The sequence below is a fragment of the Rattus norvegicus genome, chromosome 5, assembly GCF_036323735.1.
Source record: "Rattus norvegicus strain BN/NHsdMcwi chromosome 5, GRCr8, whole genome shotgun sequence".
Classification (NCBI taxonomy): domain Eukaryota; kingdom Metazoa; phylum Chordata; class Mammalia; order Rodentia; family Muridae; genus Rattus; species Rattus norvegicus.
The window spans coordinates 108,479,471-108,551,403 of NC_086023.1; the positions used below are offsets into that span (position 1 = coordinate 108,479,471).

Here is a 71,933-nt window from a genome sequence, read left to right on the forward strand (position 1 = left end):
GTTGAAGATATTTACTGGTCCTTTGAGCTGGGAGTCTTCACTCTCTTCTATGCCTATCATCCTTAGGTTTGATCTTCTCATTGAGTCCTGGATTTCCTGTATGTTTTGGACCAGTAGCTTTTACTGCTTTACATTATCTTTGACAGTTGAGTCGATGATTTCTATGGAATCTTCTGCTCCTGAGATTCTCTCTTCCATCTCTTGTATTCTGTTGGTGAAGCTCGTATCTACAGCTCATTGTCTCTTCCTTTGGTTTTCTATATCCAGGGTTGTTTCCATGTGTTCTTTCTTGATTGCTTCTATTTCCATTTTTAATTCCTTCAACTGTTTGATTGTGTTTTCCTGGAATTCTTTCAGGGATTTTTGTGAGTCCTCTCTATGGGCTTCTACTTGTTTATTTATGTTTTCCTGGAATTCTTTCAGGGATTTTTGCAATTCCTCTCTGTAGGCTTCTACTTGTTTATTAATGTTTTCCTGTGTTTCTCTAAGGGAGTTCTTCAGGTGTTTCTTGAAGTCCTCCAGCATCATGATCAAATATGATTTTGAAATTAGATCTTGCTTTTCTGGTGTGTTTGGATATTCCGTGTTTGCTTTGGTGGGAGAATTGGGCTCCGATGATGCCATGTAGTCTTGGTTTCTGTTGCTTGGGTTCCTGTGCTTGCCTCTCGCCATCAGATTATCTCTAGTGTTACTTTGTTCTGCTATTTCTGACAGTGGCTAGACTGTCCTATAAGCCTGTGTGTCAGGAGTGCTGTAGACCTGTTTTTCTCTTTTCTTTCAGCCAGTTATGGGGACAGAGTGTTCTGCTTTCAGGCATGTAGTTTTTCCTATCTACAGGTCTTCAGCTGTTCCTGTGGGCCTGTGTCTTGAGTTCACCAGGCAGGTCACTTGCAGCAGAAAAGTTCGTCTTACCTGTGGTTCTGAGGCTCAAGTTTGCTCGTGGGGTGTTGCTTATGAGCTCTCTGTGGCGGCAGCAACCAGGAAGATCTGCGCTGCCCTTTCCGGGAGCTTCCGTGCACCAGGGTTCCAGATGGCCTTTGGTGTTTTCCTCTGGCGTCAGAGATGTGTGCAGAGTGCATTCTCTTCTGGCTTCCCAGGCGTGTCTGCCTCTCTGAAGGTTTAGCTCTCCCTCCCACGGGATTTGGGTACAGAGAACTGTTTATCCTGTAGGTCCCTTCAGGTTCTGGTGGTGTCTCAGACGCAGTGGTCCTGCTGCTCCTGGGCCCTCCTCTACTGGAACCCAATGGCCGTGTACAGTTTACTCTTGGGCCAGGGATGTGGGCAGGGGTGGGCAGTGTTGGTGGTCTCTTCTGCTCTTCAGCCTCAGGAGTGCCCACCTGACCAGGCTGTGAGGTCTCTCTCCCACGGGGTTTGGGAGCAGAGAGCTCCTGCAGGCCGGGATCCGCCGGTTTGGGACTCCCCCCCCACACACCGCTAAATACCGGAAGTGCCCGGTCCTAGAGGAATTTTGCCTCTATGTGTCCTGAGTTCACCAGGCAGGTCGCTTGCAGCAGAAAAGTTGGTCTTACCTGTGGTCCCGAGGCTCAAGTTTGCTCGTGGGGTGCTGCCCACGAGCTCTCCGCGGTGGCAGCAACCAGGAAGATCTGCACCGCCCTTTCCGACATTCTATTTTTTTAAAGATTTATTTATTTGTTATATATGAATACACCAGAAGAGTGCTTTGGATCCCATTACAGATTGTGAGCCACCATGTGGTTGCTGAGAATTGAACTCAGAACCTCTGGAAGAGCAGTCAGTGCTCTTAACCGCTGAGCTATCTCTGCAGCCCTAAATTATACTTTTTTTTTTTTTTTTTTTTTTTTTACCTCCTGGATAGTTTGAATATGTTTGGCCCAAGGCAGACTCATCTCAGGAAGATCACCCGCTAGTTTTTAGCCTCTACTTGTTGGCTCCTAATAGGAGCCACATTTTCACAATGCAAGCACCACCAATTGAGAACACTTTGCTTTATTTTGATGGAAAAAGATAAGCGGGAAAAACAAAACTCCCTTACTATCAGGAACACCAAGGGAGTTAGGACCCTCTGCTTTCAGCCTTATAGGTCTGGAGTGCCAGTATTTCAACACTCAGCTGCTAATGTTACAGCTCTGAGCCTCAGGTGTTGGGGGACCCTCAGCTGATAGCGTTAAACAACTCCTCAGGATTAGAAACTGTCCACACCAGAGAGCCGGACTTGTTACTCACTGGCAATAGGTTGTCTGCCTTGAGCCTCAATTTTATTAGTTACGATAGGTTCATAATTAAGCATTCCCTGTTCTCTTACTTCCTCTATCTTTTGTCTTTCAAGCCTTTCTACAGTCATAGCTTATTTTTCTTCTGGTACAGCTATTTTTTTCTGACTTTCTTGAGAGAAAATATGTAAAGATTGTGAATAAAAGTAGAGAGGGCTTTGTTATGATGGTCACAGTTGCAATAAGTACTACAATGGCTTTTTCAAGTAGTGTTTCCATCCCCTCAAGTCTATTCCTTGTTCATAAGAGATATGAAATGGAATTTCTCATTGTTTAATGCAGTAAAAGGCTGTCTATATAATTAAAATTGTCTTCTGGGGCTGGCTTACTGTGATTTCCTGTCTTGGGGCTCCTGAATTTTTCCTTGCCTTGGCATGGAGGCTCTTGCCCCTTCTGAGACTCCGAGACTCTTCAGTCTTTCTGGACATCCAGCCAAAATCAAAGAACTGATGCATCCTCTGGAAACAATCAGAGATGAATTTCTCCTCTGCAAATCATTGTCAAATGTCTTTCTGTCCTTTGTGACTTTTCTTGTGGGTACCCAGAAATGGGCATACGCCTGCAGGATTAAAGAAAAAACACATACTCAGGACATTCATGTCACAAGATTTCTCTGCATCGAAAAAGAACGGCGATCCTTTATTTCTTCCCTGGCTGCCCCATCATGATCACATTGTACCTCATACATTGTGAATGGTTGAAGGAAAATCTAAGGTTTTGCATTTCAGTTGGTCTCTCAATAAACTGATGATTTCAGTTTTTCTCGACAAGTTTTAATCGCAGGTGGGAGGTGTCCATGTGCCACCGGTGTGGAAAATGGTGATTACTGCAGTAAGGATCTTTCAGGTTGCTGTGGGTTATCACCATCATTTCTCTAATCACAGGGTTCTAGCTCCCTCCTCTAAGGTGGACCCTCAGTGTGGGACCAGAATGCTGCCTAGGCATTGCCTACTGAGAGGGCCCTAGGATGAGGTGGCTGAGCCCCTGGAGAAGAGCAGGCAGGGCTCTCCTGGAAGTCCTGGAGCAAGGACTGGATCTTCTGGGTCTCTGTGTCATCCCCCCTCCCCCAGATTGTCAACAGTGTCCCTGCTATTGGTTAAAAGCATGGCCTTCTGAAAGAGAAGTGGTTCAGTGATTCGCCTTGGCTGGTGCATTCGCTGTGCTGTTGAGAGGACCAGAGGAGACAGCAAATTGGTCCCTGTTCAGTAGACCTGAATCAACCCTCACAGGAGAGGGCCTTGTTGTTATCAGGCCAAAACAATCTACGGGGTGACCCTAGTCTGGAGGAGTCAATAAATTGAACAAAAAGACACTTTCTGCTCATGGTTTCTATGGTCTTGCTACTCTGCAGGATGATGAGTGTATGGCGTTGTCTCTTCCCAGTCTGTGACTTTGTGTCCTGTGCCCCACATATCATGTGTGGTATGCACACATCACATTGGAAAACTCAATCTGAGCTCATTTTGGGGACGAATTTCACAGAAGAGGTCTCCTGTTCACATTCTGGACCTCTGGGGCTCTGGAAGAAGCTAGACCCTGACCAGGCCTAGGGGAGCTCCTAGTAGAAGAGTAAATTAGAGTGGGTAAGAGGAATGGGTCCAGAGAGATCTCATGAGCATGGAGACTCATGGAGTAGAGAAAGGCCTATTCCTAGAAGTTCTTGCTGAAGATTGAGTCATATTTGCAGCAAATGAACAAGGAGCCTTTCCTGCCACGCCAGCCCCTTTTTCCCGGAGCCGTGGGTGAGATGCTAAGTGGTGGCAGGGTATCCATATATCCACATTCTCTGCCACCGTTCATGAGCTCTGCTCTGGGTACTGCTTTTTTATTTTACTGTCCAATGCCCACCTAAGACCCACAAGTATTGATACAGACTCTCTTCCAGGCTTCAGTTGTCAGTCTAGTGCTGCCTTCTCACCTGTGAGATGCCTTTTGGCCACACCCCCCTAGTCTCCCCATTCAAATCCACTCATCCTAAGACATCCGAATTGCCAGGACAGGACACTGGGCTGAAGTCCATAAACACATGCTTGGGGAGCCCGATCACAGCTCATAGCTGTCCTATGAGCTTCTGCTGAAGGATTCTGCATAGGAAAGACTTTCTCCTGTCCACAGGTCCCATTCAAGGTTCTGCCTGGACCATACATAGTGCCAGTCCGCATTCCATCATGTCCAAGTCTCTTCCAAGGTCCCAAATGTTGACACAAAGACAGAAAACCACCAAGCACACTAAATGTTGAAGGAACCTGCACACCACTCCTTTCTACTGAAACTAACACACTATCATATTTGCACATTATTGAAGCCCCCCTCCCATCTCCAAACAATCCAGAGTCTCAAACTATCAACACGTGGCTCAGGTGGTGCCTTCAAAGTTGTGGCACCTGGCTGTATTCTTAGCAGGGGCCTTCTAGAAAGTTCCCATGGCTCTTAACCCCAACTCCACCCCCAGTATGTACAACTAAATTAAGGGTAAAGGACTGTTTATTACCTTGTTTGGAAGTTTTGTTTATGTTCCTGTTCCTTGTCTGGAGGTACTGTGAATTTAATCCAAATGGTGATTACACAGTTTCCTTCTAGGACAGCCTTCTAGGTTCTTTACCTCTGCTGAAGCCTAGTGTCACCAAGGAAACTGTCACTAGTCCCCTCCCATAGCCAAAAAGTGGACTGGGAAAAAGACAGGGCAGCTGAGCAGGGCTGTCTCTTTCTGCAGTATCTCTCAGCCTCTGAAGTGCTGCACTCTCCTCTTCTCTGTGGGGCTGCTGGGATGTCCATCCTTCTGAGCTTTGGGCTCCACCTCTCAGGAACTGGGAGTGCCTGAGAATTGGCTCTTGCCTGGAGACTGGCTATCAGCCAACATCTCGGGTTGAGGCACACACCGTGTAGCCCATCTGGGATGAATGGAAGTGGAAGAAATGGAAAAGGTGAGCAGAAGGATCCTGCAACCTCCCGTGTAGGTAGGTAGGGCTGCAATGCCTGAACCTTTACCTGCACACACTTCTTCTGAAGAACTACCTGAGCTCTCTGGAGTGGCAGTCAGATGAGACCAACACCTTGGGGTAGAAGCTTTGTCACAGGGAACATTAGGCTTTGCAGAGAATGAGAGGAGAGGAGGGTGAGCTGAAACAAAAACCCTAGGGCCTGGCTGGCTTCCTGATTTAATAGGGCTTTATCAAGTAAAGTGGTAGTGTGTCTCCTCAAACCCATGCCCACTGACCCTACTTCCAACCGCCAGGGAAATTTGGAACTCCAAAGGAAAAATAGTTAAGACCCTTATGTCCCGGTTAACTTGCAGACACACAGCTTCCTCCTGGTAATTGGAACGAGACAGTGAAGCCTGGGACCAGCAGAGCTAAACAGACAAATCTCTTACCTCTTGCCAGAAACAACCACACCTGTCCCTTGGCTTCTCTCTTGGCTCTGGTGGTGTGTGAGCACAGATAACCCTGCTATGGACAGTCTGGAACTGGATACCACAGAGGCCCCTGAGACTATCAGGCTCTTTTAGTCCTTTCACTAACTCCTTCCTTGGAGTCACCAAGCTCAGTCCAGTGGCAGGCAGAGAACACCTGCCTCTGTATTTGTCAGTGAACCATTGAAGCAGCAAAAACCTCTTGCTCAATGGGGGAGGTTTCTTGCTCTTGTTCGCCCCCTGCAGGCGAGCTCCGCAATCCTCACGCTTCAGCAGGCTGCCTGTGCCTCTGTTCCTGGTGGGAGGGGCGATGCTGAATTGCAGAACAGTCCACTCAATTGATTGGCTTGCATCTTGGAGCTGCGAAATTGCACTCTTCTTAGGTGAGCAGAAAAGTCTGCCCGATCAACAGTGCCTGCAGGACAGAACCGGTTTCAGAAGTCCCTGGAAGAAAGGACCTATCATTCAGAGGAAGCCTAAAGAAGCAACCCATTGCTACATGCAAATGCCCAGACAGATCCTCTTCTTCCCTCCCACAAAGACCAGCAGGAGAGCTTGGGCAGAGAAGGCACTTGGGCACTGGTATTGGTGAATAAACTGGAAGCCATAGAGGAGGTAACAGAGCAGGGCCAGTACTGTCCACCAAAATTTGCCAAGGCCACTTACACATACTTTATAGAATACAGACCTTGCTCCTGCAAGATCATTGCACAAATGGAATGGCCCTCTCTGAGTTCCCAGTGCCTGGACCAGAATCCCCAAGAAGAGAGGGCACTCCCTGCAGAAATCTCTACTGACAGGAGAGCATGCTTTCTGCCTGAACTCAAGCAGACAGAGAGATTCAGAGATAGCACTGAATAGCATGTCTCTACATTGAACAGAAGAGAGAGAGAGAGAGAGAGAGAGAGAGACAGAGACAGAGAGAGAGAGACACAGAGAGAGACACAGAGAGAGAGAGAGCTTCCTAACTTTCTTTTTCCTCTCTTTTCACGATTCAAGAATCTCCTTGAACAGTAGGTGCTGTGAATGTTTCCAAGAAAAGCACTGAGTGCTGCTCTTAAGAGTTTTCTGGATGAACTAATGAATCAAAGTTATCCTGTCAGGTTTTATTGGCTTTTGGGACTTGGGCATGTGCTGCAGCTGTTGGAAAATGTGGCTTTCTGTGAAAACACCCTTCAGAGTTCTACGGGTTATACTTCTTATCGCTCAGACACCAGTTTCTGTCTTTTTCTATGAGGTAGGAATTCAAGACACTGATCCAGGAATAAGAAGTCTGACCTGCCTTTGTGCAATTTATTGCATGGTGGGAGGGGAGAGCCCTCAACGAAAATCCACTTTTTCCCTCAAACGGGGTGAACAGCCCCCAAAGACCTCTCTACTCTGCTTCTGAGGCACTTTCTTCCTTCCTGGTGCCTGGGAAAAGTAGGTCCATGAAGGGAAGAAGCCCCATGCAGGAGTCTCAGCTGACTGGATAGCTTGCTGCCAGCCTCCACTCAGAGCAGACACAAGAAAATATTCAATACCATTTGGGAGCTTCTGTCCTCCTTTGATGATTCCATCCCAAGAAAAGTCACAGGAGACCTTTAGTTTATCAAAGCCTTTAGCAGCACCAGATCAGTTCAGATATCTAACCTCTGTCTTATTATCTGTATTTCCAGCCAATAATCCCACGCTATAATGTGCAGTTTTCCTTCTCTCTGAGCTGCTCTTAACTCCTATCTGCCAGCCTCCGTGGCCTTTATTCTATGATTATTGCCCGTGAAATCATCTCTCTCCACCTGGCTCTCTCCCCTGGGTCCCACACCCGACCTGTGGCTCTTCTGTCCGGCTGTTGGCTGTGGGCAACAACTGCAGTTAACCAATAGCACTAAATCAAGAAGTTAGGTCTCACTGTAGGTGCAGATTTCCTTGTTCTCGGTACCAAGCCTGCCTTGGGGGCAAATATTTCATCATGACAACGCAATTCAAAAGATCAAACCCCCAAACAAGACCAACACGTTTAGCCATCTTTCTTTAGTCTCCAAGGGAAAAATGAATGACATTGAATTACATAGACTGGCTGGGATTGGATGGGCCTGCAGTAGGGGGGAATAAAAGCAAACCTCTCAAAACCCACAGTGTCTAGTCAAAGAAATACCCAAAGGAAGCTGAAAAGAAGAAGACAGCAAACGAATTCACAGCTGGAGAGAAAACTTGTGTTTACTCACAGAGGGAGAGTAGATCTCACAAGGAGCAGAGACAGGCAGGCACATTTCACTGAAGCACTTTGGGGCTGACAGAAGGCAATCAGCCAGAAAATGCTTTTGGGGGAGGGTGAGGTTCCAGCAAAGGAAACGGGGAGGGTCCTGCCCAGGAGGGGCGAGGGGAGCCAACTTCCTGGTTGAGGTCCAACTGGGCACTGGTCAGCTGAGCTCTGAGAGGAGAGGGGCAAGAAGATCATACTGTAGCCTCTCTGGAACTCTCTTCCTGTTGGGGACCAGCTCTCCTCATTGCCAACTCCACTTCCTCTTCCTCTACTCCTGGCTGAGAGCTGGTAGGGTCTGTCGACCCAAACAAACCGAGATGTACAGCAAACCAAACGAAAAGAAACCAAGGAAAAGCAAAGCAAAGGCAAATGGTGCGCTCTGTGCTTCCGAGCCTTCACAGTTGCCCCCAAATCGGTCCTCTGGCCAACAAATTCCGTCTGGGTTAAATTTTCAGGCAATGATCGATCGGCTGAAATCCTACAGCCCGGTTGATGAAGGGGGCCGGGAGAGGGGCAGGAGACCGTCAACCTCTGTCCGGTGTGTCGCGCGGACTGGGCGAACAGCGTCCACTGTGCCCTGCTGTGCTCTGGCGGCCGCGCTCTCTGGCGCTCTCAGACTCAGAAGGAGCCTTCCTCACAGCACAGTCAGCCAAAGCACAAGAGCTACCAGTGAACTATTAAAGCAGCACAAACTCCAGCTCAATGGAAAGGTCGCCTTGCTCCCGTTCGCCCTCTGTAGGCGAGCTCCGCAATCGTAACGCTCCTGCCTGCAGCCTGTGCATCTATTCCTGGTGGGAGGGGTGATGCTGAGCTGCAGCCAGGCCAGCTCACTTGATTGGGGTGCATCTGGGAGCCTGCCCCTGCTGCGCCGCGAAACTGCGCGCTTCTTTGGGGAGCTGAAAAGCGTACCGGGCCACCAGTGCCTGCGGGACAGAACCCATTTCCGATGTCCCTGGAAGAAAGGACCCATCACTCAGGTGAAGCTGAAAGAAGCCACCAGTTAGTTGCTACTCGCACGTGCTCAGGCTGATCCTCGACCTCTTTGGCACTCAAAGCAGCAGAGATGCCTGGTCGGAGAGGGCGCTTGGGCGACTACTACACAGCCTGTCCAGAGAGCTGAAAGTGCTAGACAGGACAACAGTACAGGACCAGTCCTGTCCACTGCCTTTTGCCCTGGCCATTGGCACCTACTTCTTAGGGATTTAGGTGCAGGGAGCTGTTTGACCGTGTCCCTTCAGATCCGGGAGCAGTCTAGTCCGCAGGGCACCTGCAGCTTGAGTGCTCCTATCTTCCTGTTCCCAGAGGCCCTATAAAGTTTCCTCTTGGACCAGGTATGTGGGCAGGGGTGGGCAGTACTTGCAGTCTCTCCTGCCCTGGAGTCTCAGGAGTGCCTGAGGCGATTAGTTCTGTCTGCCAAGGGTTTGGGATCAGGGAGCTGTGGACTGGAATTAGTGAGGTTCAGGCTAAAGCTAGAAACTGGAAGTGTCTGGAACCAGAGGAATTTTGCCTTTGTTTGTCCTGAGTCCAACAGGCAGGTCACTAGGAGTGGAAAAGGTGGTCTTACCTCTGCTCTCAGGCATGAATTCACTCCTTGGGGCTGGGTATCAGCTCTTGGTGAGGGTAGCAACCAGAAGGGTGCTTATATTCTTAAGCTGGTATCTTGCCATTGGTTATCTCTCATATTATTCTCGTCCCTGACTCTGAGTGGAGCCTCTCTTTCCTTTGAACCTTTGATCTGGGACTCTGTCATCTTGCCATCCTGGATGTGTCAGGATACCTGGTGAGTGGAGCTATACCTGGGGTGTGGACTCTGTGGGATCAGGCCCAGTACAGGGGCTCTGATTCTGGCATGGTTGGAACCAGAAGGCTCACTGGTTTCTGACTCAGATTCCCAGGTCACAGCTGTCCTGCTATGTCAGTATGTCTGGTTTTGGGGCAGGATTAGGGGGTCTCCCCTGATAACCTGGAAGTGTCAGAACACCTGGGAATTTGAGCTGTACCTGGGGTGTGGGCTGTGTTGGATCTGCTCCATCACCGGGGCTCTGCTTCCAGATCATGTGGGAATTGCACGAAGAATGTTTTAAGAGATGTTTTAAGTTGTTTTGCTAGACAGATGTAATAAACTTAGACTCAAGAATAGAATGTACCTACTCCTTACAAGTAATAAGAAATACTCAATAAAAAATACAAAAGCTTTCATGATTATACTAAAAAAAGAGTACTGGGACAAATTCATGTTAAAAAAAATCCTGTGCCATCATGAAACCACAACTGTGTACTTTCATAAGGCAAAGCCATAAAAATACTGCTTCTTTGAAATTTATAATGTGATTACAGTAAGAAACACTGCTTTGAACTTGTTATTGATACTTTTCTGTAACTCCACTGTTTTTGTACCATTTTACGTATGAAGTAATTCTTTCTTACATAGAGTACTTTTATCAAAAATCTATAAGAGGTCTAAAATCAAGAGAGGTGGTATAGCTTATTTCTACTTACTCAGTGGTTTTGTGTGTGTGTGTGTGTGTGTGTGTGTGTGTGTGTGTGTGTGTTATCTGCATGACTTGTTTCCTTTCCAGCTTCTCTCTTGTTTAAAAGGAGATCACTAGTTCTGAGCCTCTTGCCTGGCCTGTGAGAGTTTTCTGGCTTACTTGCCACAGCAAGGAACTCTAGGACAAAGACTCACTTAATTACCTGATGCTAAACAGCATGTGCTCACCATCAGATATTGGCACTTATGTAAGCACAAATAATGAATGTGACATTGTTAATTTTCCCCAGGGCTGTTTTAAGCATGAATAGGTAGGTTTAAGTTGTTATTGAAACACAGAGCAGTAACAGTTAATACATAGTTTTCAGTGTTTAATCAAGTACAGGACAATAATGAAGAGACAAGTTCTCAGAATTTAATAAAGAACGAGCACTTAAGTATACAGATACAGAATTTCACAAAGTACAGATATTTATAAAATGATGCTATAGCAGTCAGTAAAGCACAGATGTTTAAGAAAAAAACAAAAATCTTTTTAAATGGGATATTTCTCTATTTACATTTCAAATACATTTCCCTTTCCTGTTTTGCTGTCTATAAGCCCCTTATCACCTCCTCCTCCCATTCTTCTATAAGGGTGTTGCCCTCCCCACCCTCCACCCTTACCAACACCCCCCCCCACACATTACCTAACACTTGGGATTTAACCTTGGCAGGACCAAGGGCTTCTCCTTCCATTGGTGCCCAACAAGGAGATCCTCTGCTACATTGTAGTTGGAGCCATGGTTCTATCCATATACAATCTTTGGGTAATGGGTTATTCTTTGGAAGTTCTGGTTGTTTGGCATTGTTGTCGGAAGCCCCTTCAACTTTTTCAATCCTTTCTCTAATGCCTTCAGTGGAGGTTCCTTTCTAAGTTCAGTGAAACCAAATCTTAATAAAGCATAAAAAGTAAGATCATAAGACCAAGGACAATTTGGTCTATAGCTTTTGCTCAACTCTGTCTTTCACCTCAGTTCAAACCCCCAAAATCCACAAAGGCTCCTATTATCTTTCTACACACAGCCACAGCAAGAAAATCCAGCCTTAAGTTTCAGTGTAATAGAGGTTTAAGAAGACTGCAGACACAACTTGTGGGGAGAAACTGACTGTCCTCATGGTACTGTTTTTGAGGGACTAGTGCAGTACAGCCATGTGACACAGAGGAATTTGTTTTGGAGAGAGAGAGAGAGAGAGAGAGAGAGAGAGAGAGAGAGAGAGAGAGAGAGAGAGAGAGATCAGAGAAACAATTTTGTCTGTAATGAGTCACCTGTGGGAATAAAGAGGAAAGCACCATCTGGGACTCCATCCTGAAGAGACTTTGTGCTATGAGCTTTCTGCTCAATCACTGCCTAGTTCCATAAGTACGATGATTCATGGGCATCCCTTCTACTTAAAGTTAATAACAGAGCTAAGGCTGAAATGTCTCTTAAAGAACAATGCACCCTTAGTAAATGAATTAAATAACTCTGCATGTGCATGTGCATGGGTATATCTGTCATGTGTGGTTTGTATGTGTTTGTGCATGCTATGTCTCCAAGGAAGAGCAATGGACTTTCAGACAGAGACACAAGCTAAGGGATCCTGTCCTCTCTATATCAACCCTGTGCATATGCTTATTGGATTCCTACATTTCCTTCATCCAACTAATCATTTGAAAATTATACTTCACTTGGCTAAGTGGATCCACAGGAATGACAGCAAGACAGACTACCTGGTTTAAGAATCAGAACAGGGCCATTAGAAGGCTGTGGAGATTCTGGGCATTCAAGGGCACCGAGAATGTCTACAAAGCCAAGAAAATCATTACCAGCCTTAGCAGACACAGAGAGATGAGGGGGCATGGTTCCCAATTGTCTGACATTGGATACCCTGAAAGTAGAAAAATCTAAGCTTATCAATAGCACAAAAGCAAATATTCCAGTTAGATGCATTTTTTCCCACAGGGGAAAGTGTGACTCTATTATTGTCTTACAAAGATGGCCTTTTTGAATATATAAAAGCATACATAGAACACGAATTTCACCACTAAATAAATTCAATCTATTTCTAATTTTGAAAATGAATGGAGAGCGCTTGCCTAGGAAGCGCAAGGCCCTGGGTTCGGTCCCCAGCTCCGGAAAAAAAAAGAAAAAAAAAAGAACCAAAAAAAGAAAATGAATGGACAGACTTTGAAATCTGCAAATACAAAGAAATGATTATTCAGATCCCTTACTGCTGTGAAGAAGTGTAGGGAATCTAGAACTGCTTCTACTGTGATTTGACAGGAACATTGTGTAAGGTACTGACTGATCCTAAAATATCCTGAGCTTAATGATAAACATTGCCTGTTGATTTATATAGGTTTAATAGTATGCATGGCATGGAGTGTGAGCTTTCAAGCATTTGAAACACAAATTTCAGATATTTACCCATATATTTTGGTTTGGATGCAAAATGTTGCTGGGATTCAACATGTTGGAGGTTGGTACTCAGGGTAGCAGTGTTCACATGACACCCCTCACATGCTCCAGGAACAAACTTTGTCAATGAAAACCCATTGATTATTTCAGATTAGTAGTCTATTAGGCAGTGGGGCTTTGCTGGAGGAAGATTAGGGGCCTGCATCCTAATTCCAAACTTTTCCTGTCTGCCTCGTGGAGACCATGAATCTGTAAATTTTTGAGATCATAGTCTTCCGACTGTGCAATGAATTCAGAAAACCATGGTGTTAATAGTCCAAAGTTATGAGAAAAAATGAATGAAAATTTAAGCTTTCAGATTTTAAATATCTTATTCCTCTTGTGTATGTGTGGGAATGTCTCCCCATTCATACATGTATGTGTGTACGTGTGTCTGTATGAGTTTATGTGTGTGAGTGAGTCTATGTGCCTATATGTCACTGTGTTTATGTGTAATTAAATGTGTGCCTGTATGTGTGCATGTGTTTGTTTCTCTATATATGAGTATGTATACGTGTGAGTTTGTATAAGGATATTGATGTGCATGTTTGCAAAGTTTTCTGAATGTTTGTGAGAATGTGTGAAAATTAGTGCATGTGTGTATGTGTCTGTGCCTGTGTAAGTATCTATGTTTGAATAATGGCAAATGTTTATGGGGAAATCTGTACATGTGTAGTTGTAGTGTGTTTCTTTGTCTAGTGTGTGTTCATGTGTTGAAAACTATCTTATATGAGAGAGTTAATATGTGTGTGTGCATAAATTGGGAGGATATATATATATATATATATACATGTGTGTGTGTATACACACAAGTATTGTGGGAATGTATGTGTATACAAGTGTAAATCTGTGTGTGTATGGATGCATGTGTGTGTATGTATATGTGTATGTATCTGTATTCATGTCTCAGTGTTGTATGTGTGAGCATATATATGTAAAAATGTCTACTTTTTGTCTGTGTGTCTATTTTTATGTATGTGAGTGTGTGTGCATTTGTGTATGTGAATGCTTATCTCTGTATGTGTGCGTGGGGGTGAGTTGTGAGTATGTGTGCATTGTGCGAGAGTGTTTGTATATTTCTGTGCCTCTGTATGTAAGAGTGGTCTGTGTGTCTGCATATGCATGATGAGTGAGTTTACATAAATGTGTGTGAGAAGGAGGCATAGGGATAGATCGAGGCATAGGGAGAGAGAGAGAGAGAGAGAGAGAGAGAGAGAGAGAGAGAGAGAGAGAGAGGTAGACACACACTGAGACATGGAGAGTGTGTACTAGGTACAGCTTGCTCTGCTATGAATGTGGAGGTCAGAGACCATCTTACAGGTCTTGTTTGGGTAGTACAACCTTGTGTTCCAGAAATCAAACCATGAGTATAAAGCTTGGACATAAGACTTTTTCCATGTACACCCACAGGATGCCATGAAAATCTTTGGATAAAGAGCTAGTTTACAGCCGTAGCTATATTTACTTTAACAAAATTAATATAAAGAAAATAACTTTATTTTTAGCCTTTAAACAATATAAAAATTTGAAGTATAACATTACCTCGGTACTATTTCCGTACAGACAGGATTTCCCTGTGTAGTCCTGACTCGTCTGGAACTTGCTCTGTACACTAGGCTGGCCTTGATGTCCTATAACCTTTTGCCTATACAATGCAGCTGCCAGGCCACAATAGTATTTCTAATTTAGAAATATTTTGCACCACCCTAAACTTTTTCATGCAAATATTTATGTACATGGCATAAATAAAATTAAAAATAATTGTAAGTGAATTACGATAACTTTTAAATACAATCAAAGAGAAAGTAATAATGGAACCCAAATCCTTGAGAAAAAAATTGCCAGAAGCAAGCAGAGAGTGAGGTAAAGAAAGTGAAAAGAGAATTGGGAAGCTAGGGGAGGGCATTCAGAAAGGGGAAACTTGTGTTTGCCACTATTTAAGATAGATGCACACAGCAGGGTTATCAGAGAACCTACAGGGGAAGACTCAAACACGCTGCTCAGAGAGTCATCAGCATCTGCAAGATCCACGATGGCTATGGTTTGTGCATTCCTCACGATTCTGGTAGTTATGAGCCACTGGTCAACCTGCTGTCTAGGATGTGACCTGCCTCGCACTCATAACCTCACAGTCCTGAAACAAATGAGTCGACAGTCCCCTGTCTCCTGCCTGAAGGACATAAAATACTTTGAACTCCCTTTGGAGAAGGTGGATGCCCAGCAGATCCAGAAGTCTCAAGCCATGTCTGTCCTGCAAACTCTGACTCAGCAGGTCCTGACCCTCTTCGAATCAGAGGAGTCACGTGCTGCTTGGAATGAAACCCTCCTATTGTCATTCTGCAAATACCTCTACCAGCAGCTCAAAGATCTTGAAGCCTGTCAGAATCAGCAGGTTGGAGTGCAGGAAGTTCCCTTGACCCAGGAACCCTCCTGGCTGGCTGTGAGGGAATACTTCGGCAGGATCACCATGTACCTGAAACAGAAGAAACACAGCCCCTGTGCCTGGGAAGTGGTTAGAGTAGAAGTCGGGAGAGCCCTGATTTATTCAGATATGTTCCTGGCAAAACTGAGTGAAAAGAAGGAATGAGTTCTGAGACAAAGTGGAGAGGATTCTCCTGGACTACAACATTGCATCTCACATTATGAGCAATTATTTTCAATATGTTAAACTGTTTTTGTATCTGCATCCATTTGGTTATTTATTTATTTATTTATTTATTTATTTATTTATTTATTCATTGATTGATTGATTCATTTATTTATTTATTAGAATGCTATAATGTTAAGATATTTATGCTAAATCTTTTATTCTTTTATTTTTACTATAGCTAATTGTCATTTGCAATTAAATTATTTTGAATTCAAATAAATTTGCTTTATAAGACACTTTGTATTGATTAATTTGCTCTCTCTTTCACATTAATAATTATTTTTAACATTAGAGTCTACACTGTAACTATTGTACAAATGCACACTTTTTTTTAAATTTAGAGAATACTTTATTAGTTTTTGTAATCAAACCCACCTAGATAAGACCTTACATATTTAATACAGTGTGTTACCCCTGTACAAATGGAAAAAACTTAAGTTCAACATTTCTAGACCAATATGGCTGTTAATTTCTGTACAGTGCCAACTCAACACAGTAAACGGGGATACTTTTTTCGAAAGTTGACAGCACAGGTAAAGTTTCAAAAAATTCAAATTATATATCTGTATATATATATTTATATTTATATAAAAAGACCAATAATAGCAGTGTGTTATGCATCAACAGCAGCAACAGCTTTTCCAGGTTCTGCAGTCATCTGAACAAAACTGTAGAGACATCCAGCACACTCCATTAAAAAAAAAAAAGTAAAAAAACAAAACCTGAGAAAACAGCACAGTTCTGTTACTCTTGTGGTACCTGGCACCATTTTTTTTTAAAATTAGCTTCTCAATCATCATCTGGAAAGAAAACATTCTGAGCAACATCATTAAAAACAGCTCTGATAAAGCACGGTCACTACTACGTATCATAAAGCAGGTACAAGCTATTTTACATCCACAGAGGTATGATACAGTACTGTCCTACATCTATAATACTAGAGGATACAATTTAAAAGGCATTATTTGAGACTTGATTCTACTTTTCCAGCAGAGGGCCCAAAGGATGGTGTGACACAGCTTTGTAAAGAAACATACTCTAGACAGGATTTCCTTTCACTAGTGGCACAGTTCTAAGGATTCATTCTCTCCATGAATGTCAGCTAAAACCGTTATTAAAAAAATGAAATATCCCTAGAACAAAACCGTATAACCACCGGATTCACATGAAGATGACCTAGTGGAGACAAGCTGGACCTCACCTTACCAACAAGCTATCAAATCTGTTATGTTTAAACAGTGAGACCTCCAAGGAAGGAGATGCCAAGTAGTGCTTCAAAGCTTCGGGCCACAATCAAACACAGCATCCTTTTCAACAGAAGCAGAAGCTCATCTGAATATGCTCAAGGATGCTGACATCAACATTTAATCATCTCCTCACTCATCCAGGAAGAAGATCAGTTACTACTGTACTTTATTGTGTTCAACCAAATCACCATGTTACAAAAATAGCAAGCTGCCATAATAAAAAATAAGGCTCCTCTATCCAGCACCAGATAGCATCATTTTACTTTCAAGCCTAGAAATTGCACACTTGTATATAAACCAACCGAAGATGAGGATTGAGAGTTCATCTTGGTGGATTTTTCCTTTGATGAATATGAAGTGTCCTTCCTTATCTTTTTTGATGACTTTTAATTGAAAATTGATTTTATTTGATATTAGAATGGCTAATCCAGCTTGCTTCTTCAGACCATTTGCTTGGAAAGTTGTTTTCCAGCCTTTCACTCTGAGGTAGTGTCTGTCTTTGTCTCTGAGGTGTGTTTCCTGTAGGCAGCAGAATGCAGGGTCCTCATTGCGTATCCAGTTTGTTAATCTATGTCTTTCTATTGGGGAGTTGAAGCCATTGATGTTGAGAGATATTAAGGAATAGTGACTATTGCTTCCCGTTATATTCATATTTGGATGTGAGTTTATGTTTGTGTGCTTTTCTTCTCTTTGTTTTGTTGCCAAGATGATTAGTTTCTTGCTTCTTCTAGGGTATAGCTTGCCTCCTTATGTTGGGCTTTACAAATGTATTTATAAATGTATTATCCTTTGTAGTGCTGGATTTGTAGAAAGATATTGTGTAAATTTGGTTTTGTCATGGAATATCTTGGTTTCTCCATCTATGTTAATTGAGAGTTTTGCAGGATACAGTAACCTGGGCTGGCATTTGTGTTCTCTTAGGGTCTGTATGACATCAGTCCAGGATCATCTGGCCTTCATAGTTTCTGGCGAAAAGTCTGGTGTGATTCTGATAGGTCTGCCTTTATATGTTACTTGACCTTTTTCCCTTACTGCTTTTAATATTCTTTCTTTATTTTGTGCGTTTGGAGTTTTGACAATTATGTGACGGGAGGTGTTTCTTTTCTGGTCCAATCTATTTGGAGTTCTGTAGGCTTCTTGTATGCCTATGGGCATCTCTTTTTTTAGGTTAGGGAAGTTTTCTTCTATGATTTTGTTGAAGATATTTACTGGTCCTTTGAGCTGGGAGTCTTCACTCTCTTCTATACCTATTATCCTTAGGTTTGATCTTCTCATTGAGTCCGGGATTTCCTGTATGTTTTGGACCAGTAGCTTTTTCTGCTTAACATTATCTTTGACAGTTGAGTCAATGATTTCTATGGAATCTTCTGCTCCTGAGATTCTCTCTTCCATCTCTTGTATTCTGTTGGTGAAGCTTGTATCTACAGCTCCTTGTCTTTTCTTTTGATTTTCTATGTCCAGGGTTGTTTCCATGTGTTCTTTCTTGATTGCTTCTATTTCCATTTTTAATTCCTTCAACTGTTTGATTGTGTTTTCCTGGAATTCTTTCAGGGATTTTTGCGATTCCTCTCTGTAGGCTTCTACTTGTTCTCTAAGGGAGTTCTTTATGTCTTTCTTGAAGTCCTCCACCATCATGATCAAATATGATTTTGAAACTAGATCTTGCTTTTCTGGTGTGTTTGGATATTCCGTGTTTGCTTTGGTGGGAGAATTGGGCTCCGATGATGCCATGTAGTCTTGTTTTCTGTTGCTTGGGTTCCTGCGCTTGCCTCTCGCCATCAGATTATCTCTAGTGTTACTTTGTTCTGCTATTTCTGACCGTGGCTAGACTGTCCTATAAGCCTGTGTGTCAGGAGTGCTGTAGACCTGTTTTACTGTTTTCTTTCAGCCAGTTATGGGGACAGAGTGTTCTGCTTTCGGGCGTGTAGTTTTTCCTCTCTACAGGTCTTCAGCTGTTCCTGTGGGCCTGTGTCTTGAGTTCATCAGGCAGGTTTCTTGCAGGGGAAAAGTTGGTCCTACCTGTGGTTCCAAGGCTGAAGTTTGCTCGTGGGGTACTGCCTAAGTCCTCTCCGAGGCGGCAGGAACCGGGAAGATCTGCGCAGCTCTTTCCGGGAGCCTCCGTGCACCAGGGTTCCAGATGACGTTTGGTGTTTTCCTCTGGTGTCTGGATGTGCACAGAGTGCAGTCTCTTCTGGTTTCCCAGGCGTGTCTGCCTCTCTGAAGGTTCAGCTCTCCCTCCCACGGGATTTGGGTGCAGAGAACTGTTTATCCGGTCTGTTTCCTTCAGGTTCCGGCGGTGTCTCAGGAAGGGGTCCTGCTGCTCCTGGGCCCTCCCCTACGGGAACCCAGAGGCCTTATACAGTTGCCTCTTGGGCCAGGGATGTGGGCAGGGGTGGACAGTGTTGGTGGTATCTTCAGCTCTGCAGCCTCAGGAGTGCCCACCTGACCAGGCAGTTTGGTCTCTCTCTCACGGGGTCTGGGAGCAGAGAGCTGCTGCAGGCTGGGATCTTTGGGTGTGGGACTTCCGGTAAACACAGGAAGCAAATGCAGACTTTTTAAATATCAGAGTGGAAAGACACATACACTGCACAGTATTTAGACAAGCCCTAGATATTTTCACCTACTTCTCTCTGGCATATAGTATTCTTCTGGATGGATAGACAGCTGCTGTGCAGAAGACAACCAGAGAGTCTTGCTCCTCACATTCCTTAGTCTACTTTGACCAAATATGTCCTGGGTTAATTTAGCACCTGATTTCCTTGATCTCATATACTTATCTTCTTTTATCGATAATGAGTTTAGTTGTTTGAGGTTCTAAATATTAGTGAGGTCATGTAGAGCAATGCAAAACAGATAAAACAATGACTAGTCTGCCTATATGGCACACAGAAAGGGAAAAAAAGAAGAAAGTGGGATTTAAACCCACTCCTCATAGCCTCATAATCCAGTCCTAGGAATAAATCCAACCAGAGGAGTGAAATGACTCTAAAATCAACCCTTTGAAACACTATTCCTTCTCTATATCCGGGACCTTTCCTCTTCCCACTTTCTATTTCTCTGTTTGTTACTCTTCTTCAGCCTCCTCTTTCTTCCTCCTCTGCTTACTCCTCATTATTCTACTTTTGATCCATCTTCTTTGAATTACTAGTTGTGCATGGTACAGCACCATCTCATGGAGCATGGCAGCCACTCTCAGGGGCCCCATCCCTGATGATACTGGAAACTCTTTCCTCCAGCTCCAATATTTTTCCATCGTTCCTCAGCTGGAGGTGGAATTGCCTCTGTTTTCCAAGCTGATATTTTGTCTGGCGTGGTCATGTCAATTCAGTCATAGCCACTCACAGTTCACATGAGTAACTATTCTGTTGTGTTCAAGAACATGGCTTTGCTGAGTCATCCACTGCCTCTGGCTTTTCCAATTCTTCTACTCCCTCTTCTTCAATGGTTCCCGAGGCCAAAATATCAGCTCTTCATTTTTCCAGTGACCAGTTGTGAGTCTCTGTTCATTGGCAGGGAATATAAGAGTTCTGTGGTAAGTGTTGGCCAGTGCAGGAGCCCCCTCTTAGATGTAAGCTCTAATGTCAAATCAGGTATTGTGACAGGTTGAGTTCAGCATTTGGTTCTTTGTTACCTTCATGGCTCCACATGTATTTTAAGTAGGATCCTTCTGAGAGAAATATTAATGAAATTTTTATGCAGATTGCATTGATAATGAACATCACCTGAAAATATAGTCACTTTCATAAAATTATCTTACTAATGGCCATAGATCTTTTCCTTTTCTCATAGTTTCGAACATTTTTGCTACTACTCTCTTGCTTAGATGACACATCTGTTTCTTTTTCAGCTTTCATTTCAATGACATCATATCTTTAGTTCAGTGCCATAAACCAACCTCAGGGTTTTCTTTCTAGGAAAGAGAAGAGACACAGAACAGAATTGGAGACTTTGACCATCAAACCAACACCTCAGGAGAGATGAAAGGGTAAATGTAAATGTACAGAGAGTTGAGACACTCAAAGCCCTTGCTGTTTGTCACGATTAAATGAACTATTCTGCCTTTAGACACATCGGATATGGAAGACTAATCACTGAATTGAATATTCAATAATAACGGAGGCTGACAAATATTTGGGCATCAGTGTCTTAGACTGAATCTGAAAGTGGAAGTACAGGCAAATGTATATATTATGTATGATACGCTGTATATATGATATAATACACTATGTGTGTTCATGGATGTATGTGTACATATGTTCTCACACACAGCTTTGTCTCATAGACTCCCAGTACCTCCCTGCTGCTCCAGACCCCATCTTACATCCTCAGAGCCCTTGTTTCCCCCTCCCTGATGCAGAAAGCCCCAGTGTGTGTTCCTCATTCTCTCCTCATTACCCAGGTCTGCTCACTCTACAAATGTTGTCTATCCTTTACATCTGTGTTCCTGACTGGAGGTTTTTTGAAAACATATTTGCCCCAGTGAAACCAAAATTAAGGAGTTCAAGGTTTGAATGAAACTCAGTATAAGAATTTTTCTTAAGTTTATACGTTAGACAATGTTCTTCTAAAGACCTAAAGGTGACTGTTTCAACAAGGAAAAGAAATAGTAAAAAAGAAAATACCAAAAGACAGGAAAAAGAAAAGGAAAGAAGAAAGGGGAAAGATGGAAGAAGAAAGAAGGAAAGAAAGAAAGGAAGAAAAAAAGGAAGAAAGTAAAAGGAACCCAATCTTCAATTATGATAAAAATTTGGAGAAGAGAGCCACCTACTGGCTTGGCCTGAGAAGAAAAAACAGAATCCAATTCTGGGGAGCTTTTCTTTCTTTACAGAATTCAGTTTCCTGGCAGAGTTTCCTCCACACTGAAACAGTCTTTTCTCCAGTAGAACTGAATTCAGAAAGACTCTCTTCCCTTCAAGTGCATCTTAGAAGGGCAAATCCTCTCCGGTCCATAAGCCATGTCATCTGAACATTTTACACGTATGTATAAAAAGGAATTCTGTGTCGTTTCCCTCTAGCCTTCTAAAACTGAAGTTCTCTGGAGAAGGAGGGGTGTGTGTGCAGTCCCTTTAGTAGGGACTCACAACCAAACTCACGTCCTTTTGATCATTAGGTAATGCCTTGTGAAACTGAGACAACCAACCCTGAGCTAGGAATGCTGAAAAAAATAGCATCTGAGCCCACAGAAGGGATTCTTTAGCTGCTGCTCTGCCTGACGATGCCAGCAATAGTGAGTTTGCTAAATGCAAGGATCTATGGCCGTCTTCTCATATGTGACCTCAAGAGTTTAGGCAACCTACTCCACGATGGCCTGTCCATGAGGTGCAATGTGAATCTGTGTTCCAGACAATGGTCAATAAATTGATGCAGAGTAACACTTCATATGTCTATTGGTAAGATTGTTGTTTTACAGGGGCCGAGATCAACATATCAGAGACTCTTGATTCCTCGGACTCTTTGATGTTTGAAGGACACTTGAACAGAGGAATACAATGTGTGTCTCTATGAAGAACTGCCAAGGAAATCTCTAGACCTTCAGTTCCCTCTTAGGACTAAGTTTTCAGTTACAACCACTTCCTCCTTGAGGTTTTGTTTTGGCCCTGCACTCTGAGATCAGGAGAAGGATGTCTCTGTCTCATTGGACAGTAAACATGCTCAGAGGAGTGGTGTCATGTCTGATTCCTCACAGGGAGCAGAGGAATAGGTAAGGAATTATATATGATGGAAACATACATTGGTAATCTGTGTATTTGAACAAAATCATGTGATATGAAGGTTTGCTGCAGAACTGGTAATTGAAATAGACTTTGCTGGGGACAGCAATTATTGGATAAATGACTATTGGTTTGACGGCTAAACACATGTTAGATATGACTTTCTTTACTGTTTCTTTGCTGACTATTTTTAGTGTAATCTTCATCACTTTCTTGGTTATATAATAAAATTATTATGAAATATCTCCAGGTATCATCCTGCTCAGATAATACATAATGTCATATTGTGTTTCACTTGTTTCTACTAAACAAAATTTGGGAATCAAGAGACAGAAATACAAGTACTGAGACAGGAGAATTCAGTAAGTGACAAAGTACTGAGCCATCATTTCTGTACACAGAAGCAGACCCGTTTCAATGCACACTGAATTCACACAGAAAGGACATGGGAGTCAGGAAGCATCACGTTTGTCCATAAAGACATATCTGTGTAGAGACACACAATGTAAGATAGAGACTGCCAATTTTGTCAAGCTTCAGGATTGAGAATGTTAAAATATCCACATCCAGTTCTCTGTGTCTATTACTCCTGAGTTGTAATGACCAGTAATCAGGGATGTAGAACCGGACACAGAAGCATCTTACTAAATGGAGGAAGTCCATGCAAGGATCTGGCCACTATCCTAGCTAAATCAGTGAGCTGCAAGGCCAGTGTGAGGCACTGTGAGGAACACAGCTAGAAGAGAGTGATGAGCTTACTTGACACCCATCTCTCTCTTCCATATACACATGCACATTCAGAATCCAGCACTAGTTGCCAAAGCACTTGCAATGATTAGAAGCCTATATACCGCTTTCTCCTTTCTCAGATGAAGTGTACCAAGTCATATATCAAGGCCCTTGATGCTAGGCACTTCATTTTTTTTCAGGATGATGAATATGGATTTATTTTCATTCCTTCATCAAATTCGATGAGCACCATTTTTTTTTCTAGACGTTGCCTTATTTCCAGCATGTAATTTTGTATTCTTTCTTACAAATGAGATTTCACTACTATAAGGAATTGTGGCTGGGTATTCTATTCTATTCTATTCTATTCTATTCTATTCTATTCTATTCTATTCTATTCTATTCTATTCTATTCTATTCTATTCTATTCTATTCCACAGATCAACCTTCAATTCATTTAATAAATCAAAGCTCTATTTATCATTATAGGTCTGTGGTACATTGTGAGTCCAAGGCTGGTGATACTATACCATTTCTTTTTTAAATATTATTACTTTTTTATTAACTTAATTATTTCTTATTTACATTTCGAGTGTTATTCCCTTTCCCGGTTTCCGGGCCAGCATCCACTCCCCTCCTTTATGAGTGTTCCCCTCCCCATCCTCCCCCCATTGCCGCCCTTCCCCCAACAATCACGTTCACTGGGGGTTCAGTCTTAGCACACCAAGGGCTTCCCATTCCACTGGTGATCTTACTAGGATATTCATTGCTACCTATGAGGTCAGAGTCCAGGGTCAGTCCATGTGTAGTCTTTAGGTAGTGGCTTAGTCCCTGGAAGCTCTGGTTGCTTGGCATTGTTGTTCATATGGGGTCTCGAGCCCCTTCAAGCTCTTCCAGTTCTTTCTCTGATTCCTTCAATGGGTCTCCTATTCTCAGTTCACTGGTTTGCTGCTGGTATTCGCCTCTGTATTTGCTGTATTCTGTCTGTGTCTCTCAGGAGAGATCTACATCCCGCTTCAGTCGGCCTGCACTTCTTTGCTTCATCCATCTTGTCTAATTGAGTGGCTGTATATGTGTGGGCCACATGTATGGCAGGCTCTGAATGCGTGTTCCTTCTGTCTCTGTTTTAATCTTTGCCTCTCTATTCCTTTCCAAGGGTATTCTTGTTCCCCTTTTAAAGAAGGAGTGAAGCATTCACATTTTGATCATCCGTCTTGAGTTTCGTTTGTTCTAGGGATCTAGGGTAATTCAAGCATTTGGGCTAATAGCCATTATCAATGAGTGCATACCATGTGTGTTTTTCTGTGATAGGGTTACCTTACTCAGGAAGATATTTTCCAGTTCCAACCATTTGCCTATGAATTTCATAAAGGCATTGTTTTTGATAGCTGAGTAATATTCCATTGTGTAGATGTACCACATTTTCTGTATCCATTCCTCTGTTGAAGGGCATCTGGGTTCTTTCCAGCTTCTGGCTATTATAAGTAAAGCTGCTATGAACATAGTGGAGCACGTGTCTTTTTTATATGTTGGGGCAACTTTTGGGTATATGCCCAAGAGAGGTATAGCTGGATCCTCAGGTAGTTCAATGTCCAATTTTCTGAGGAACACCCAGACTAATTACCAGAATAGTTTTACCAGTCTGCAATCCCACCAACAATGTTGGAGTGCTTCTCTTTCTCCGCATCCTCGCCAGCATCTTCTGTCATCTGAGTTTTTGATCTTAGCCATTCTCACTGGTGTGAGGTGAAATCTCAGGGTTGTTTTGATTTGCCTTTCCTTTATGACTAAAGATGTTGAACATTTCTTTAGGTGTTTCTCAGCCATTCAGCATTCCTGAGCTGTGAATCCTTTTCTTAGCATGGGAGATCTTTCCATCTTCTGAGGTCTTCTTCAATTTCTTTCTTCAGAGTCTTAAAGTTCTTATTGTACAGATCTTTTACTTGCTTGGTTAAAGTCACACCGAGGTACTTTATATTGTTTGGGTCTATTATGAAGGGTGTCGTTTCCCTAATTTCTTTCTCGGCTTGTTTCTCTTTTGTGTAGAGGAAGGCTACTGATTTATTTGAGTTAATTTTATACCCAGCCAATTTGCTGAAGTTGTTTATCAGCTTTAGTAGTTCTCTGGTGGAACTTTTGGGATCACTTAAATATACTATCATATCATCTGCAAATAGTGATATTTTGACTACTTCTTTTCCAATCTGTGTCCCCTTGATCTCCTTTTGTTGACTGATTGCTCGGCTAGGACTTCAAGAACTATCTATATTCAATTAGTACGGAGAGAGTGGACAGCCTTATCTAGTCCCTGATTTTAGTGGGATTGCTTCAAGTTTCTCTCCATTTAGTTTAATGTTAGCAACTGGTTTGCTGTATATGGCTTTTACTATGTTTAGGTATGGGCCTTGAATTCCTATTCTTTCCAGGACTTTTATCATGAAGGGGTGTTGAATTTTGTCAAATGCTTTCTCAGCATGTAATGAAATGATCATGTGGTTTTGTTCTTTCAGTTTGTTTATATAATGGATCACGTTGATGGTTTTCCGTATATTAAACCATCCCTGCATGCCTGGAATGAAGCCTATTTGATCATGGTGGATGATTGTGTTGATGTGCTCTTGGATTCGGTTTGCCAGAATTTTATTGAGTATTTTTGGGTCGATATTCATAAGGGAAATTGGTCTGAAGTTCTCTTTCTTTGTTGGGTCTTTGTGTGGTTTAGGTATAAGAGTAATTGTGGCTTCACAGAAGGAATTCGGTAGTGCTCCATCTGTTTCAATTTTGTGGAATAGTTTGGATAGAATTGGTATGAGGTCTTCTGTGAAGGTCTGATAGAATTCTGCACTAAACCCGTCTAGACCTGGGCTCTTTTTGGTTGGGAGACCTTTAATGACTGCTTCTATTTCATGAAGAGTTATGGGGTTGTTTAACTGGTTTATCTGTTCCTGATTTAACTTCAGTACCTGGTATCTGTCTAGGAAATTGTCCATTTCCTGAAGATTTTGAAGTTTTGCTGAATATAGGCTTTTGTAGTCGGAGCTGATGATTTTTTGAATTTCCTCTGAATCTGTTGTTATGTCTCCCTTTTCATTTCTGATTTTTTAATTTGGACACACTCTCTGTCTCCTATCTTTAGTCTGGCTAAGGGTTTATCTATCTTGTTGATTTTCTCAAAGAACTAACTTTAGGTTCTGTTGATTCTTTCTATGATCCTTTTTGTTTCTACTTGGTTGATTTCAGCTCTGAGTTTGATTATTTCCTGCCTTCTACTCCTCCTGGGTGTATTTGCTTCTTTTTGTTCTAGAGCTTTTAGGTGTGCTGTCAAGCTGCTGACATATGCTCTTTCCTGTTTCTTTCTGCAGGCACTCAGCGCTATGAGTTTTCCTCTTAGCACAGCTTTCATTGTCTCCCATAAGTTTAGGTATGTTGTACCTTCATTTTCATTACATTCTAAGAAGTCTTTAATTTCTTTCTTTATTTCTTCCTTGACCAGGTTTTCACTTATTAGAGCATTGTTCAACTTCCATGTATATGTGGGCATTTTTCCCTTATTGTTATTGAAGACCAGCTTTAGCCTGTGGTGGTCTGATAGGATGCATGGGATTATTTCTATATTTCTATATCTCTTTAGGTCTTTTTTGTGATCAATTATATGGTCAATTTTGGAGAAAGTACCATGAGGTGGTGAGAAGAAGGTATATCCTTTTGTTTTACGATAGAATGTTCTATAAATATCATTTAAGCCAATTTGGTTCATGACTTCTCTTATTCTGTCTATGTCTCTGTTTAATTTCTGTTTCCATGACCTGTCCATTGATGAGGGTGGGATGTTGATATCTCCTACTATTATTGTGTGAGGTGCAATATGTGTATTGAGCTTTAGTAAGGTTTCTTTTATGTATGTAGGTTCCCTTGTGTTTGTGGCATAGATATTTCGGATTGACAGTTCATCTTGTTGGATTTTTCTTTTGATGAATATGAAGTTTCCTTGCTTATCTTTTTTGATGACTTTTAGTTGAAAATTGATTTTATTCGATATTAGAATGGCTACCCCAGCTTGCTTCTTCAGTCCATTTGCTTGGAAAGTTGTTTTCCAGCCTTTCACTCTGAGGTAGTGTCTGTCTTTGTCTCTGAGGTGTGTTTCCTATAGGCAGGAGAATGCTGGGTCCTCATTGTGTATCCAGTTTGTTAATCTATGTCTTTTTATCGGGCAGTTGAGATCATTGATGTTGAGAGATATTAAGTAAAACTGATTATTGCTTCCTGTTTTATTCATATTTGGATGTGAGTTTATGCTTGTGTGCTTTTCTTCTCTTTGTTTTGTTGCCAAGACGATTAGATTCTTCCTGTTTCTAAGGTGTAGCTTGCCTCCTTATGTTGGGCTTTACCATTTATTATCCTTTGTAGGGCTGCATTTGTAGAAAGATATTTCATAAATTTGGTTTTCCATGTAATATCTTCGTTTCTCCATCTATGTTAATTGAGAGTTTTGCAGGATACAGTAACCTGGGCTGGCATTTGTGTTCTCTTAGGGTCTGTATGACATCTGTCCAGGATCTTCTGGCTTTCATAGTCTCTGGTGAGAAGTCTGGTGTAATTCTGATAGGTCTGCCTTCATATGTTACTTGAACTTTTTCCCTTACTGTTTTTAATATTCTTTCGTTATTTTGTACATTTGGTGTTTTGACTATTATGTGATGGGCGGAGTTTCTTTTCTGGTCCAATCTATGTGGAGTTCTGTAGGCTTCTTGTATGCTTATGGGCATCTCTTTCTGTAGGTTAGGGAAGTTTTCTTTAATGATTTTGTTGAAGATATTTACTGGTCCTTTGAGCTTGGAGTCTTCACTCTCTTCTATACCTATTATCCTTAGGTTTGATCTTCCCGTTGAGTCCTGGATTTCCTGTATGTTTTGGACCAGTAGGTTTTACTGCTTTACATTATCTTTGACAGTTGTGTCGATGATTTCTATGGAATCTTCTGCTCCTGAGATTCTCTCTTCAATCTCTTGTATTCTGTGGGTGATGCTTATATCTACAGCTCCTTGTCTCTTCCTTTGGTTTTCTATATCCAGGGTTGACTCCCTTTGTGCTTTCTTTATGGCTTCTATTTCCATTTTTAATTCCTTCACCTGTTTGATTGTGTTTTCCTGGTATTCTTTCAGGGATTTTTGTGATTCCTCTCTATAGGCTTCTACTTGTTTATTTATGTTTTCCTGCATTTCTCTAAGGGATTTCTTCATGTCTTTCTTGAAGTCCTCCAGCGTCATGATCAAGTATGATTTTAAATCTAGATCTTGCTTTTCTGGTGTGTTTGGATATTCCATGTTTGTTTTGGTGGGAGAATTGGGCTGCGATGATGCCATGTAGTCTTGGTTTCTGTTGCTTGGGTTCCTGCGCTTGCCTCTCACCATCAGATTATCTCTCGTGTTACTTTGTTCTGCTATTTCTGACAGTGGCTCGACTGTCCTATAGGCCTGTGTGTCAGGAGTGCTGTAAACCTGTTTTCCTGTTTTCTTTTAGTCAGTTATGGGAACAGAGTGTTCTGCTTTGGGGCGTGTAGTTTTTCCCATCTACACGTCTTCAGCTATTCCTGTGGGCCTGTGTCCTGAGTTCACCAGGCAGGTCGCTTGGAGCAGAAAACTTGGTCTTCCCTGTGGTCCCAAGGCTCAATTTTGCTCATGGCGTGTTGCTTATGAGCTCTCCGTGAGGGCGGCTGCCAGCAGGTCCCTCGCCGCCTTTCCGGGAGTCCCCGTGCACCAGGGTCCCAGATGTCGTTAGGTGTTTTTCTCTGGAGTCAGAAATGTGGGCAGAGTGTAGTCTCTTCTGGCTTCCCAGGTGTGTCTGCTTCTCTGCAGGTTTAACTCTCCCTCCCACGGGATTTGGGTGCAGAGAACTGTTGATCTGGTCCCTTCAGGTTCCAGCGGTGTCTGGGGCACAGGGGACCTGCAGCTCTAGTGCCCCTATATGCGGTCCCCAGAGGCCTTATACAGTTTCCTCTTGGGCCTGGGATGTGGGCAGGGGTGGGCAGTATTGGTGTTCTCTTCTGCTCTGCTGTCTCAGGAGTGCCCACCTGTCTGGGTTGTGAGTTCTCTCTCCCATGGGCTTTGGGAGCAGTGAGCTGTGGGCGGGGATCATCGAGGTTGGGATTCCGGCTAAAAACCGGAGGTTTCTGTTCCCAGAGAAATTTTGCCTCCATGTGTCCTGAGACCACCAGTCAGGTGGCTGGGAGCAGAAAGGTTGGTCTTACCTGAGGTCCCGTGGCTCAAGCTTGCTCCTGGTTATTCCTTTGGAGCTCTCCGAGGTGGCGGCAACCAGGAGGACCTCTGCTGCCTTTTCCGGGAGCCCTTTGTGCACCAGGGTCCCAGATGTCATTAGATGTTTTCCTCTGGAGTCAGACATGTGGGCAGAGTGTAGTCTCTTCTGGCTTCCCGGGCATGTCTGCCTCTCTGAAGGTTTAGCTCTCCCTCCCACGGGTTAGGGTGCAGAGAACTGTTGATCCGGTCCCTTCAGGTTTCGGCGGTGTCTGGGGCCCCATAATTTTCTTGAAAGTATTTTTTGGCCCTTGAAGTTGGGAACCTTCACTCTCTTCTATACCTATTATACTCAGGTTCAGTCCTTTCATTGTATCCTCAATTTCCTAAATTCTTTCAGATCGGAGCTTTTTGATTTTTGTATGTTCCTTGGGTGTTGTGCCTATATCTTCCATCTTCTGAGGCTGAGATTCTCTCTTCTATGTCTTCTATTCTATACATGATGCTTGCATCTGTGACTCCTGTTGTCTTTCCTAGGTTTTCCATCTCTAGGATTGTCTCTCTTTTCCTTTTCTTAAATTACTCTAGTTCCATTTTTATATCCTAGACAGATTAGTTCAATTTCTTCACCTGTATTTCTTGAAGGGATTTATAAGTTTCCCCTATAGGGGCCTTTACTTGTTTAATTATGCTCTTGTATATTTCTTTAAGGTAGTTATTCATGTCCTTGTTAAAGTTCCCTATCTTCTTCTTGGAATGAGAATTAAGATCTGAATCTTGCTGTATAGGATTGCTGGGGAATCCTGGCTTTGGTGGTACACTCTGGTTCTGTTTTTGCCAAGTCCAACTGCTTTCTGTTGCTTATGCTCTTAAGCTTGCCTCTTGCCATTGGTTATCTCTGGTATTATTGTCATCCGTGTCTCTAACTGGAACTTTCCTTTGAACCTTTGATCTGGGACTCTGTCATCTTGCCATCCTGGATATGTCACGATACCTGGTGAGTGGAGCTATACCTGTGGTGTGGCTTCTGTGGGATCAGGCCCAGCACAGTTTCTCTGATCCTGGCATGGTTGAAACCAGAAGGCTTGCTGGTTTCTGGCTCAGAATCCAGGGTCACAGGTGTCCTACTATGTCACTATGTCTGGTTTTGGGTCAGGATTAGAGGGTCTCCCCTGACACCTGGCAGTGTCAGAACACCTGGGAAGTTGAGATGTAGCTGGGGTGTGGACTGTTTGTGATCTGGTCCATCAGCAGGACACTGCTTCCAGAACATGTGGGAACTGCATGAAGAATTTTTTTTTTATTATTAACTTGAGTATTTCTTATATACATTTCGAGTGTTATTCCCTTTCCCGGTTTCCGGGCAAACATCCCCCTCCCCCCTCCCCTTCCTTATGGGTGTTCCCCTCCCAATCCTCCCCCCATTGCCGCCCTCCCCCCATAGACTAGTTCACTGGGGGTTCAGTCTTAGCAGGACCCAGGGCTTCCCCTTCCATTGGTGCTCTTACTAGGATATTCATTGCTACCTATGGGGTCAGAGTCCAGGGTCAGTCCATGTATAGTCTTTAGGTAGTGGCTTAGTCCCTGGAAGCTCTGGTTGCTTGGCATTGTTGTACTTTTGGGGTCTCGAGCCCCTTCAAGCTCTTCCAGTTCTTTCTCTGATTCCTTCAATAGGGGACCTATTCTCAGTTCAGTGGTTTGCTGCTGGCATTCGACTCTGTATTTGCTGTATTCTGGCTGTGTCTCTCAGGAGCAATCTACATCCGGCTCCTGTCGGTCTGCACTTCTTTGCTTCATCCACCTTGTCTAATTGGGTGGCTGTATATGTATGGGCCACATGTGGGGCAGGCTCTGAATGGGTGTTCCTTCAGTCTCTGTTTTAATCTTTGCCTCTCCCTTCCCTGCCAAGGGTATTCTTTTTCCTCATTTAAAGAAGGAGTGAAGCATTCACATTTTGATCATCCGTCTTGAGTTTCGTTTGTTCTAGGGATCTAGGGTAATTCAAGCATTTGGGCTAATAGCCACTTATCAATGAGTGCATACCATGTATGTCTTTCTGTGATTGGGTTAGCTCACTCAGGATGATATTTTCCAGTTCCAACCATTTGCCTACGAATTTCATAAACTCGTTGTTTTTGATAGCTGAGTAATATTCCATTGTGTAGATGTACCACATTTTCTGTATCCATTCCTCTGTTGAAGGGCATCTAGGTTCTTTCCATTTTCTGGCTATTATAAATAAGGCTGCGATGAACATAGTGGAGCACGTGTCTCTTTTATATGTTGAGGCATCTTTTGGGTACATGCCCAAGAGAGGTATAGCTGGATCCTCAGGCAGTTCAATGTCCAATTTTCTGAGGAACCTCCAGACTGATTTCCAGAATGGTTTTACCAGTCTGCAATCCCACCAACAATGGAGGAGTGTTCCTCTTTCTCCACATCCTCGCCAGCATCTGCTGTCACCTGAGTTTTTGATCTTAGCCATTCTCACTGGTGTGAGGTGAAATCTCAGGGTTGTTTTGATTTGCATTTCCCTTATGACTAAAGATGCATGAAGAATGTTTTAAGAGATCATTTAAGTTGTTGTGCTAGAAAGATGTAATAAACTTAGCATCAAGTATAGAATGTGCGTACTCCTCTTAAGTAATAAGAAACACAAAATTAGAAATACAATGAGCTTTTAAGATTACAGTAAAGGCTGCCGCCGCAGAGAGCCCGTGGGCAGCACCCCACAAGCGAACTTGAGCCTCAGGACCACAGGTAAGATCAACTTTTCTGCTGCAAGAAAGCTGCCTGGTGAGCTCGGGACAAAAGGAGGCAGAATTCCTCTAGGACCGGGCACGTCCTGTCTTTACCAGAAGTCCCAAACCCAAGGATCCCGGCCTCAGCAGCTCTCTGCTCCCAGACCCCATGAGAGAGAGACCCAACCGCCTGGTCAGGTGGGCACTCCTGAGGCTGCAGAGCTGAAGATACCACCAACACTGCCCACCCCTGCCCACATCCCTGGCCCAAGAGGAAACTGTATAAGGCCTCTGGGCTCCCGTGGGGGAGGGCCCAGGAGCAGCAGGACCCCTGCCTGAGACACCGCCGGAACCTGAAGGAAAAAGACCGGATAAACAGTTCTCTGCACCCAAATCCGGTGGGAGGGAGAGCTAAACCTTCAGAGAGGCAGACAAGCCTGGGAAACCAGAAGAGACTGCTCTCTGCACACACATCTCGGACGCCAGAGGAAAACACCAAAGGCCATCTGGAACCATGATGCACTGAAGATCCCGGAAGGGGCGGCACAGATCTTCCTGGTTGCTGCCGCCACTGAGAGCCCGAGGGCAACACCCCGCGAGCGAACTTGAGCCTCAGGACCACAGGTAAGACCAACTTTTCTGCTGCAAGTGACCTGCCTGGTGAACTCAAGACACAGGCCCACAGGAACAGCTGAAGACCTGTAGAGAGGAAAAACTACACGCCCGAAAGCAGAACACTCTGTCCCCATAACTGACTGAAAGAGAGGAAAACAGGTCTACAGCACTCCTGACACACAGGCTTATAGGACAGTCTAGCCACTGTCAGAAATAGCAGAACAAAGTAACACTAGAGATAATCTGATGGCGAGAGGCAAGCGCAGGAACCCAAGCAACAGAAACCAAGACTATGGCATCATCAGAGCCCAATTCTCCCACCAAAACAAACATGGAATATCCAAACACACCAGAAAAGCAAGATCTAGTTTCAAAATCATATTTGATCATGATGCTGGAGGACTTCAAGAAAGATGTGAAGAACTCCCTTAGAGAACAAGTAGAAACCTACAGAGAGGAATCGCAAAAATCCCTGAAAGAATTCCAGGAAATCATAAATAAACAAGTAGAAGCCCATAGAGAGGAGTCACAAAATCCCTGAAAGAATTCCAGGAAAACACAATCAAACAGTTGAAGGAATTAAAAATGGAAATAGAAGCAATCAAGAAAGAACACATGGAAACAACCCTGGATATAGAAAACCAAAGAAGAGACAACGAGCTGTAGATACAAGCTTCACCAACAGAATACAAGAGATGGAAGAGAGAATCTCAGGAGCAGAAGATTCCATAGAAATCATTGACTCAACTGTCAAAGATAATGTAAAGCGGAAAAAGCTACTGGTCCAAAACATACAGGAAATCCCGGACTCAATGAGAAGATCAAACCTAAGGATAATAGGTATAGAAGAGAGTGAAGACTCCCAGCTCAAAGGACCAGTAAATATCTTCAACAAAATCATAGAAGAAAACTTCCCTAACCTAAAAAAAGAGATGCCCATAGGCATACAAGAAGCCTACAGAACTCCAAATAGATTGGACCAGAAAAGAAACACCTCCTGTCACATAATTGTCAAACTCCAAACGCACAAAATAAAGAAAGAATATTAAAAGCAGTAAGGGAAAAAGGTCAAGTAAAATATAAAGGCAGACCTATCAGAATCACACCAGACTTTTCGCCAGAAACTATGAAGGCCAGATGATCCTGGACTGATGTCATACAGACCCTAAGAGAACACAAATGCCAGCCCAGGTTACTGTATCCTGCAAAACTCTCAATTAACATAGATGGAGAAACCAAGATATTCCATGACAAAACCAAATTTACACAATATCTTTCTACAAATCCAGCACTACAAAGGATAATAAATGGTAAAGCCCAACATAAGGAGGCAAGCTATACCCTAGAAGAAGCAAGAAACTAATCATCTTGGCAACAAAACAAAGAGAATGAAAGCACACAAACATAACCTCACATCCAAATATGAATATAACGGGAAGCAATAATCACTATTTCTCAATATCTCTCAACATCAATGGCCTCAACTCCCCAATAAAGAGAAATAGATTAACAAACGGGATATGCAACGAGGACCCTGCATTCTGCTGCCTACAGGAAATACACCTCAGAGACAAAGACATACACTACCTCAGTGTGAAAGGCTGGAAAACAACTTTCCAAGCAAATGGTCAGAAGAAGCAAGCTGGAGTAGCCATTCTAATATCAAATAAAATCAATTTTCCACTAAAAGTCATGAAAAAAGATGAGGAAGGACACTTCATATTCATCAAAGGAAAAATCCACCAAGATGAACTCTCAATCCTAAATATCTATGCCCCAAATACAAGGGCACCTACATACGTAAAAGAAACCTTACTAAAGCTCAAAACACACATTGCAACTCACACAATAATAGTGGGAGATTTCAACACCCCACTCTCATCAATGGACAGATCATGGAAACAGAAATAAAACAGAGATGTAGACAGACTAAGAGAAGTCATGAGCCAAATGGACTTAACGGATATTTATAGAACATTCTATCCTAAAGCAAAAGGATGTACCTTCTCAGCTCCTCATGGTACTTTCTCCAAAATTGACCATGTAATTGGTCAAAAAATGGGCCTCAACAGGTACAGAAAGATAGAAATAATCCCATACGTGCTATCGGACCACCACGGCCTAAAACTTGTCTTCAATAACAATAAGGGAAGAATGCCCACATATACGTGGAAATTGAACAATGCTCTACTCAATGATAACCTGGTCAAGGAAGAAATAAAGAAATTAAAAACTTTTTAGAATTTAATGAAAATGAAGGTACAACATACCCAAACTTATGGGACACAATGAAAGCTGTGCGAAGAGGAAAACTCATAGCGCTGAGTGCCTGCAGAAAGAAACAGGAAAGAGCATATGTCAGCAGCTTGACAGCACACCTAAAAGCTCTAGAACAAAAAGAAGCAAATACACCCAGGAGGAGTAGAAGGCAGGAAATAATCAAACTCAGAGTGGAAATCAACCAAGTAGAAACAAAAAGGACCATAGAAAGAATCAACAGAACCAAAAGTTGGTTCTTTGAGAAAATCAACAAGATAGATAAACCCTTAGCCTGACTAACGAGAGGACACAGAGAGTGTGTCCAAATTAACAAAATCAGAAATGAAAAGGGAGACATAACCACAGATTCAGAGGAAATTCAAAAAATCATCAGATCTTACTATAAAAACCTATATTCAACAAAATTTGAAAATCTTCAGGAAATGGACAATTTCCTAGACAGAACCAGGTTAAACCAGGAACAGATAAACCAGTTAAACAACCCCATAACTCCTAAGGAAATATAAGCAGTCATTAAAGGTCTCCCAACCAAAAGGAGCCCAGGTCCAGACGGGTTTAGTGCAGAATTCTATCAAACCTTCAGAGAAGACCTCATACCAATATTATCCAAACTATTCCACAAAATTGAAACAGATGGAGCCCTACCGAATTCCTTCTACGAAGCCACAATTACTCTTATACCTAAACCACACAAAGACACAACAAAGAAAGAGAACTTCAGACCAATTTCCCTTATGAATATCGACGCAAAAATACTCAATAAAATTCTGGCAAACCGAATTCAAGAGCACATCAAAACAATCATCCACCATGATCAAGTAGGCTTCATCCCAGGCATGCAGGGATGGTTTAATATACGGAAAACCATCAACGTGATCCATTATATAAACAAACTGAAAGAACAGAACCACATGATCATTTCATTAGATGCTGAGAAAGCATTTGACAAAATTCAACACCCCTTCATGATAAAAGTCCTGGAAAGAATAGGAATTCAAGGCCCATACCTAAACATAGTAAAAGCCATATACAGCAAACCGGTTGCTAACATTAAACTAAATGGAGAGAAACTTGAAGCAATCCCACTAAAATCAGGGACTAGACAAGGTTGCCCCTCTCTCCCTACTTATTCAATATAGGTCTTGAAGTTCTAGCCAGAGCAATCAGACAACAAAAGGAGGTCAAGGGGATACAGATCGGAAAAGAAGAGGTCAAAATATCACTATTTGCAGATGATATGATAGTATATTTAAGTGATCCCAAAAGTTCCACCAGAGAACTACTAAAGCTGATAAACAACTTCAGCAAAGTGGCTGGGTATAAAATTAACTCAAATAAATCAGTTGCCTTCCTCTATACAAAAGAGAAACAAGCCGAGAAAGAAATTAGGGAAACGACACCCTTCATAATAGACCCAAATAATATAAAGTACCTCGGTGTGACTTTAACCAAGCAAGTAAAAGATCTGTACAATAAGAACTTCAAGACACTGAGGAAAGAAATTAAAGAAGACCTCAGAAGATGGAAAGATCTCCCATGCTCATGGATTGGCAGGATTAATATAGTAAAAATGGCGATTTTACCAATAGCGATCTACAGATTCAATGCAATCTCCATCAAAATACCAATCCAATTTTTCAAAGAGTTAGACAGAACAATTTGCAAATTCATCTGGAATAACAAAAAACCCAGGATAGCTAAAGCTATCCTCAACAATAAAAGGACTTCAGGGGGAATCACTATCCCTGAACTCAAGCAGTATTACAGAGCAATAGTGATAAAAACTGCATGGTATTGGTACAGAGACAGACAGATAGACCAATGGAATAGAATTGAAGACCCAGAAATGAACCCACACACCTATGGTCACTTGATTTTTGACAAAGGAGCCAAAACCATCCAATGGAAAAAAGAGCATTTACAGCAAATGTTGCTGGTTCAACTGGAGGTCAACATGTAGAAGAATGCAGATCGATCCATGCTTATCACCCTGTACAAAGCTTAAGTCCAAGTGGATCAAGGACCTCCACATCGAACCAGACACACTCAAACTAATAGAAGAAAAACTAGGGAAGCATCTGGAACACATGGGCACTGGAAAAAATTTCCTGAACAAAACACCAATGGCTTATGCTCTAAGATCAAGAATCGACAAATGGGATCTCATAAAACTGCAAAGCTTCTGTAAGGCAAAGGACACTGTGGTTAGGACAAAACGGCAACCAACAGATTGGGAAAAGATCTTTACCAATCCTACAACAGATAGAGGCCTTATATCCAAAATATACAAAGAACTCAAGAAGTTAGACCGCAGGGAAACAAATAACCCTATTAAAAATGGGGTTCAGAGCTAAACAAAGAATTCACAGTTGAGGAATGCCAAATGGCTTAGAAACACCTAAAGAAATGTTCAACATCTTTAGTCATAAGGGAAATGCAAATCAAAACAACCCTGAGATTTCACCTCACACAGTGAGAATGGCTAAGATCAAAAACCCAGGTGACAGCAGATGCTGGCGAGGATGTGGAGAAAGAGGAACACTCCTCTATTGTTGGTGGGATTGCAGACTGGCAAAACCATTCTGGAAATCAGTCTGGAGGTTCCTCAGAAAATTGGACATTGAACTACCTGAGGATCCAGCTATACCTCTCTTGGGCATATACCCAAAGATGCCTCAACATATAAAAGAGACCCGTGCTCCACTATGTTCATTGCAGCCTTATTTATAATAGCCAGAAACTGGAAAGGACCCAGATGCCCTTCAACAGAGGAATGGATACAGAAAATGTGGTACATCTACACAATGGAATATTACTCAATTATTAAAAACAACGAGTTTATGTAATTCATAGGCAAATGGTTGGAACTGGAAAATATCATCCTGAGTGAGCTAACCCAATCACAGAAAGACATACATGGTATGCACTCATTGATAAGTGGCTTTTAGCCCAAATGCTTGAATTACCCTAGATCCCTAGAACAAACGAAACTCAAGACGGATGATGAAAATGTGAATGCTTCACTCCTTCTTTAAGTAAGAAAAAGAATACCCTTGGCAGGGAAGGGAGAGGCAAAGATTAAAACAGAGACTGAAGGAACACCCATTCAGAGCCTGCCCCACATGTGGCCCATACATATACAGCCACCCAATTAGACAAGGTGGATGAAGCAAAGAAGTGCAGACTGACAGGAGCCGGATGTAGATCTCTCCTGAGAGACACAGCCAGAATACAGCAAATACAGAGGCGAATGCCAGCAGCAAACCACTGAACTGACAATATGACCCCCGTTGAAGGAATCAGAGAAAGAACTGGAAGAGCTTGAAGGAGCTTGAGGCCCCATATGTACAACAATGCCAAGCAACCAGAGCTTCCAGGGACTAAGCCACTACCTAAAGACTATACATGGACTGACCCTGGACTCTGACCTCATAGGTAGCAATGAATATCCTAGTAAGAGCACCAGTGGATGGGGAAGCCCTGGGTCCTGCTAAGACTGAATCCCTAGTGAACTAGACTGTGGGGGGGAGGGCGGCAATGGGGGGAGGTTTGGGAGGGGAACACCCATAAGGAAGGGGAGGGGGAGGGGGATGTTTGCCTGGAAACAGGGAAAGGGAATAACACTCGAAATGTATATAAGAAATACTCAAGTTAATAAAAAAAAACATTACAGTAAAAAAAGAGTATTGGGACAAATCCATTTTAAAATGGATTTAAAATATGCCATCATGAAACCACAAATGTGCCCTTTGATAAGGCAAGGCCATGAAAATATTGTTTCTTTGAACATTCTAATGTGATTACACTATGCAACATTGCTTTGAACTTGTTTTTGATACTTTTCTGTAACTCCAGCTTTTTTGTCATGTTTTACGTAAGAAGTAATTCTTTTTAACATAGAGTACTTTTTTCAAAAAGATATAAGAAATGAAAAAACGAAACAGGTAGTATAGCTGATTTGTATTCACTCAGTTTATGTTTATGTGTGTTGTGTGTGTGTGTGTGTGGTGTGTGTGTGTGTGGTGTGTGTGTGTGTGTGTGTGTGTGTGTGTGTGTGTGTTATCTGTATGACTTCTTTCATTTCTCTTTTCTCTCTTGTTCAGAAGGAGATCACTACTTCTGAGCCTCTTGCCTGGCCTTTGAGAGTCTCCTGGCTTAATTGACATAGAAAGGAGCTCTTTGACAAAGACTTTCACTTAATTCCCTGATGCTAAACACTATGTGTTCACCATCAGATATTGGCACTTACATAAACACAAATAGTGAGTGTGACATTGTCAATTTCCCCCAGGGCTGCTTTAAGCATGAATAGGCAGGATTAAGTTGTTATTGGACCAAAGAGCAGTAACACGAAATACAGTTTTCAGTGCTTACTCAGGTACAGGACAATAATGAAGAGACAAGTTCCCAGGTTTTAATAAAGCATGAGCACTTAAGTATACAGATACAGAATTTCACAAAGTACAGATATTTATAAAATGATGCTATAGCAGTCAGTAAAGCACAGATGTTTAAGAAAAAAACCAAAAATCCGTTTTAAATGGGATATTTCATTATTTACATTTCAAATATTATTCCCTTTCCTGTTTTCCTGTCTATAAGCTCCCTTTCACCTCCCCCGCCCATTCTTCTATAAGGATATTCCCCTCTCCACCCTCCACCCATACCAGTCCCCCCACATTACCCTGCACTGGGGTTCTAACCTTGGCAGGACCAAGGGCTTGTCCTTCCACTAGTGCCCAACATGGTCATCCTCTTCCTCATATGTAGTTGGAGCCATGGTTCTGTCCATATATAATCTTTGGGTGGTGGGTTAGTCTTTGGAGGTTCTGGTTGTTTGGCATTTTTTTTTTGTGGGGTCGCAAGCCCCTTCAACTTTTTCAATCCTTTCTCTAATTCCTTCAGTGGGGGTTCCATTCTAAGTTCAGTGAAACCAAATTTTAATAAAGCATAAAATGTAAGGTTATAAGACCAAAGGCCATTTGGTTTATAGCCTATGCTCAACTCTGTCTTTCACCTCAGCTCAAACCCCAAAAGTCCACAGGGGTTCCTGTTATCTGCCTACACACATCTACACCAGAAATAATCCAGCCTTGATTTTCAGCTTAATAGAAGTTGAAGAAGTCTGCAGACCCCACTTGTGGGCAGAAATGGACTGTCCTCACGGTCCTGTTGTTGAGGGACTAATGAAGTACAGCCATGTGACACAGAGGCATTTGTTTTGGAGAGAGAGAGAGATATCAAGGAAATCTTTTTGTCTGTAATGAGTCACCTGTGGGAATAAAGAGGAAAGCAACATCTGGGTCTCCATCCTGAAGAGACTTTGTGCTATGAAGTTTCTGCTCAATCACTACCTAGTTCCATAAGTAAAAGGATTCATGGGCATCCTTTCTACTTAAAGTAAAAAAAACAGAACTAAGGCTGAAATATCTCTTAAAGTGCAATGAACACTTAGTAAATGTATCAAATAACTCTGCATGTGCATGTGCACGGGTATACCTGTCATGTGTGGTTTGTGCATGCTGTGTCTCTGAGAAAGAGCAATGGACTGTCAGACAGAGACACAGGCTAAGGGATCCTGTTCTCTCTATATTAGCCATATGCACATACTTACTGGGTTCCTACATTTCCTTCATCCATCTAATCATTTGAAAATTATCCTTCACTTGGGTATGTGGATCTACAGGAATGATAGCAAAACAGACTACCTGGTTTAAGGATCTGAACAGGGCCATTAAAAGGCTATGGAGACTCTGGGCATGGAAGGGCACTGAGAAAGTCTGCAAAGCCAGGGAAATCATTATCAGCCTTAGCAGACATAGAGAGATGAGGGGACATGGTTCCCAAGTGTCTGACAGTGCATACCCTGAAAGTAGAAAAATCTAAGCCGTTCAATATCACAAAAGCAAATATGCCAGTTAGATACATTTTTTTCCCCAGAGGGGAAGGATTGATTCTATTATTGTCGTACAAAGATGGCCTTTTTAAATATATAAAAGCATACATAGAACACTTATTTTCACCACTAAATAAATTCAATCATTTCTAACTTTGAAAATGAATGGACAGACTTTAAACTCTGCAAATACAAAAAAATTACTATTCAAACTCCTTATTGTTGTGAGAAAGTGTAGGTAATCTAAAACGCCTTCTACTGTGATTTGACAAGAATATTTTGTAAGGTACTGACTGATCCTAAAATATCCTGAGCTTAATGATAAACATTGCCTGTTGATTTGTTTGGATTTAATAGCACTCCTGGCATAGAGTGGGAGCTTTCAAGCATTTGAAATACATATTTCAGATATTTACCCATATGTTTTAGTTTGGATGCAAAATGTTACTGGAGTTCACCTTTTTGGAGGTTGGTACTCAGGGAAGCAGTGTTCACAGGATACCCCTCACATCCTCCAGGAATAAACTTTATTAATGAAAACCCATTGATTATTTTAGATTAGTAGTCTATTAGGCAGTGAGGCTTTGCTGGAGGAAGGTTAGGGGGCTGCTTCCTAATTACAAACTTTTCCTGTCTGCCTCTTGGAGACCATGTAATGAGTAAATTATTGAGACTCATGGTCTTCCAATTGTGCAATGAATTCAGAAACCCTTGGTGTTAATAGTCTAAAGTTATGAGAAAAATGAATGAAAATTTAAGCTTTCAGATTTTAAATATCTTTTTCCTCTCATGTATGTGTGGGAATGTCTTACGCATGTATGTGCCTATATTTGTCTGTATGAGTTTATGTGTCTGAATGAGTCTATGTGCCTATATGTCATCACTGTGTTTATGTATAATTAAATGTTGTGCCTGGATGTGTGTATTCATTTGTCTATATTTGAGTATGTATATGTGTGAGTTTATATAAGTTATGCATGTGCATGTAGGCAATGTTTGTGAATGTTTGTGAGAAATTTTGGGAATTAGTTCATGTGTGTATGTGTCTGTGCTTCTGAGAGTATGTTTGAGTGATTGCAAGTATATATAGGGAAACCTGTACATGTGTAGGTGTATTGTTTTTGTTTGTTTAGTGTGTGTTCATGTATTGAAACCTGTCTTGTATGAGAGAGGTAATGTGTGTGTGTGTGTGTGTGTGTGTGTGTGTATACAAGTATTGTGGGAATATATATGTGTACCTGGGTAAGTCTGTGTGTGTATTGATATGTGTGTGGGTATGTATATGTGTGTACATCTGTATTCATGTCTCAGTGTTGTATGTGTGAGCATAATTATGTCAAAATGTCCATTTTTTGTCGGACTGTATATTTTTTATGCATGTGATTGTGTGTTCATTTGTGTATGTGAATGCTTATCTTTGTATGTGTGTGTAGGTGAGTTGTGGCTGTGAGTGTATTGTGTGCGTGTGTTTGCATATTGCTATGCATCTGTATATAAGAGTGGTCTGTGTCTGCATATGCATGATGAGTGAATTTGTTAAATGTGTGTTTGTGTCACTTTGTGTGTGGGTATGTGTGAGAGGGAGGCATAGGGAGAGAAAGAGGCGTAGGGAGAGAGTGAGAGAAAAAGAGAGAGGGGGGAGGGAGAGGGAGAGGGAGAGAGATAGAGAGAGGTAGACACACACTGAGACATGGAGAATGTGTACTAGGTACAGCTTGCTTTGCTATGAATGTGGAGGTCAGAGGCCATCTTACAGGTCTTGGTTGTGTTCTGCAACCTTGTGTTCCAGAAATTGAACCATGATTATAAAGCTTGAACATAAGGCTTTTTCCATGTACAGCCCTCAGGATGCCATGAAAATCTTTGGATAAAGAGCTAGTTTACAGCCATAGCTATATTTACTTTAACAAAATTAATATAAAGAAAATAACTTTATTTTAGACTTTAAACAATATAAAATTTTGAAGTATACCATTATGTCGGTATGATTTCCGTAGAGACAGGGTTTCTCTGTGTAGTCCTGACTGGTCTGGAACTTGCTCTGTAGACAAGGCTGGCCTTGATGTCCTATACCCTTTTGCCTATACAATGCAGCTGCCAGGCCACAATAGTATTTCTAATTTAGAAAGATTTTGCACTGCCCTTAACTTTTTGATGCAAATATTTATGTACATGGCATCAATAAAATTAAAAATAATTGTAAATGAATTACAATACCTTTTAAATACAACAACAGAGAAAGTTTTGTGTTTGCAATATATGTATAAATTTCTAATAAAGACTACACATCTATAGAATAGTGGTTAATGACAATTTTAATGTAATTTAAGAGAAGTCATGTAGCATAGCTTTCTGAGGGTGGCAGTGAAAGAGAAAGTAATAATGGAACCCAAATCCTTGAGAAAAAATGGCCAGAAGTAAGCAGAGAGTGAGGTAAAGAAAGTGAAAAGAGAATTGGGAAGCTAGGGGAGGGCATTCAGAAAGGGGAAAGTTGAGTTTGCCACTATTTAAGATAGATGCACACAGCAGGGTTATCAGAGAACCTACAGGGGAAGACTCAAACACGGTGCTCAGAGAGTCATCAGCATCTGCAAGATCCACGATGGCTATGGTTTGTGCATTCCTCACGATTCTGGTAGTTATGAGCCACTGGTCAACCTGCTGTCTAGGATGTGACCTGCCTCGCACTCATAACCTCACAGTCTTGAAACAAATGAGTCGACAGTCCCCTGTCTCCTGCCTGAAGGACATAAAATACTTTGAACTCCCTTTGGAGAAGGTGGATGCCCAGCAGATCCAGAAGTCTCAAGCCATCTCTGTACTGCAAACTCTGACTCAGCAGGTCCTGACCCTCTTCGAATCAGAGGAGTCACGTGCTGCTTGGAATGAAACCCTCCGATTGTCATTCTGCAATTACCTCTACCAGCAGCTCAAAGATCTTGAAGCCTGTCAGAATCAGCAGGTTGGAGTGCAGGAAGTTCCCTTGACCCAGGAACCCTCCTGGCTGGCTGTGAGGGAATACTTCGGCAGGATCACCATGTACCTGAAACAGAAGAAACACAGCCCCTGTGCCTGGGAAGTGGTTAGAGTAGAAGTCGGGAGAGCCCTGATTTATTCAGATATGTTCCTGGCAAAACTGAGTGAAGAGAAGGAATGAGTTCTGAGACAAAGTGGAGAGGATTCTCCTGGACTACAACATTGCATCTCACATTATGAGCAATTATTTTCAATATGTTAAACTCTTTTTGTATCTGCATCCATTTGGTTATTTATTTATTTATTTATTTATTTATTTATTTATTCATTGATTGATTGATTGATTCATTTATTTATTAGAATGCTATAATGTATGTTAAGATATTTATGCTAAATCTTTTATTCTTTTATTTTTACTATAGCTAATTGTCATTTGCAATTAAATTATTTTGAATTCAAATAAATTTGCTTTATAAGACACTTTGTATTAATTTGCTCTCTTTCACATTAATAATTATTTTTAACATTAGAGTCTACACTGTAACTATTGTACAAATGCACACTTTCTAAATATCAGAGCAGAAAGACATATACAGTGCGCAGTTTTTAGACAAGCCCTAGATATTTTCACCTACTTCTCTCTAGCATATAGTATTCTTCTGGATGGATAAACAGCATGCTGTGCAGAAGACAACCAGAGAGTCTTGCTCCTAACATTCCTTAGTCCACTTTGACCAAATATGTCCTGGTTTAATTTAGCACCTGATTTCCTTGATCTCATATACTTATCTTCTTTTATCGATAATGAGTTTAGTTGTTTGAGGTTCTAAAAATTAGTGAGGTCATGTAGAGCAGTGCAAAACAGATAAAACAATGACTAGTCTGCCTATAGGGCACAGAAAGGGAAAACAAAAAGAACGTGGGATTTACACCCACTCCTCATAGCCTCATAATCCAGTCCTAGGAATAAATCCAACCAGGGGAGAGAAATGACTCTAAAATTAACCCTTTGAAACACTATTCCGTCTGTATTTCCGGGACCTTTCCTCTTCCCACTTTCTACTTCTCTGTTTGTTACTCTTCTTCCTCCTCCTCTTTCTTCCTCCTCTCCCTACTCCTCATTGTTCTACTTTTGCTCCATCTTCTTTGAATCACTAGTTGTGCATGGTACAGCACCATCTCATGGAGCATGGTAGCCGCTCTCAGGGGTCCCATCCCTGATGATACTGGAATCTCTTTCCTCCAGCTCCAATATTTTTCCATCGTTCCTCAGCTGGAGGTGGAATTGCCTTTTTTCCAAGCTGATATTTTGTCTGGCCTGGTCATGTCAATTCAGTCATAGCCACTCACAGTTCACATGAGTAACTATTCTGTTGTGTTCAAGAACATGGCTTTGCTGAGTCATCCACTGCCTCTGGCTTTTCCAATTCTTCTACTCCCTCTTCTTCAATGGTTCCCGAGGCCAAAATATCAGCTCTTCATTTTCCCAGTGACCAGTTGTGAGTCTCTGTTCATTGGCAGGGAATATAAGAGTTCTGTGGTAAGTGTTGGCCAGTGCAGGAGCCCCCTCTTAGATGTAAGCTCTAATGTCAAATCAGGTATTGTGACAGGATGAGTTCAGCATTTGGTTCTTTGTTACCTTCATGGCTCCACATGTATTTTAAGTAGGATCCTTCTGAGAGAAATATTACTGAAATTTTTATGCAGATTGCATTGATAATGAACATCACCTGAAAATATAGTCACTTTCATAACATTATTTTACGAATGGCCATAGATCTTTTCCTTTTCTCATAGTTTCGAACATTTTTGCTACTACTCTCTTGCTTAGATGACACATCTGTGTCTTTTTCAGCTTTCATTTCAATGACATCATATCTTTAGTTCAGTGCCACAAACCAACCTCAGGGTTTTCTTTCTAGGAAAGAGAAGAGACACAGAACAGAATTGGAGACTTTGACCATCAAACCAACACCTCAGGAGAGATGAAAGGGTAAATGTAAATGTACAGAGAGTTGAGACACTCAAAGCCCTTGCTGTTTGTCACGATTAAATGAATTATTCTACCTTTAGACACATCGGACATGGAAGACTAATCACTGAATTGAATATTCAATAATAACGGAGGCTAACAAATATTTGGGCATCAGTGTCTTAGACTGAATCTGAAAGTGGAAGTACAGGCAAATGTATATATTATGTATGATATGCTGTATGTGTGATATAATACCATTAATTATGTATGTGCATGGATGTATGTGTACATATGTGCTCACATACAGCTTTGTCTCATAGACTCCCAGTACCTCCCTGCTGCTCCAGACCCCATCTTACATCCTCAGAGCCCTTGTTTCCCCCTCCCTGATGCAGAAAGCCCCAGTGTGTGTTTCTCATTCTCTCCTCATTACCCAGGTCTGCTCACTCTACAAATGTTGTCTATCCTTTACATCTGTGTTCCTGACTGGAGGTTTTTTGAAAACATATTTGCCCCAGTGAAACCAAAATCAAGGAGTTCAAGGTTTGAATGAAACTCAGTATAAGAATTTTTCTTAAGTTTAGACGATAGACAATGTTCTTCTAAAGACCTAAAGCTGACTGTTTCAACAAGGAAAAGAAATAGAAAAAAGAAAAAACCAAAAGACAGGAAAAAGAGAAGGAAAGAAGAAAGGGGAAAGACGGAAGAAGAAAGAAGGAAAGAAAGAAAGGAAGAAAAAAAGGAAGAAAGTAAAAGGAAACCAATCTTCAATTATGATAAAAATTTGGAGAAGAGAGCCACCTACTGGCTTGGCCTGAGAAGAAAAAACAGAATCCAATTCTGGGGAGCTTTTCTTTCTTTACAGAATTCAGTTTCCTGGCAGAGTTTCCTCCACACTGAAGCAGACTTTTGTCCAGTAGAACTGAATTCAGAAAGACTCCATTCCCTCCAAATGCACCTTAGAAAGGTAAATCCTCTCCTGTCCATATCCCATGTCATCTGAACATTTTACAGGTATATATAAAAAGGAATTCTGTGTCATTTCCCTCTAGTCTTCTATAACTGAAGTTCTCTGGAGAAGGAGGGGTCTGTGTGCAGTCCCTTTAGTAGGGACTCACAACCAAACTCACGTCCTTTTGATCATTAGGTAAGGCCTTGTGAAACTGAGACAACCAACCCTGAGCTAGGAATGCTGAAAAAAATAGCATCTGAGCCCACAGAAGGGATTCTTTAGCTGCTGCTCTGCCTGACGATGCCAGCAACAGTGAGTTTGCTAAATGCAAGGATCTATGGCCGTCTTCTGATATGTGACCTCAAGAGTTTAGGCAACCTACTCCACGATGGCCTGTCCATGAGGTGCAATGTGAATCCGTGTTCCAGACCATGGTCAATAAATTGATGCAGAGTAACACTTCATATGTCTATTGGTAAGATTGTTGTTTTACAGGGGCCGAGATCAACATATCAGAGACTCTTGATTCCTCGGACTCTTTGAGGTTTGAAGGACACTTGAACAGAGGAATACAATGTGTGTCTCTATGAAGAACTGCCAAGGAAATCTCTAGACCTTCAGTTCCCTCTTAGGACTAAGTTTTCAGTTACAACCACTTCCTCCTTGAGGTTTTGTTTTGGCCCTGCACTCTGAGTACAGGAGAAGGATGTCTCTGTCTCATTGGACAGTAAACATGCTCAGAGGAGTGGTGTCATGTCTGATTCCTCACAGGGAGCAGAGGAATAGGTAAGGAATTATATATGATGGAAACATACATTGGTAATCTGTGTGTTTGAACAAAATCATGTGATATGAAGTTTTGCTGCAGAACTGGTAATTGAAATAGACTTTGCTGGGGACAGCAATTATTGCATAAATGACTATTGGTTTGACTGCTCAACACATGTTAGATATGACTTTCTTTGCTGTTTCTTTGCTGACTATTTTTAGTGTAATCTTCATCACTTTCTTGGTTATATAATAAAATTATTATGAAATATCTCCAGGTATCATCCTGCTCAGATAATACATAATGTCATATTGTGTTTCACTTGTTTCTACTAAACAAAATTTGGGAATCAAGAGACAGAAATACAAGTACTGAGACAGGAGAATTCAGTAAGTGACAAAGTACTGAGCCATCATTCCTGTACACAGAAGCAGACCCGATTCAATGCACACTGAATTCACACAGAAAGGACATGGGAGTCAGGGAGCTTCACGTTTGTGCATAAAAACATATCTGTGTAGAGACACACAATGTACGATAGAGACTGCCAATTTTGTCAAGCTTCAGGTTTGAGAATGTTAAAATGTCCATATCCAGTTCTCTGTGTCTATTATTCCTGAGTTGTAATGACCAGTAATCAGGGATGTAGAACCGGACACAGAAGCATCTTACTAAATGGAGGAAGTCCATGCAAGGATCTGGCCACTACCCTAGCTAAATCAGTGAGCTGCAAGGCCAGTGTGAGGCACTGTGAGGAACACAGCTAGAAGAGAGTGATGAGCTTACTTGACATCCATCTCTCTCTTCCATATACACATGCACATTCAGAGGCCAGCACTAGTTGCCAAAGCACTTGCAATGATTAGAAGCCTATATACCGATTTCTCCTTTCTCAGATGAAGTGTATCAAGTCATATATCAAGGCCCTTGATGCTAAGCACCTCATTTTTTACAGGATGATGAATATTGATCTATTGTCATTCCTTTAGAGGCAACTATCAAATTCGATGAGCACCATTTTTTTTCTAGATTGTGCCTTATTTCCAGCATGTAATTTTGTATTCTTTCTTACAAATGAGATTTCACTATTATAAGGAATTATGGCTGGGTATTCTATTCTATTCTATTCTATTCTATTCTATTCTATTACATTCTATTCTATTCCACAGATCAACCTTCTATTCATATCCTAAATCAAAGCTCTATTTATCATTATAGGTCTGTAGTACATTGTGAGTCCAAGGGTGGTGATACTATAGCATTTCTTTTTTAAATATTATTACTTTTTTTTAAATTAACTGAAGTATTTCTTATTTACATTTTAAGTTATTATTCCCTTTCCCAGTTTCCGGGCCAGCATCCCCCTCCCCTTCTTTATCAGTGTTCCCCTCCCCATCCTCCCCCCATTGCCACCCTTCCCCCAACAATCACGTTCACTGGGGGTTCAGTCTTAGCACACCAAGGGCTTCCCATTCCACTGGTGATCTTACTAGGATATTCATTGCTACCTATGAGGTCAGAGTCCAGGGTCAGTCCATGTATAGTCTTTAGGTAATGGCTTAGTCCCTGGAAGCTCTGGTTGCTTGGCATTGTTGTTCATATGGGGTCTAGAGCTCCTTCAAGCTCTTCCAGTTCTTTCTCTGATTCCTTCAACGGGGGTCCTATTCTCAGTTCAGTGGTTTGCTGCTGGTATTCGCCTCTGTATTTGCTGTATTCTGGCTGTGTCTCTCAGGAGTGATCTATATCCGGCTCCTGTCGGGCTGCACTTCTTTGCTTCATCCATCTTGTCTAATTGGGTGTCTGTATATGTATGAGCCACATGTGTGGCAGGCTCTGAATGGGTGTTCCTTCTGTCTCTGTTTTAATCTTTGCCTCTCTATTCCTTGTCAAGGGTATTCTTGTTCCCCTTTTAAAGAAGGAGTGAAGCATTCACATTTTGATCATCCGTCTTGAGTTTCATTTGTTCTAGGCATCTAGGGTTATTCAAGCATTTGGGCTAATAGCCACTTATCAGTGAGTGCATACCATGTATGTCTTTCTGTGATTGGGTTAACTCACTCATGATGATATTTTCCAGTTCCAACCATTTGCCTACGAATTTCATAAAGTCGTTGTTTTTGATAGCTGAGTAATATTCCATTGTGTAGATGTACCACATTTCCTGTATCCATTCCTTTGTTGAAGGGCATCTCGGTTCTTTCCAGCTTCTGGCTATTATAAATAAGGCTGCGATGAACATAGTGGAGCAAGTGTCTTTTTTATATGTTGGGGCAACTTTTGGGTATATGCCCAAGAGAGGTATAGCTGGATCCTCAGGTAGTTCAATGTCCAATTTTCTGAGGAACACCCAGACTGATTACCAGAATGGTTGTACCAGTCTGCAATCCCACCAACAATGGAGGAGTGCTTCTCTTTCTCTGCATCCTTGCCAGCATCTTCTGTCACCTGAGTTTTTGATCTTAGCCATTCTCACTGGTGTGAGGTGAAATCTCAGGGTTGTTTTGATTTGCATTTCCCTTATGACTAAAGATGTTGAACATTTCTTTAGGTGTTTCTCAGCCATTCGGCATTCCTGAGCTGTGAATCCTTTTCTTAGCTCTGACCTCCATTTTTTTTATTTTTTTTTAATTTTTTATTTTTTAATTTTTTTTTAATTCTCATTTTTTTTTACATTTTGAGTGTTATTCCCTTTCCCGGTTTCCGGGCAAAAATCCCCCTATCCCCTCCCTCCTCCCCTTCCTTATGGGTATTCCCCTCCCAACCCTCCCCCCATTGCCACCCTCCCCCCAACAGTCTAGTTCACTGGGGGGTTCAGTCTTAGCAGGACCCAGGGCTTCCCCTTCCACTGGTGCTCTTACTAGGATATTCATTGCTAACTATGAGGTCAGAGTCCAGGGTCAGTCCATGTATAGTCTTTAGGTAGTGGCTTAATCCCTGGAAGCTCTGGTTGCTTGGCATTGTTGTACATATGGGGTCTCGAGCCCCTTCAAGCTCTTCCAGTTCTTCTCTGAATCCTTCAACAGGGGTTATATTCTCAGTTCAGTGGTTTGCTGCTGGCATTCGCCTCTGTATTTGCTGTATTCTGGCTGTGTCTCTCAGGAGTGATCTACATCCGGCTCCTGTCTGACCTCCATTTTTTAATAGGGTTATTTGTCTCCCTGGGGTCTAACTTCTTGAGTTCTTTGTATATTTTGGATATAAGCCCAGTATCTGTTGTAGGATTCTTAAAGATCATTTCCCAATCTGTTGTGTGCTGTTTTATCCTGACCACAGTGTCCTTTGCCTTATAGAAGCTTTGCAGTTTTATGAGATCCCATTTTCGTTTCTGGATCTTAGAGCATAAGTCATTGGTGTTTTGTTCAGGAAATTTTTTCCAGTTCCCATGTGTTCGAGATGCTTTCCCCCTTTTTCTTCTATTAGTTTGAGTGCATCTGGTTTGATGTGGAGGTCCTTGATCCACTTGGACTTAAGCTTTGTACAGGGTGATAAGCATGGATCAATCTGCATTCTTCTACATGTTGACCTCCAGTTGAACCAGCACCATTTGCTGAAAATGCTATCTTTTTTCCATTGGATGGTTTTTGTTCCTTTCTCAAAAATCAAGTGAACATAGGTGTGTGGCTTCACTTCTGGGTCTTCAATTCTATTCCGTTGGTCAATCTGTCTGTCTCTGTACCAATACCATGCAGTTTTTTATCACTATTGCTCTGTAGTACTGCTTGAGTTCAGGGATAGTGATTCCCCCAGAAGTCCTTTTATTGTTGAGGACAGTTTTAGCTATCCTGGGTTTTTTGTTATTCCAGATGAATTTGCAAATTGTTCTGTCTAACTCCATCAAGAATTGGATTGGTATTTTGATGGGGATTTCATTGAATGTGTAAATCACTTTTGGTAAAATGGCCATTTTTATTATATTAATCCTGCCAATCCATTAGCATAGGAGATCTTGCCATCTTTTGAGGTCTTCTTCAATTTCTTTCTTCAGAGGCATGATATTCTTTTTTTCATTTTTTTAATTTATTTAATACTTAATAATAATTCTTTGGTTTCCGGGCAAACATCCCCCTCCCCCTCCCCTTCCTTATGGGTGTTCCCCTCCCAAACCATCCCCCATTGCCGCCCTCCCCCCAACAGTCTAGTTCACTGGGGGTTCAGTCTTAGCAGGACCCAGGGCTTCCCCTTCCACTGGTGCTCTTACTAGGATATTCAATGCTACCTATGAGGTCAGAGTCCAGGTTCAGTCCATGTATAGTCTTTAGGTAGTGGCTTAGTCCCTGGAAGCTCTGGTTGCTTGGCATTGTTGTACATATGGGGTCTCGAGCCCCTTCAAGCTCTTCCAGTTCTTTCTCTGATTCCTTTAACGGGGGTCCTATTCTCAGTTCAGTGGTTTGCTGCTGGCATTCGCCTCTGTATTTGATGTATTCTGGCTGTGTCTCTCAGGAGCGATCTACATCCGGCTCCTGTCGGTCTGCACTTCTTTGTTTCATCCATCTTGTCTAATATGGTGGCTGTATATGTATGGGCCACATGTGGGGCAGGCTCTAAATGGGAGTTCCTTCAGTCTCTGTTTTAATCTTTGCCTCTCTCTTCCCTGCCAAGGGTATTCTTGTTCCCCTTTTAGAGAAGGAGTGAAGCATTCACATTTTGATCATCCGTCTTGAGTTTCATTTGTTCTAGGCATCTAGGGTTATTCAAGCATTTGGGCTAATAGCCACTTATCAGTGAGTGCATACCATGTATGTCTTTCTGTGATTGGGTTAGCTCACTCAGGATGATATTTTCCAGTTCCAACCATTTGCCTACGAATTTCATAAAGTCGTTGTTTTTGATAGCTGAGTAATATTTTATTGTGTAGATGTACCACATTTCCTGTATCCATTCCATGTTGAAGGGCATCTGGGTTCTTTCCAGCTTCTGGCTATTATAAATAAGGCTGCGATGAACATAGTGGAGCATGTGTCTTTTTTATATGTTGGGGCATCTACTGGGTATATGCCCAAGAGAGGTGTAGCTGGATCCTCAGGTAGTTCAATGTCCAATTTTCTGAGGAACCTCCAGACTGATTTCCAGAGTGGTTGTACCAGTCTGCAATCCCACCAACAATGAAGGAGTGTTCCTCTTTCTACGCATCCTCGCCAGCATCTGCTGTCACCTGAGTTTTTGATCTTAGCCATTCTCACTGGTGTGAGGTGAAATCTCAGGGTTGTTTTGATTTGCATTTCCCTTATGACTAAAGATGTTGAACATTTCTTTAGGTGTTTCTCAGTCATTCGGCATTCCTCAGCTGTGAATTCTTTGTTTAGCTCTTAACCCCATTTTTTAATAGGTTTATTTGTCTCCCTGGGGTCTAACTTCTTGAGTTCTTTGTATATTTTGGATATAAGGCCTCTATCTGTTGTAGGATTGGTAAAGATCTTTTCCCAATCTGTTGGTTGAGGCTTGATATTCTTATTGTACAGATCTTTTTCTTGCATGGTTAAAGTCACACCATGGTACTTCATATTATTTGGGACTATTATGAAGGGTGTCATTTCCCTAATTTCGTTCTAGGCTTGTTTCTCTTTTGTGTAGAGGAAGGCTACTGATTTATTTGAGTTAATTTTATACCCAGCCACTTTGCTGAAGTTGTTTATCAGCTTTAGTAGTTCTCTGGTGGAAATTTTGGGATCACTTAAATATACTATCATATCACCTGCAAAGAGTGATATTTTGACTTCTTCCTTTCCAATCTGTGTCCCTTTGATCTCCTTTTGTTGTCTGATTGCTCTGGCTAGAACTTCAAGAACTATATTGACTTTGTAGGGAGAGAGGGGGCAGCCTTATCTAGTCCCTGATTTTAGTGGGATTGCTTCAAGTTTCTCTCCATTTAGTTTAATGTTATCGACTGGTTTGCTGTATGCCGCTTTTACTATGTTTAGGTATGGGCCTTGAATTCCTATTCTTTCCAGGGCTTTTATCCTGAAGGGGTGTTGAAGTTTGTCATATGCTTTCTCAGCATGTAATGAAATGATCATGTGGTTTTGTTCTTTCAGTTTGTTTATATAATGGATAACATTGACGGTTTTCCATATATTAAACCATCCCTGCATACCTGCGATGAAGCCTACTTGATCATGGTGGATGATTATTTTGATGTGCTCTTGAATTCTGTTTGCCAGAATTTTATTGAGTAGTTTTGGGTCGATACTCATAAGAGAAAGTGGTCCGAAATCAATTTCTTTGTTGGGTCTTTGTGTGGTTTAGGTATAAGAGTAATTGTGGCTTCATAGAAGGAATTCGATAGTGCTCCATCTGTTTCAATTTTGTGGAATAGTTTGGATAGTATTGGTATGAGGTCTTCTATGAAGGTCTGATAGAATTCTGCACTGAACCCATCTGGACTTGGTCTCTTTTTGATTGGAAGACCTTTAATGAATGCTTCTATTTTGTTAGGAGTTATGGGGTTGTTTAACTTGTTTATCCGTTCCGGATTTATCTTCAGTACCTTGTATCTGTCTAGGAAATTGTCCATTTCCTGCAGATTTTGAAGTTTTGTTGAATATAGGCTTTTGTAGTAGGATCTGATGATTTTTTTTTCATTTCCTCTGATTCTGTAATTATGTTCCCCTTTTCATTTCTGATTTTGTTAATTTGGACACACTCTCTGTGTCCTCTTGTTAGTCTGGCTAAGGGTTTATCTATCTTGTTGATTTTCTCAAAGAACCAACTTTTAGTTCTGTTGATTCTTTCTGTGGTCGTTTTTATTTCTACTTGGTTCATTTCAGCTCTGAGTTTGATTATTTCCTGCATTCTACTCCTCCTGGGTGTATTTGCTTCTTTTTGTTCTAGAGCTTTTAGGTGTGCTTTCAAGCTGCTGACATATGGTCTCTCCTGTATCTTTCTGCAGGCACTCAGAGCTGTGAGTTTTCCTATTATCACAGCTTTCATTGTGTCCCATATGTTTGGGTATGTTGTACCTTCATTTTCATTAAATTCTAAGAAGTCTTTAATTTCTTTCTTTCTTTCTTCCTTGACCAGGTTATCATTGAGTAGAGCAATGTTCAACTTCCATGTATATGTGGGCGTTTTTCACTTATTTTTATTGAAGACCAGCTTTAGCCCATGGTGGTCTCATAAGGCACATGGGATTATTTCTCTCTTTCTTTATCTGTTGAGTCCTGTTTTTTGACCCATTATATGGTCAATTTTGGAGAAAGTACCATGAGGTGGTGAGAAGAAGGTTTATCCTTTAATTTTAGGATAGAATGTTCTATAATTATCTGTTAAGTCCATTTGGCTCATGACTTCTCTTAGTCTCTCTACGTCTCTGTTTCCATGATCTGTCCATTGATGAGAGTGGGGTGTTGAAGTCTCCTACTATTATTGTGTGAGGTGCAATGTGTGTTTTGAGCTTTAGTTAGGTTTCTTTTACGTATGTAGGTGCCCTTGTATTTGGGGCATAGATATTTAGGATTGATAGTTCATCTTGGTGGATTTTTCCTTTGATGAATATGAAGTGTCCTTCCTTATCTTTTTTGATGACTTTTAGTTGAAAATTGATTTTATTTGATATTAGAATGGCTACTCCAGCTTGCTTCTTCCTACCATTTGCCTGGAAAGTTGTTTTCCAGCCTTTCACTCTGAGGTAGTGTCTGTTTTTGTCTCTGAGATGTGTTTCTGTAGGCAGCAGAATGCAGGGTCCTCTTTGTGTATCCAGTTTGTTAATCTATGTCTTTTTATTGGGGAGTTGAGACCATTGATGCTGAGAGATATTAAGGAATAGTGATTATTGCTTCCTGTTATATTTATATTTGGATGTGAGGTTATGTTTGTGTGCTTTTCTTCTCTTTGTTTTGTTGCAAAGACGATTTGTTTCTTCATTTTTTCTAGGGTGTTGCTTGCCTCCTTATGTTGGGCTTTACCATTTATTTTCGTTTGTAGGGCTGGATTTGTAGAAAGATATTGTGTAAATTTGGTTTTGTCATGGAATATCTTGGTTTCTCCATCTATGTATATTGAGAGTTTTGCAGGATACAGTAACCTGGGCTGGCATTTGTGTTCTCTTAGGGTTTGTATGACATCTGTCTAAGATCTTCTGGCTTTCATAGTCTCTGGCGAGAAGTCTGGTGTGATTCTGATAGGTCTGACTTTATATGTTACTTGAACTTTTCCCTTACTGCTTTTAATATTCTGTATTTTGTGCATGTGGTGTTTTGACTATTATGTGATGGCTGGAGTTTCTTTTCTGGTCCAATCTATGTGGAGTTCTGTAGGCTTCTTGTATGCTTATGGGCATCTCTTCCTTTAGGTTAGGGAAGTTTTCTTCTATGATGTTGTTGAAGATATTTACCGGTTTTTTGAGCTGGGAGTCTTCACTCTCTTCTATACTTATTATCCTTAGGTTTGATCTTCTCATTGAGTCCTGGATTTCCTGTATGTTTTGGACCAGTACCATTTTCTGTTTTACATTATCTTTGACAGTTGTGTCCATGATTTTTATGGAATCATCTGCTCCTGAGATGAAGTATAGCCATGTGACACAGTGGCATTTGTTTTGGAGAGAGAGAGAGATATCAAGGAAATAATTTTGTCTGTAATGAGTCACCTGTGGGAATAAAGAGGAAAACACCATCTAGGTCTCCATCCTGAAGAGACTGTGTGCTATGAAGTTTCTGCTCAATCACTGCCTAGTTCCATAAGTACAAGGATTCATGGGCATCCTTTCTACTTAAAGTAAAAAAACAGAACTAAGGCTGAAATATCTCTTAAAGTGCAATGAACACTTAGTAAATGTATCAAATAACTGTGCATGTGCATGTGCATGGGTATACCTGTCACGTGTGGTTTGTATGTGTTTGTGCATGCTATGTCTCCAAGAAAGAGCAATGGACTTTCAGACAGAGACACAGGCTAAGGGATCCTGTTCTCTCTATATTAGCCCTATGTACACACTTACTGGGTTCCTACATTTCCTTCATCCATCTAATCATTTGAAAATTATCCTTCACTTGGTTACGTGGATCCACAGGAATGATAGCAAAACAGACTACATGGTTTAAGGATCTGAACAGGGCCATTAGAAGGCTATGGAGACTCTGGGCATGGAAGGGAGCTGAGAAAGTCTGCAAAGCCAGGGAAATCATTATCAGGCTTAGCAGACACAGAGAGATGAGGGGACATAGTTCCCAAGTGTCTGACAGTGCATACCCTGAGAGTAGAAAAATCTAAGCCTATCAATATCACAAAAGCAAATATGCCAGTTAGATACATTTTTTCCCAGAAAGGAAGGATTGATTCTATTATTGTCGTACAAAGATGGCCTTTTTAAATATATAAAAGCATACATAGAACACTTATTTTCACCACTAAATAAATTCAATCATTTCTAACTTTGAAAATGAATGGATAGACTTCAAACTCTGCAAATACAAAGAAATGACTATTCAAACTCCTTATTGTTGTGAGAAGGTGTAGGTAATCTAAAATGGCTTCTACTGTGATTTGACAAGAACATTTTGTAAGGTACTGACTGATCCTAAAATATCCTGAGCTTAATGATAAACATTGCCTGTTGATTTGTTTGGTTTTAATAGCACTCCTGGCATAGAGCGGGAGTTTTCAAGCATTTGAAACACAAATTTCAGATATTTACCCATATGTTTTGATTTGGATGCAAAATGTTACTAGGGTTCAACATGTTGGAGGTTGGTACTCAGGGAAGCAGTGTTCACAGGATACCCCTCACATCCTCCAGGAATAAACTTTATTAATGAAAACCCATTGATTATTTCAGATTAGTAGTCTATTAGGCAGTGAGGCTTTGCTGGAGGAAGGTTAGGGGGCTGCTTCCTAATTACAAACTTTTCCTGTCTGCCTCTTGGAGACCATGTAATTAGTAAATTTTTGAGACTCATGGTCTTTCCACTGTGCAATAAATTTAGAAACCCTTGGTGTTAATAGTCTAAAGTTATGAGAAAAATGAATGAAAATTTAAGCTTTCAGATTTTAAATATCTTTTTCCTCTCATGTATGTATGGGAATGTCTTATGCATGTATGTGCCTATATTTGTCTGTATGAGTTTATGTGTCTGAATGAGTCTATGTGCCTATATGTCACTCACTGTTCATGTATAATTAAATGTAGTGCCTGGATGTGTGTATGCATTTGTCTATATTGGAGTATGTATATGTGTGAGTTTGTATAAGTTCTGCATGTGCATGTAGGCAATGTTTGTGAATGTTCGTGAGAATTTTTGGGAATTAGTTCATGCGTGTATGTGTCTGTGCCTCTGAGAGTATATATGTTTGAATGATTGCAAGTGTATATGGGGAAACCTGTACATGTGTAGGCGTATGGTTTTTGTTTGTTTAGTGTGTGTTCATGTATTGAAACCTGTCTTATATGAGAGAGGTAATGTGTGTGTGTGTGTGTGTATACACACAAGTATTGTGGGAATGTATGTGTATGCAAGTGTAAATCTGTGTGTGTATTGATGTATGTGTGTGTATGTATATGTGTATGTATCTGTATTCATATCTCAGTGTTGTATGTGTGAGCATATATATGTAAAAATGTCTACTTTTTGTCTGTGTGTCTATTTTTATGTATGTGAGTGTGTGTGCATTTGTGTATGTGAATGCTTATCAATGTGTGTGTGCGTGGGGGTGAGTTGTGAGTATGTGTGCATTGTGCGAGAGTGTTTGTATATTTCTGTGCATCTGTATATAAGTGTGGTCTGTGTGTCTGCATATGCATGATGAGTGAGTTTATGTAAATGTGTGTGAGAAGGAGGCATAGGGATAGATCGAGGCATAGGGAAAGAGAGAGAGAGAGAAAGAGAGAGAGAGAGAGAGAGAGAGAGAGAGAGAGAGAGAGACACACTGAGACATGGAGAGTGTGTACTAGGTACAGCTTACTCTGCTATGAATGTGGAGGTCAGAGGTCATCTTAAAGGTCTTGTTTGGGTACTACAACCTTGTGTTCCAGAAATCAAACCATGCGTATAAAGCTTGGACATAAGACTTTTTCCATGTACACCCACAGGATGCCATGAAAATCTTTGGATAAAGAGCTAGTTTACAGCCGTAGCTATATTTACTTTAACAAAATTAATATAAAGAAAATAACTTTATTTTAGCCATTAAACAATATAAAACTTTTTTTTATTAACTTGAGTATTTCTTATATACATTTCGAGTGTTATTCCCTTTCCCGGTTTCCAGGCAAACATTCCCCTCCCCCCTCCCCTTCCTTATGGGTGTTCCCCTCCCAGCCCTCCCCCCATTGCCGCCCTCCCCCCCCATAGTCTAGTTCACGGGGGGTTCAGTCTTAGCAGGACCCAGGGCTTCCCCTTCCACTGGTGATCTTACTAGGATATTCATTGCTACCTATGGGGTCAGAGTTCAGGGTCAGTCCATGTATAGTCTTTAGGTAGTGGCTTAGTCCCTGGAAGCTCTGGTTGCTTGACATTGTTGTACATATGGGGTCTCGAGCCCCTTCAAGCTCTTCCAGTTCTTTCTCTGATTCCTTCAACGGGGGACCTATTCTCAGTTCAGTGGTTTGCTGCTGGCATTCGCTTCTGTATTTGCTGTATTCTGGCTGTGTCTCTCAGGAGCGATCTACATCCGACTCCTGTCGGTCTGCACTTCTTTGCTTCATCCATCTTGTCTAATTGGGTGGCTGTATATGTATGGGCCACATGTGGGGCAGGCTCTGAATGGGTGTTCCTTCAGTCTCTGTTTTAATCTTTGCCTCTCCCTTCCCTGCCAAGGGTATTCTTTTTCCTCATTTAAAGAAGGAGTGAAGCATTCACATTTTGATCATCCGTCTTGAGTTTCGTTTGCTCTAGGGATCTAGGGTAATTCAAGCATTTGGGCTAATAGCCACTTATCAATGAGTGCATACCATGTATGTCTTTCTGTGATTGTGTTAGCTCACTCAGGATGATATTTTCCAGTTCCAACCATTTGCCTACGAATTTCATGAACTCGTTTTTTTTGATAGCTGAGTAATATTCCATTGTGTAGATGTACCACATTTTCTGTATCCATTCCTCTGTTGAAGGGCATCTCGGTTCTTTCCAGTTTCTGGCTATTATTATAAATAAGGCTGCTGTGAACATAGTGGAGCACGTGTCTCTTTTATATGTTGGGGCATCTTTTGGGTATATGCCCAAGAGAGGTATAGCTGGATCCTCAGGCAGTTCAATGTCCAATTTTCTGAGGAACACCCAGACTGATTTCCAGAATGGTTTTACCAGTCTGCAATCCCACCAACAATGGAGGAGTGTTCCTCTTTCTCCACATCCTCGCCAGCTGTGAATTCTTTGTTTAGCTCTGAACCCCATTTTTTAATAGGGTTATTTGTTTCCGTGCGGTCTAATTTGAAAATCTTCAGGAAATGGACAATTTCCTAGACAGATACCAGGTATCGAAGGATTGATTCTATTATTGTCCTACAAAGATGGCCTTTTTAAATATATGAAAGCATACATAGAACACTTATTGTCACCACTGAATAAATTTAATCATTTCTAACTTTGAAAATGAATGGACTTTAAACTCTGCAAATACAAAGAAATGACTATTCGAACTCCTTATTGTTGTGAGAAGGTGTAGGTAATCTAAAATGGCTTCTACTGTGATTTGACAAGAACATTTTGTAAGGTACTGACTGATCCTAAAATATCCTGAGCTTAGTGATAAACATTGACTGTTGATTTCTTTGGTTTTAATAGCACTCCTGGCATAGAGCGGGAGTTTTCAAGCATTTGAAACACAAATTTCAGATATTTACCCATATGTTTTGATTTGGATGCAAAATGTTGCTAGGGTTCAATATGTTGGAGGTTGGTACTCAGGGAAGCAGTGTTCACAGGACACCCCTCATATCCTCCAGGAATAAACTTTATCAATGAAAACCCATTGATTATTTCAGATTAGTAGTCTATTAGGCAGTGAGGCTTTGCTGGAGGAAGGTTAGGGGGCTGCTTCCTAATATCAAACTTTTCCTGTCTGCCTCTTGGAGACCATGTAATGAGTAAATTTTTGAGACGCATGGTCTTCCCACTTTGCAATGAATTCAGAAACCCTTGGTGTTAATAGCCTATAGTTAATAGTTGTGAGAAAAAATGAATGAAAATTTAAGCTTTCAGATTTTAAATATCTTATTCCTCTCATATATGTGTGGGAATTTCTTATGCATGTATGTGCATATGTTTGTATGAGTTTATTTGTCTGAATGAGTCTATGTGCCTAATTGTCACTCACTGTGCTTATGTATAATTAACTGTTCTGCCTGGATGTTTGTATGCGTTTTTCTATATTTGAGTATGTATATGTGTGAGTTTGTATTAGTTATGCATGTGCATGTAGGCAAAGTTTGTGAATGTTTGTGAGAATTTTTGGAAATTCATTCATGCGTGTATGTGTCTGTGTCTGTGCCTCTGAGAGTATTTATGTTTGAATGATTGCAAGTGTATATGGGGAAACCTGTACATTTGTAGGCATATGGTTTTGTTTGTTTAGTGTGTGTTCATGTATTGAAAACTGTCTTATATGAGAGAGGTAATGTGTGTGTGTGTGTGTGTGTGTGTGTGTGTGTGTGTGTGTGAGATTTGGGGTGATATACATATACACACACATATATATATATATATATATGTGTGTGTGTGTATGTGTGTGTATACAAGTATTGTGGGAATATATATGTGTACCTGGGTAAGTCTGTGTGTGTATTGATGTTTGTGTGGGTATGTATATGTGTGTATATCTGTATTCATGTCTCAGTGTTGTATGTGTGAGCATAAATATGCAAAAATGTTCATTTTATGTCTGTCTGTATATTTTTTATGTATGTGACTGTGTGTTCATTTGTGTATGTGAGTGCTTATCTTTGTATATGTGTGTAGGTGTGTTGTAGCTATGTGTGTATTGTGTGAGTGTGTTTGCATATTCCTATGCATCTGTATATATGAGTGGTCTGTGTGTCTGCATATGCATAATGAGTGAATTTATTAAATGTGTGTTTGTTTCACTTTGTGTGTGTATATGTACGAGAGGGAGACATAGGGAGAGAGAGAGGAAGAGAGAGAGAAAGAGGGAGAGAGAGAGAGAGAGAGAGGTAGACACACACTGAGACATGGAGAGTGTGTACTAGGTACAAGCTTGCTTTGCTATGAATGTGGAGACCAGAGGCCATCTTACAGGTCTTGGTTTTGTTCTGCAATCTTGTGTTCTAGAAATCAAACCATGATTATAAAGCTTGAACATAAGGCTTTTTCCACATACAGCCCTCAGGATGCCATGAAAATCTTTGGATAAAGAGCTAGTTTACAGCTGTAGCTATATTTACTTTAACAAAATTAATATAAAGAAAATAACTTTATTTTAGCCTTTAAACAATATAAAATTTTTGAAGTGTACCATTATCTCGGTACGATTTCCGTAGAGACAGGGTTTCTCTGTGTAGTCCTGACTCGTTTGGAAATTGCTCTGTAGACAAGGCTGGCCTTGATGTCCTATACCCTTTTGCCTATACAATGCAGCTACCAGGCCACAATAGTATTTCTAATTTAGAAAGATTTTGCACTGCCCTTAACATTTTGATGCAAATATTTATGTACATGGCATAAATAAAATTAAAAATAATTGTAAATGAATTATAATACCTTTTAAATATAACCACAGAGAAAGTTTTGTGTTTGCAATAGATGTACAAATTTCTAATAAAGACTACATATCTATAGAATAGTGGTTAATGACAATTTTAATGTAATTTAAGAGAAGTCATGTAGCATAGCTTTCTGAGGGTGGCAGTGAAAGAGAAAGTAATAATGGAACCCAAATCCTTGAGAAAAAAATTGCCAGAAGCAAGCAGAGAGTGAGGTAAAGAAAGTGAAAAGAGAATTGGGAAGCTAGGGGAGGGCATTCAGAAAGGGGAAAGTTGTGTTTGCCACTATTTAAGATAGATGCACACAGCAGGGTTATCAGAGAACCTACAGGGGAAGACTCAAACACGCTGCTCAGAGAGACATCAGCATCTGCAAGATCCACGATGGCTATGGTTTGTGCATTCCTCACGATTCTGGTAGTTATGAGCCACTGGTCAACCTGCTGTCTAGGATGTAACCTGCCTCGCACTCATAACCTCACAGTCCTGAAACAAATGAGTCGACAGTCCCCTGTCTCCTGCCTGAAGGACATACAATACTTTGAACTCCCTTTGGAGAAGGTGGATGCCCAGCAGATCCAGAAGTCTCAAGCCATCTCCGTCTTGGAAACCCTGACTCAGCAGGTCCTGACCCTCTTCGAATCAGAGGAGTCACGTGCTGCTTGGAATGAAACCCTCCGATTGTCATTCTGCAAATACCTCTACCAGCAGCTCAAAGATCTTGAAGCCTGTCAGAATCAGCAGGTTGGAGTGCAGGAAGTTCCCTTGACCCAGGAACCCTCCTGGCTGGCTGTGAGGGAATACTTCGGCAGGATCACCATGTACCTGAAACAGAAGAAACACAGCCCCTGTGCCTGGGAAGTGGTTAGAGTAGAAGTCGGGAGAGCCCTGATTTATTCAGATATGTTCCTGGCAAAACTGAGTGAAGAGAAGGAATGAGTAGTGAGACAAAGTGGAGAGGACTCTCCTGGACTACAACATTGCATCTCACATTATGAGCAATTATTTTCAATATGTTAGACTATTTTGTATCTGCATCCATTTGGTTATTTATTCATTCATTCATTCATTTATTTATTTATTCATCCATTTATTTATTAGAATGCTATAATGTTTTTTAAGATATTTATGCTAAATCTCTTATTCCTTTATTTTTACTATAGCTAATTGTCATTTGCAATTGAATTATTTTGAATTCAAATAAATTTGCTTTATAAGACACTTTGTATTGATTAATTTGCTATCTCTTTGACATTAATAATTATTTTTAACATTAGAGTCTACACTGTAACTATTGTACAAATGCACACTTTCTAAATATCAGAGCGGAAAGACATATACACTGCACAGTATTTAGACAAGCCCTAGATATTTTCAACTACTTCTCTCTAGCATATAGTATTCTTCTGGATGGATAAACAGCATGCTGTGCAGAAGACAACAGAGAGTCTTACTCCTAACATTCCTTAGTCCACTTTGACCAAATATGTCCTGGGTTAATTTAGCACCTGATTTCCTTGATCTCATATACTTCTCTTCTTTTATCGATAATGAGTTTAGTTGTTTGAGGTTCTAAATATTAGTGAGGTCATGTAGAGCAATGCAAAACAGGTAAAACAATGACTAGTCTGCCTATATGGCACACAGAAAGGGAAAACAAGAAGAACCTGGGAATTAAACCCACTCCTCATAGCCTCATAGTCCAGTCCTAGGAATAAATCCAACCAGGGGAGTTAAATGACTCTAAAATCAACCCTTGGAAACACTATTCCTTCTCTATTTCCGGGACCTTTCCTCTTCCCACTTTCTACTTCTCTGTTTGTTACTCTTCTTCCTCCTCCTCTTTCTTCCTCCTCTGCTTACTCCTCATCATTCTACTTTTGCTCCATCTTCTTTGAATCACTTGTTGTGCATGGTACAGCACCATCTCATGGAGCATGGCAGCCACTCTCAGGGGCCCCATCAGCACCAATATTTTTCCATCATTCTTCAGCTGGAGGTAGAATTGCCTCTCTTTTCCAAGCTGATATTTTGTCTGGTGTGGTCATGTCAATTCAGTCATAGCCACTCACAGTTCACATGAGTAACTATTCTGTTGTGTTCAAGAACACGGCTTTGCTGAGTCATCCACTGCCTCTGTCTGTTCAAATTCTTCTACTCCCTCTTCTTCCATGCAAGGATCTGGCCACTATCCTAGCTAAATCAGTGAGCTACCAGGCCAGTGTGAGGCACTGTGAGGAACACAGCTAGAAGAGAGTGATGAGCTTACTTGACACCCATCTCTCTATTCCATATACACATGCATATTCAGAGGCCAGCACAAGTTGCCAAAGTACTTGTAATGAGTAGAAGCCTATTTACCGCTTTCTCCTTTTTTCAATTGAAGTGTATCAAGTCATATATGAAGGTCCTTGATGCTAGGCACTTCAGTTTTTTACAGGATGATGAATATTGGTCTATTTTCATTCATTTAGAGGCAACCATCAAATTAGATGAGCATCATTTTTTTCTAGATGGTGCTTTATTTCCAGAATGTACTTTTGTATTCTTCCTTACAAATGAGAGTTCAGTAAGTATAAGGAATTGTGGCTGGGTATTCTATTCTATTCTATTCTATTCTATTCTATTCTGTTCTGTTCTGTTCTGTTCTGTTCTGTTCTGTTCTGTTCTGTTCTATTCTATTCTATTCTATTCTATTCTATTCCACAAACAACCTTCTGTTCATATCCTAACCCTATGCTCTGTTTATCATTATAGGTCTGTAGTACATTGTGAGTTCAAAACTGGTGTTATTGTACCATTTACTTTATGTTTTAGTGTTGGTATAGACAATTTCCATACTTTATGAATAATAAATAGTTTATTTTAATTAACTGCAATGTATGCTTGTTATGAGTTTTAGATTATAAAGTTCCTATTGTACATAGATGGTGCGTGTTTGCATTTCATGTGCATATACTTGGGCTAGATGTCAATCATTGTCAGGTTTTTACCTCCTTTTCTTTGACAGGATCTTTTCCTTAAGCAAGGGCTCCCCATTGAAGCCAGACTGCCTGGCCTATGGGTTTGTGATGTTCGTTTATCCTGAATCAATGTGGAATTAACTAAAAGCCCGAAAGGTAGGCACATACCTGTGATCTAGTTTTGCTTAACTTGGAGTAAGAAAATTCACTTCTAATCAGGATATCTAAAATGGGAAGACAGAGCTTTAGTCAGGATCTTTGAGGTGTGAAGACTCACCTCTACTACGAGCCAGGCCTTCTGCTGGAAGCCTATGTCAGTACATGAAAGGTGCTTTTGTTGTTTACCTTTGTGATTTCCCTTGTTAGCAATTTATTCCTTTACTGGCATTAGAACTTAATTTTATTGAAATCTGACACATAGTATATACCAACTAAATAACCACCCAATCAACATTACAGGATTCTTTGAACTTAACTCATAGGCAGACATTTTCTTTTCTTTTTTTTTTTTTTCGGAGCTGGGGACCGAACCCAGGGCCTTGCGCTTCCTAGGCAAGCGCTCTACCACTGAGCTAAATCCCCAACCCCCGAGGCAGACATTTTCTGAATTGGTTAAACCCTGTTCTATAAGCCATTCTAATAACGCACACACACACACACACACACACACACACACACACACACAGAGAGAGAGAGAGAGATGTGTGTGTGCATATTTCTTACTTATACACATACACACGTACGTATACACATAAACATATACAAACACATACCCATACCCTACACATGCATAGAGAGAGAGTAAAGGAGATAAATACTTTCTAAAAATCAACTTCTCTTGAAATAACTGACTAGTAAATTATTCCTGGTACATGTCTGTATCTCCGCTTGAGGGTTTGGATCATAGGCATGTGCTCCTCTACAAGTCTTGACATGGATTCTGAGAAACCAATCAGCTATTTCTGCATTTACTGCAAGTAACTTCCTGACTCCAGCTATCTCCCCATTTTGTATTTTAATTATTAATTAAGTCTCCAAAAATTTACAATATTTGTGTGTGAAAAAGTACAAGCCACAGTGACAGTCAGAAAAAAAATCATTAACAAATAGTACCACTGGTATTTAACTTGTTAAATGGGGGAAATGTGCTGTTTGCTTCAGGAAATGAAATAATTAAGGCAGTTTCTAAACCTTCAGTTTCTGGAGGTGGACTAATCATGCTAGATTTTCAATCCTGTGAAAATACACAAAGAGAAAAGAAGGAATATGAGGGTCTCCAAGCAGACACTGTGGTGTTGATACAGGCCAGATGGAATTGCAGAACAAAGGATTTCTTTTGACAAATGCTATGGAGTCAAGATTGTGCAAGATCCGATTAGATTTCTGAGAGGAAAAGCAAAGTGTTGAATTGCTTTAGAAAGACTGAAAGCAATAGTCAGAGACACAGGTAGCTACAAGATCATGTACACATTATACATATAAAATGAGAACAACATTCCATGCAATGAAAAAGAAAATTATGGAAAAGTAGCTATATACACAGAGACGAAATCTTAGTCTTGACAAATTCAGTATGCCAAAGAAAAATGCAGATAGAGGCTCATAGCCCACTTAAGGCACCATTGTCACAAATGATTTTGTGTGTCTGTGTGTGTATGTGTGTGTGAATTTGTGATTGTGTGTTTTTGTATGTGTGTGTGAAATGGAGAAAGAAGGAAAGAAAACTAGATAGATAGATAGATAGATAGATAGATAGATAGATAGATAGATAGAATTTCAACACTCCACTTTCATCAATGGACAGATATCATGGAAACAGAAATGAAACAGAGATAGAGAGAAACTAACAGAAGTTATGAACCAAATAGTATTAACAGAACATTTCATCCTAAAAGAAAAAATATACCTTCTTCTCAGCACCTCCTGGTACCTCCTCCAACATGGACCATATGATCAGTCACAAAACTGGTCTCAACAAATACAAAACGATTTAATATACTCCATGCATTCTATGAGGTCACCAGGGACTAAGGTTGTTCTTTAATAACGACAAAAACAACAGAAAGCCCACATGTATATGGAAGTTGAACAATGCTCTACTCAATGACAATTTGGTCAAGGAAGAAATAAAGAAAGAAATTCAAGACTTTTTAGAATTTAATGAAAATGAAGTCAGAACATACCCAAACACATAGTACTCAATGAAAGTAGTGCTAAGAGGAAAACTCATAGCTCTGAGTGCCTCCAATGTAGCTCTGAGAGCATACATTAGCAGCTTGACAGCATTCCTAAAAGCTCTAAAACAAAATAAGAAAATGCACACAAGAGGAAGAAGACAGGAAATAATCAAACTCAGGGCTGAAATCAAACAAATACAAACAAAAAGGACTATACAAAAAATCAACAAAACAGATGGTTTTTTGAGAAAATCAACAAGATAGATAAACCCTTAGCCAGACTAACGAGAGGGTACAGAGATCATATACAAATTTTCAAAATCAGAAATGAAAAGATAGACAAAAGAACAGAATCTGAGGAAATTTTTAAAAATTATCAAATACTACTACAAAAGCCTATATTCAACAAAATTGGAAAATCTGGAGGAAATATATATTTTCTAACAAATATAATGTAGTTAAATCATGATCAGATAAACCATCTAAACAACCCCTAACGCCTAAAGAAATAGAAGAAGTTATTAAAATCTATCAATCAAAAGGAGCACAGGCACCCAAATCCCGTGGGAGGGAGAGCTAAACCTTCAGAGAGGCAGACAGGCCTGGGAAATCAGAAGAGACTACACTCTGCCCACATTACTGATTCCAGAGGAAAACACCAAACACCATCTGGAACCCTGGTGCACGGAAGCTCCCAGAAAGGGAAGTGCAGATCTTCCTGGTTGCCGCCCCAGCGGAGAGCTCATAAGCAACACCCCACGAGCAAACTTGAGCCTCGGGACCACAGGTAAGACAATCCTTCCTACTCCAAGCGACCTGCCTAGTGAACTCAGGACACAGGCCTACAGGAACAGCTGAAGACCTGTAGATAGGAAAAACTACACGCCTGAAAGCAGAACACTCTGTTCCCATAACTGGCTGAAATAAAACAGGAAAACAGGTCTACAGCATCCCTGACACACAGGCTTATAGGACAGTCTAGCCACTGTCAGAAATAGCAGAACAAAGTAACACTAGAGATAATCTGATGGTGAGAGGCAAACACAGTAATCCAAGCAACAGAAACCAAGACTACATGGCAACATCAGAGCCCAATTCTCCCAGCAAGGCAAAAACAGAATATCCAAACACACCAGAAAAGCAAGATCTAGTTTCAAAATCATATTTGATCATGATGCTGGAGGACTTGAAGAAAGACATGAAGAACTCCCTTAGAGAAATACAGGAAAACATAAATAAACAAGTAGAAGCCTACAGAGAGGAATCACAAAAATCCCTGAAAGAATTCCAGGAAAACACAATCAAACAGTTGAAGGAATTAAAAATGGAAATAGAAGCAATCAAGAAAGAACACATGGAAACAACCCTGGATATAGAAAAACCAAAAGAAGAGACAAGAAGCCATAGATACAAGCTTCACCAACAAAATACAAGAGATAGAAGAGAGAATCTCAGGAGCAGAAGATTCCATAGAAATCATCGACTCAACAGTCAAAGATAATGTAAAGCAGAAAAAGCTACTGGTCCAAAACATACAGGAAATCCAGGACTCAATGAGAAGATCAAACCTAAGGATAATAGGTATAGAAGAGAGTGAAGACTCCCAGCTCAAAGGACCAGTAAATAGCTTCAACAAAATCATAGAAGAAAACTTCCTTAACCTAAAGTAAGAGATACCCATAAGCATACAAAAAGCATACAGAACTCCAAATAGATTGGACCAGAAAAGAAATTCCTCCCGACACATAATAGTCAAAACACCATACTCACAAAATAAAGAAAGAATATTAAAAGCAGTAAGGGAAAAAGTTCAAGTAACATATAAAGGCAGACCTATCAGAATCACACCAGACTTTTCACCAGAAACTATGAAGGCCAGAAGATCCTGGATAGATGTCATACAGACACTAAGAGAACACAAATGCCAGCCCAGGTTACTAAATCCTGCAAAACTCTCAATTAACATAGATGGAGAAACCAAGATAATCTATGACAAAACCAAATTTACACAATATCTTTCTATAAATCCAGCCCTACAAAGGATAAGAAATGGTAAAGCCCAACATAAGGAGGCAAGCTATACCCTAGAAGAAGCAAGAAACTAATCGTCTTGGCAACAAAACAAAGAGAAGAAAAGCACACAAACATAACCTCATATCCAAATATGAATATAACAGGAAGCAATAATCACTATTCCTTAATATCTCTCAGCATCAATGTCTCAACTCCCCAATAAAAAGACATAGATTAACAAACTGGATACGCAACGAGGACCCTGCATTCTGCTGCCTACAGGAAACACACCTCAGAGACAAAGACAGACACTACCTCAGAGTGAAAGGCTGGAAAACAACTTTCCAAGCAAATGGTCGGAAGAAGCAAGCTGGAGTAGCCATTCTAATATCAAATAAAATCAATTTTCAACTAAAAGTCATCAAAAAAGATAAGGAAGGACACTTCATATTCATCAAAGGAAAAATCCACCAAGATGAACTCTCAATCCTAAATATCTATGCCCCAAATGCAAGAGCACCTACATACGTAAAAGAAACCTTACTAAAGCTCAAAACACACATTGCACCTCACACAGTAATAGTAGGAGATTTCAACACCCAACTCTCATCAATGGACAGATCATGGAAACAGAAATTAAACAGAGACATAGACAGACTAAGAGAAGTCATGAGCCAAATAGACTTAACGGATATTTATAGAACATTCTATCCTAAAACAAAAGGATATACCTTCTTCTCATCTCCTCATGGTACTTTCTCCAAAACTGACCATATAATTGGTCAAAAAACGGGCCTCAACAGGTACAGAAAGATAGAAATAATCCCATGCATGCTATCAGACCACCACGGCCCAAAGCTGGTCTTCAATAACAATAAGGGAAGAACGCCCACATATACCTGGAAGTTGAACAATGCTCTACTCAACGATAACCTGGTCAAGGGAGAAATAAAGAAAGAAATTAAACACTTCTTAGAATTTAATGAAAATGAAGGTACAACATACCTAAACTTATGGGACACAATGAAAGCTGTGCTAAGAGGGAAACTCATAGCTCTGGGTGCCTGCAGAAAGAAACAGGAAAGAGCATATGTCACCAGCTTGACAGCACACCTAAAAGCTCTAGAACAAAAAGAAGCAAATACAGCCAGGAGGAGTGGAAGGCAGGAAATAATCAAACTCAGAGCTAAAATCAACCAAGTAGAAACAAAAAAGTCCATAGAATCAACAGAACCCAAAGTTGGGTTTTTGAGAAAATCAACAAGATAGATAAACCCTTAGCCAGACTAACAAGAGGACACAGAGAGTGTGTCCTAATTAACAAAATCAGAAATGAAAAGGGAGACATAACTTCAGATACAGAGGAAATTCAAAAAATCATCAGATCTTACTATAAAAGCCTATATCCAACAAAACTTGAAAATCTGCAGGAAATGGACAATTTCCTAGACAGATACCAGGTACCGAAGTTAAATCAGGAACAGATAAACCATTTAAACAACCCCATACTTCCTAAGGAAATAAAAGCAGTCATTAAAGGTCTCCCAACCAAAAAGAGCCCAGGTCCAGACGGGTTTAGTGCAGAATTCTATCAGACCTTCATAGAAGACCTCATACCGATACTATCCAAACTATTCCACAAAATTGAAACAGATGGATCACTACCGAATTCCTTCTATGAAGCCACAATTACTCTTTTTTTTTTTTTTTGGTTCTTTTTTTCGGAGCTGGGGACCGAACCCAGGACCTTGTGCTTCCTAGGTAAGCACTCTACCACTGAGCTAAATCCCCAGCCCCCACAATTACTCTTATACCTAAACCACACAAAGACCCAACAAATAAAGAGAACTTCAGACCAATTTCCCTTATGAATATCGACGCAAAAATACTCAATAAAATTCTGGCAAACCGAATCCAAGAGCACATCAAAACAATCATCCACCATGATCAAGTAGGCTTCATCCCAGGCATGCAGGGATGGTTTAATATAGGGAAAACCATCAATGTGATCCATTATATAAACAAAATGAAAGTAATTTATATTATTTGGGTCTATTATGAAGGGTGTCGTTTCCGTAATTTCCTTCTCGGCTTTTTTCTCTGTTGTGTAGAGGAAGGCTACTGATTTATTTGAGTTAACTTTATACCCAGCCACATTGCTGAAGTTGTTTGTCAGCTTTAGTAGTTCTCTGGTGGAACTTTTGGGATCACTTAAATATACTATCATATCATCTGCAAATAGTGATATTTTGACTTCTTCTTTTCCAATCTGTGTCCCCGTGATCTCCTTTTGTTGTCTGATTGTTCTGGCTAGAACTTCAAGAACTATATTGAATAAGTAGGGAGAGAGTGGGCAGCCTTTTCTAATCCCTGATTTTAGTGGGATTGCTTCAAGTTTCTCTCCATTTAATTTAATGTTAGCAACTGGTTTGCTGTATATGGCTTTTACTATGTTTAG

The 71,933-nt window shown here is 40.9% G+C and overlaps 4 protein-coding genes across 4 annotated transcripts; 3 read left to right on the plus strand and 1 right to left on the minus strand.

Moving 5' to 3' along the window:
* Positions 1-1,641: 1,641 nt before the first annotated feature.
* LOC134479080 (uncharacterized) lies at positions 1,642-7,617 on the minus strand. Its single transcript, XM_063261353.1, has 3 exons — positions 7,556-7,617; positions 5,626-6,061; positions 1,642-2,811 (listed from the first exon to the last, which is right to left on the minus strand). The coding sequence occupies exons 1-3, from the start codon at positions 7,615-7,617 to the stop codon at positions 2,578-2,580; spliced, it is 732 nt and encodes a 243-aa protein (XP_063117423.1). The 3' UTR covers positions 1,642-2,577.
* A 7,200-nt stretch (positions 7,618-14,817) lies between these two features.
* LOC120103158 (interferon alpha-12-like) lies at positions 14,818-15,467 on the plus strand. The gene has a single exon (XM_039111553.2). It carries the CDS (start codon positions 14,913-14,915, stop codon positions 15,465-15,467), a length of 555 nt encoding a protein of 184 aa, XP_038967481.1. The 5' UTR covers positions 14,818-14,912.
* Positions 15,468-43,596: 28,129 nt separating this feature from the next.
* Positions 43,597-44,157, plus strand: LOC120103159 (interferon alpha-12-like). Its single transcript, XM_039111554.2, has one exon. The coding sequence runs from the start codon at positions 43,603-43,605 to the stop codon at positions 44,155-44,157; it is 555 nt and encodes a 184-aa protein (XP_038967482.1). The 5' UTR covers positions 43,597-43,602.
* Positions 44,158-62,706: 18,549 nt separating this feature from the next.
* LOC120103160 (interferon alpha-12-like) lies at positions 62,707-63,261 on the plus strand. Its single transcript, XM_039111555.2, has one exon. It carries the CDS (start codon positions 62,707-62,709, stop codon positions 63,259-63,261), a length of 555 nt encoding a protein of 184 aa, XP_038967483.1.
* The last annotated feature ends 8,672 nt before the right edge of the window (positions 63,262-71,933 follow it).

Excerpts from the sequence above, each read along its gene's own strand:
- LOC134479080 (XM_063261353.1), bottom strand. The coding sequence starts at position 7,617 with ATGATGAAATATTTGCCCCCAAGGCAGGCTTGGTACCGAGAACAAGGA. Across the intron at positions 6,062-7,555 it reads CAAGGAAATCTGCACCTACA|ACTTTTCTGCTCACCTAAGA; the intron begins GTGAGACCTAAC and ends TTGATCGGGCAG. Across the intron at positions 2,812-5,625 it reads GTGGTTGTTTCTGGCAAGAG|GCGTATGCCCATTTCTGGGT; the intron begins GTAAGAGATTTG and ends TTAATCCTGCAG.
- LOC120103158 (XM_039111553.2), top strand. The coding sequence starts at position 14,913 with ATGGCTATGGTTTGTGCATTCCTCACGATTCTGGTAGTTATGAGCCAC.
- LOC120103159 (XM_039111554.2), top strand. The coding sequence starts at position 43,603 with ATGGCTATGGTTTGTGCATTCCTCACGATTCTGGTAGTTATGAGCCAC.
- LOC120103160 (XM_039111555.2), top strand. The coding sequence starts at position 62,707 with ATGGCTATGGTTTGTGCATTCCTCACGATTCTGGTAGTTATGAGCCAC.